Consider the following 71174-nt stretch of genomic DNA (forward strand, 5'->3'; position numbering starts at 1 on the left):
GGTCTTTGCGTCTTATTAGAGTGTCGCGTATCCCGTTGTCTTCTGCGGTGCGCGAGGGAAAGTTTCCCATAACCACGTTCCCCCCCCCCCCCCCCGGTCGAAATCGCCATCTCGCGATTAATTAATCGCAATAGTTAATTTATAATGCATCGCCGATCAATTTAACGCGTTAGCACCGTTTCCACGACGCGGCGCGGACGTGCACTATGCGAGTACGAAATTATGTTTCAGGAAAGTACTAAATATAGCACGGCGAAACGAAGAAATTCTTCTTATTAAATAATGCTATAGCCGTTGAGTATCGCGGAGAGGAATTAATGTGCGCTGCGGGCGTAACATAAAGCGTACGTGCAGAGGTACGTCTGTGTACTTATAATACCTCGCGTAATTTTTGCGACGTCGAGGCCGATGACGTGCGCACAAAAGACGAAGGCGCGTAAGGCCGTGGCTAAGTCCGAGATCGATTTCGCCGTGTCTCACGGGAGAGGATGCGCAGGAAGCTGGAGCCCTCGTAAAACTCGCGAGAACGAACTCGCTCGCTCGGCAGAGAGACCGGTCGGCCCAGGCAAACTCGTTCGGCACGTGTTCGGGAAACGTTCCGATTGTGTCCAGGAGGAGAGCAGTTCGCTAAGCTACTCACTCTCGGGGGGGCCTTTTTCTGCCGGCGACTCGACGGACGGGTCGGGAGAGCGTTTATGTTGTTGTCGTCCTTGGTAGCCACGCAAGTCTCGCCGGCGGAAGATCGTCAATTCCTCTCGCGACCGCGTACGAAAAATCAGCGTGCGATCTTAATTTCGCTTTTTGCCACGTTCGCGGAAATCCCTCGGAAAGGGACAATATCCTCTGCTATACGCATTCTTATTCCCCATCTCTGTCGTCAGCGTTTCTCTCGGTCGAGAAACATCGCGCTGATCCCCCGATTACTCTTGAAAAATCCCGACGCGATTGTCGTTTCGATTGTCGCCACAACGGGAAGCCTCTTCTATCTCTCGTGGCTTTTTATCGTCTCCGACAAAAAGTTCTTGCGTTTCTTGCGATATATCGTCGGTCGAGACCTCCGTACCACAACCCACAGCGCACGCGGAAGCTTTTTGCGGTGCGTTTCTTTTTTCATTTTTCATTTTTCTTATAATATGCGTCGAGAAGAAAAAGAGAGAGAGAGAGAGAGAGAAAATGTGTGTACGCAAGGAATAGAGCTGCGAGCATCGGCACGGCGCACACATGAGAATGAGAGGAAAAAGGGAAAAAGAGAGAAGGAGAGGACGGGTTAGAGAAGCCGACGATGCCTGGATAGCGTTTAGCACAACCAATATATTAGCTATTGGTCACGACATTGTCTACCGTTACATACGCTGTCGACATCATTGTGGCGAGGAGGGGAGGGGACCACACGTATATAATCTTCCTACTTTTCTCTTACTCGTTTCTCGGCTGATTCTCACGCTGGTAACCCACTCGTCGCCGGTCGGTACGTCGGCGTATCGCCCGTGGCTATGTACCAAGATGAAACTCTCAGGAATGAGGGTATTCCACTTTTTTCTTTTTTTTTTCTTTTTTTTTTAATTGCAATACATTTCGGTCGTGATATTAACCCTTTTTAACCAGAACGAACGCGTCGTCTCACCGTTCTGACATTTGCACGGTCATCTCCGCGCCGCGAAGGAATTTACTCTTCCCTGCCGCTCCGTTTAATTTGAGTAACCTGGATTTTCCCGATACACACTTTCCCCAAATATGTAACTTAACAGATAATACGATGAGTAGATATGAGGATAATCAAGTTTCTAAGATACGGACATCGTCACTTCATCAGCATTTTTAAATAATTTCTTTGTTTACATTTGTTTTTTTATCTTCTTCATATAATATATACATGTATAAAAATATTCTTTTATATATATATTATAAAATGTTATGTAATGTAATATTATGTAAGGCGTGAGGAGCAACGTTGACTATCTTTCTTCCAGGAAATCCCAACGATAAGGTCCTGTTCGCTAGGTGTCGGTCGATGCCCGGCCGTCTCGAGAGGCGACACTCTCTGCGGCTTTGGGGCTCGGCCAGACGTTTACACAGAAGCGGAAGTTCACGGTCCCTGCCACGAAGACCAGAAAGGAGCGACACGTCTTCCAGCGCGGAATACGCGAGCACGGATAGCGCGCCTCACAGTCCAACCAGTGAGTTTAATTGGGGAAGGGATTGCATGGTGATGGGTGACTCCGCTTTAATGGGTGATGGATGAATCGATTCAAAAATACTTTCGATTGTATATAACTGTCCTTTCAGAGATTAAATTTTGCTAAAGTAAATTTTACACATCGGTCGGAAATTTTTGCATAATTATATTTATATTCGCCAGATAGGCAACGTTATTTTATTAATTTATTTTACATTTTTATACATTATTTCTCGAATTTTCTTATGATTAATGAATTTACCGATTATATTGGGACAATTATAAACAATTGTAATCATTGCGAAATATTTCATATATATATAAACCATATGAGACAATCCAAATCGTAGCTTTTAGTCACCCTGTAGCTGGCAAACCCTTCCTCGATCCTCATTGTTTTTTGACAAAGCGCAACAAATCCAAATCCCTTCCTCAAGGTTTTTCTGGGATTTTTTCAGAAAAGATAGGCCTGCTCTCAAGGCTCTTTCGGCGGAGTACAAGGAGGAAGGGCGCACCATTAATGGGCACTTTCAGTGCTCAGTATCCCCCCACCGAGTGGTTTAATCCGCGCGTTGTGCATTTGCATAGCGTTGCCACGCAGACAAGGGCCGCCAGCCCTTCGGTAAGTTGCACATATACAGGTATTGCCCAACAAGAACTAGCAAAACGAAACTTCTTACATAGCACTCCCAGCGCCGCAAGGCTAATTAACCGGTTCTCCCGATAATTAATGAAAATTCTTGAGGCGACAATGTACCAAGTTATCAGTTGACGTGGAAATGCAATAACAATAATAAATGGAGATAATACAAAGCGATTGAGTTATTGAATTCAAAACGGAAGATAAGAATTCCGCGGTTCCGCGGAAAGAATCTCGAGTCGCGAAGTCAAATCGATAAAATCTTCTTCTCAGATGATGGAGGGCTTAGATCAATCGCAGGCCAGTTTCCAAGTGTGGGATGACTCGAGCTCGGTGCGATCGGCCACTTTGCCAAGGCGACATCGGCGCCAAGCGAGCGGTGACTCTTCGAGTTTGTTGGCCAATTCGACGCCAAGGAGCTCCCGAAGACATCGATCACCGTGTTCCACTCTACCGAGATCCAAATGCTCCAGCCTAAGCAGATGCACGTCCAGAGCGTCCGTTCTACCGTCCAACACCACTAATCAGGATGCCTATCAAACGCGTAATCCAACGCAAAATGATAAAAATTCAACGAACTCGTCGCCCAGCAGAAGCGGTGGTAGCTCTGGCTCGGTTAGAATGATGAACGCCACTCCGGCTAAAACGACCACGTTGGGTAGGCCCAACACAAGGCAGTCCAACTCCAGAAGGCCGAGTCACGATTTCAGCAACGGCGGCACTAAGTCGGCCAACGGTTCTCCGCAGCATAAGGTAGATTTCTAATTCCGTTATAAATATGTAACGAAATATCTGCACACTCGCACGTGCATCTTCCTTTAATAGAACAGAGTTATTAATATTTCCATATTCGTCGTTTAAAAATATGACAAAAGTTTAAAATTTCGATACTGCATTTTTTATAAATTCGATACTGTATTTTTTATAAATAATAATTAGATCATTCAACTTTACAATTTCTTTAATTTTTCAATTTTATCCAATTTCGTTTAAATTTTTAAATACATTTTTGTTATTTCAAGGTATTACAAAAAACTTCGTCGGGTCACTCGTCTCATTCTAGCGGCAAGTCGATTTCAAGTACAAAATTGACTTGTTCGCCATTGAAAACGGCCATGCTGTCGACGAAATCGTCACCGCTGAAAGTCGTTCAGCAAGGTTCGCTGACTCCTCTTCAAGAGGCGCAGAACTCAATAACCCTTCAGGTGTCCACCAATCTGAGTCCGTCGTCGCAGGAGCAACGGACGATACAGAATAGCGTGACGCTGGCGTCCAATACGACCAGCACGACGACTATTTCCGGCTCGCCCGGCACGAAGATCTACGTTCAGCAGAATAACTCACCGATGAGGTCCGTAATCACTTTCGAGAACGGCACGGTGAAGACGAAGATCGCCGAGAAGGAAGTCATCGACTGCAAGGAGAAGCAAGAGAGGGAGCTGGTGACCGAGAAGGCCTACAAGACTCGGGTGGATGACGAAAAGCTCTTCAAGTCAAAACTAGATGACGAAAAGCTGAACAAGTCGGTCAAAGCTGAACGTCCGTCGTCGCTCTACACGCCGAAGGAACCAAAAACGAGTCTTCTACTCTCAGAATCTGACAAGGAGAACAAACCGAAACTCGAGGAGGAAGTGCCTAGCAAACTGAAACTGACGAATCGGCTGAACAACAGTCAGGCCCATCTGATCGATGGCTCGAGCAATAATGTCGACAAGAATGCTCTGGCGCACGAAGCCACCGCGTTGTCCACCACGAAGAACACCAACGACGCGATGAACAACTCGCGCAAGCTTAGCCTGTCGCTGTCGAAGGACGCGCTGAGTTACCGCAATCTATTGCATCCAGGTTCAAAGAACAACATCGCCTCGAATCCACCGTCGCCCACCAAATCGTACGATGGTTTCGGCGGCTCCTTCAACGATGTTTACATCGAGAATCTCGAGACGGTGAAGCAGCAGCGGGCCCCCCAGGGCTCCGAGCCAAATCTGGAGAAGACCGTGAGTCGTGGCTCGGATCTCCATTCTTATCCCAGTCTTAGCGACATGCAGGTGCAATTCACCAGTCTAGCGGCGCAAAAGATTCTCAAGGGCTGCCCGATCAACAGCGTGGACACCCTGGTAGAGGTGAACATGGCAGCCGCCGATAAGCCCAACAACTGTGACGTCACCGTTCATACGGATTTCGGCCTCGTTTGAATTTTATTTCCACAAACACACATCCATCGATTAACGTGAAAACGGCAAGGCAAGGAATTGTTGATCCTTGCATTCGATCCAAGCATATTGCGTCCATGAAGAATAACGTGCCTCGAAGCGAATATCGGAGATAACGCCTTTCATCTCATACATGAGGATAAAGAGCTTTTATTTCTTCTTTTATTTTTGTTTCTTAGTGAAAAGGCCACGGCTCGCGTAAGAATGTTACACACGAAACACGCGTAACAGTTACCAATGATCTGTCGCTTATCTCTCCTCTCTGTGTCTCTTAACGAGCATCCGTGTTTTCGAATGATCGCTGTGCCAATCTCATTTATATTTTTTCACATTCAAACGAGGAAACTTTCGATCTCGCTTATTAATATCACTTGTCTTATCAAGCGAAATCCGCCCTCTCTCAAAGATGCTATCTCAAAATCAATTCTTCATTACTGGACACTGACCAGGATACCGATTTTATTTTTTAGACATTGAAGTTCAGATTAAATTAAAAATCGAATAATTAATGTGTGAGACGTATTCTGTTTTATCTTCGCATTTCGTTAAAATCACAAAAGATATCGCAGATCTTTTCTCTTTTCAGTTCATTAAGGCAAATGACGATCACCCCGTATTTTCCACAATATCGCAATATAGAATCAGTTCTTAGTAACTCAAATATACATTATTCGAAAGTACACTTAGCTTTTTTCTGGGAACATACATAGATTCAAGGGACGCGCGTATTACAATCGTTGTAACATCGGTGGTTTTGCGTCGCTTTACTCGAGCTAAAGCGATTTGTCAAAGCAATAACTCGTGTACAACAGTCACACGCGACCCGCAAGGAAGTCAGCAAAGAAAAGAACTAGATTCTCGATAAAAAAAAAAATGAACTTCGTCAATTTAAGCCACTGCCATGTTTATACGTGCATGTATCTCAGACGATTTCTCGTATTGATTTTCTCGCTCTGCCACAGCGAGGTAAAAAGGAGCTTCAGGCCTTCGTAGCCAAGTATAAGATTAAATGGAAGTTTTGTAACGCGATATGTAGGCAGGGATATTCTTAATAAAACATTAATAACTCTCCGACGATAATACCGCGAATGAAGCGGGGAACAATGGCCTTTTATAACTCGCGCGTTATTAGGCGCGTTATTAACTGCGCGAGCAGCTGACAAATTAATCGCAAAACCATCTCCAGGAAGGCCATGATAACACGGTGGAAAAGAAAAAAAAAAAAAAAAAACATCAGAAATGATCACAGAGGTTGCAATTTTTGCTGCACCGCACAATGGAGATTTTTTATATCAAATATACATATGTTATACATAGTGCAGAGGAAGGTCGTTTTCCCGGAGCGCGGCCGGTATCAATTCGCAATTAGCGCAATCATAAATCTGTAAGTGCCAAAACTTATCGTAGTACTTAATAACGATAATCGCCTTAATGATTCCGTTCGCACGACGATTTCGCGGCGCGTTCGCCGACGACGATTTCGCAAACGCAAGCAAAAGAAGGGAACGCGCGGAAGGGAGGGGGAGGGAGGGGGAAGGAAGAAAAGTATGCTAAGCGCGACTAATCGCGAAGCCGTAGTCTTAGAAAATGGTAGGCAATTAAGCGAGTACGGCACGAGAGAAGAGAAAATGACATGTCCGCTTTGTACATTTCATATTCTGTACCGCAGATTAACCGATCGACGCGGATTCGCGATCGCCGTTCGTCCTACGCTTCAAAGACGCCGACTTCCCGTTTGTGACGTTCATTTTCCGTCAGCTCATTCATTAATGTCGATTATATCATTACAAATCGTATATTAATTAATCTATCTCATAAACAATTATTACCGGAACTTATGTGTTATTTTTATTATTATCGAGCTATAACGATTTGTTATGACTAACTAATGCTACCGTAATGTATGAATGATTTTACAAATCTGTATGAATTATTTTACAATTATTATGAATGAATTATTTTTGATTACAATTATTATTTATGAATTATTTTTGATTTTTTTATGATTCAAAATAGCTTCAAGTATGCATACAATTTGTTAATATTCGACAATGAGATCAATATTTATAATTTTATAATATTTATAAATTAGAAATTATTTATAATCGAAATTCGCGATATTAAAATCTGGATAAACGTATGCCGCTAATTAGAATTTCTTCATGATTTTGATCTAACTGACATAATTGGTAATTTTTTTTTAATGAAATAATGCTTGCATTATATCATTTACGTGCAATTATATTTTTATTAAACTATTGATATATTATTTGATGCACAGAAAAAGATCAAATTAGAGATGAGGAATTATACATATGCATAATTAGAAGCTTTGCTTTAAGCAATTCTGCTGGTCGAATGAATTTATTTAATTAAAAAAAAATTCGATCGGAGTCGTTCTAATGCCCATGTCTGCCAAATGTATTAATTTGAATCCCGTTTTAATTTATGTATTTATCTTTTCCTAATTTTTAGAACTAGAAAAAGATAAAAAAATAAGTTAAATCAAGATTAAAATTAATTTAGAGTGATAAATATATTCTAGTATACGAAAAAAATTTCAATATATTTAGAAATAAGTATATTTAGAATAAATAAATAAAACTTAAATTTAGTTTCAGTATTTTATTTAACAAGTGATAATAACATTTGATGCAATTATATTATCTTTCAATTATATTATATTTTCCTTCTATCATCTTATTCTATGATTTTTAATAGCATAAATATATCTGAACATTTAAAATTCAATAAATAATTATAAATATACTTTAAAATTCACGTAACACATTAAAAAATATGGTACGTGACGCGTGCCAAGATTTTAAAACAAAATTGAGCTAGAATTTGAGTTGATAAAAGAGATAATATAATTGAAGACAATATAATTGAAGAATAAATGCGTTAATTGCTTGTTATTAATAAAGTTTTGGAACTGATTTTAAGTTATGTTTATTCATCTTAAATATATCGAATTGTTTTCATGTATCAGAATGTATTTATTATCGAATTTATTTATCTAGCAATGGATACGAGATGTGAAAATCGTATTGGGAATGTCGGCGTTCGCGAACGACAGGAACGTTTTCGAATCCGTGTCCCTTATTTCTTATCAAAACTAACTTGTAGAGTATCGTTGTATAATCATTACGTATCATTATAACAACGAAAGTGTATGAATAATAAAAGAGTGAAAAAGCTCAAACGTATTCTATATTATTTTGTATTATTATCATTAGTGCGGGACTTACCGCCTCGAAGTTCAAGAAGTTTTGTCCAATCGCCATTATCAGTCATGATTGATTTCGACGGCTCGATGTTCAACGTGTCTCGGAGAAGAACCTCGCTAAAACCTGGAAGAGTCTTAGCTTGTCATATTTGAAAATCGACAAAATATACATTACGCATTATAAGAAATCCACATCTTTTGCATGTGAACGTTTATGTCACTTACCTCTCGCTAATTTCCAACGCGCGTTTTCGTGCGGGAAAGAAGCCTCGTTCTCTCTCTTGGCGTGTGGAGTCGCAATTGGAAATAGTAGGAGAGAGAAGGACGAATAATTCAAATTGCGTCTAAAAAGAAAATGGCGGCGTCTATAGGTGCGCCCTCACGAATCTGAGAGTATTTTATACCGAGCGGCCAATGAAATCGTTCGACGATCGGTGGCGACTGGAAATATCCCTAGCTCGACGGCAATATTTACATATAAATTATTGGACTACTCTTCAGAAATATCCACCCGAATGATTCCGTGTATTATTTTATCCTTATTGTTTATCGAATGTTAAGATAAAATGATAGCATTCGGATAATCTTTCCAAATGTAGCCCTGGCATTTTTGGACATCATAGGAGTCCTTAAGGTGCTTTTACATAAGAACATCAAAGCACTGTGAGCATGCGCAGATGATATGTTTATAAATTTTGCTGAAATATGCTGAATGCAATGTACACTGCTGATAATGGAATTTTACATTTGGAAGTTTACATTATATAATGTAAATAAATATAAGTCTTCAGTACATGTAGAACAGTACATGTAGAACAGTAATGTATATCGGAACCTAACCTCTGTCACTTACCATTTTGCGTCAAAAAGCGGGAATCGGAATCATGCGCAATAATTTTCTGCGCAGATGGTCGACGCTCGACACATAATGGCACCTTTAGACTGTTGTCATTGACCGTTTCGAGCTGACGCTTTTGAGAGGTATTATTCTTCGCGGGAGGTATCGGTCGTTCCAGTACGTCCGAATGGTGTGTTTCAGCGTGTTCATCGTGTTTGATGAAATAATTGGGCGACACGATTTGCGCGTGTTCATTACGGCCCGCCACGCGCTTCCCTGAGAACACGGATTTTATTTTTGGTGCGCGCCAAAAACTCGAAAAACGCTACGATGATACACAGACGGGGAGGCAAACGGATTCGCATGGACGATCCGGTGCCACCGGAATATGAGACGCCAATGACGCCGATGACTCCGATGAACGATAATTCCGGCGGGGACGCGAACGATTATAACGCGTACACGCCGTACAATCAGGCATCTCAGACTCCGCTGCACAATCCCACGTAAGTATCTCAATTAAGATTTGTCAATGAATATTGAATTGTCACCGGTTATTAGATAGAATTGTAATACATTATTATATATCTACAGACCGGAGCATTACTCCTCTGAAAGCTATAGTTCACCAGGTACATCTCAACAGCAATATCAGGAACAATCTGGAAATTTTGATAATCAGGCGCAATTCGAGGCACCCGCTACACCAGCGGCTTCTAACATGAGGATCACGCGGAACACACGTGCCAGAATGCGTGGTATATATGAAATATATATAGATTTATGATATAGATATTATAGTGGATAGTATTGGAAATTATAACGTTTAATGTTATAGGAGGAGTAGTGCAACAACCCAAATACAAAGAAGTTGATACGGATTATGTTCCATCGTCTGGCACCAGGGGCAGAGGTGGTGGTGGACGAGGACGTAACAAGAGAGCACATCATTCGCACAGTTTAGAAGATGAAGCTAGTCTTTATAATGTTATTAGGAATAATCGTTCTTCACTTACTGTAGGTTCATTGATCATAACTCATGTAGAAATAAGTGTGCAAGAAAAAGTTAATGTATGAAAATCTTTACATTTTATCATAGACCATTGTTGATGACTGGATAGAAAAGTACAAAAGTAACAGGGAAAATGCACTGCTTATGCTGATGCAGTTTTTTATCAATGCAAGTGGCTGTAGAGGTCGAATCACTTCCGAGATGCAACTGACTATGGAACATGTAGCAATTATTCGCAAGATGACCGAAGAATTTGATGAAGTATGTTTCTTAAATTACAATGTTTGATTATAACTTTATGGTTACATGATTCTCTTCTCAGGAAAGTGGTGAATATCCATTGATAATGACTGGACAACAATGGAAGAAATTCCGCGCAAATTTCTGTGAATTTGTGCAAATTCTTGTTCGGCAGTGCCAATATTCAATTATCTATGATCAATTTTTAATGGATAACGTTATCTCTTTATTAACTGGTCTATCAGATTCTCAAGTAAGGGCATTTAGACATACTGCAACGCTTGCAGGTAAGGGTTCAGTAAAATGCCTTTATAAATTATTTTGCAAACGATTTATGTATCTATGTATTGATGAAATAATTTTTTTGCAGCTATGAAATTAATGACAGCTTTAGTAGACGTTGCTTTAACTGTATCTATAAATTTAGACAATACGCAACGGCAGTATGAAGCAGAGAGACAAAAAGCTCGAGAGAAAAGGGCGGCAGACAGATTAGAATCTTTAATGGCAAAGCGAAAGGAATTGGAAGAGAACATGGATGAAATAAAGAACATGCTTACCTATATGTTCAAATCTGTTTTTGTTCATAGGTATAGAGATACATTGCCAGAAATACGCGCGATTTGCATGGCAGAGATAGGAGTCTGGATGAAGAAATTTCATCAAAATTTCTTAGATGATTCCTATTTGAAATATATTGGTATATAACAGTTTTTTTATTTTTACATATTAAAGTAAAGGCACAGATACATTTTCATGTCAAACATTTCACAGGTTGGACTTTACATGATAAAGTTGGAGAAGTAAGACTTAAATGTTTGCAGGCATTGCAACCGCTGTATGCCTCAGAGGAACTAAAAACAAAACTCGAATTATTTACGAGTAAGTTCAAAGATAGAATTGTTGCGATGACGTTGGACAAGGAGTACGATGTGGCGGTGCAGGCTGTGAAATTGGTAATCTCGATCTTGAAACATCACAGGGAGATTCTCACTGATAAAGACTGCGAGCACGTGTATGAACTTGTTTATTCATCGCATCGTGCGGTTGCTCAGGCGGCTGGTGAATTTCTGAACGAACGTTTATTTCGTCCAGATGATGAAGCTATGGCGGGCGTTAAAACCAGACGTGGCAAGAAACGATTGCCAAATACGCCACTCATACGCGATCTCGTTCTGTTCTTCATCGAATCCGAATTACACGAACACGGAGCATATCTAGTTGACTCGTTGATTGAAACTAATCAAATGATGAAAGATTGGGAATGTATGACGGATTTATTATTGGAAGAAGCTGGTCCTGACGAGGAAGCATTGGATAATCAGAAAGAAACTTCTCTTATTGAATTGATGGTATGTTGCATAAAACAAGCTGCTACAGGTGAAGCACCAGTCGGCCGTGGACCCACTCGAAAAATTCTGTCAGTGAAGGAATTGAAACAGGTTCACGATGATAAACAAAAGCTTACAGAACATTTCATTCAAACGTTACCAATATTGCTCGACAAATATGGGGCAGATCCTGAAAAATTGGCGAATTTACTCGCAATTCCACAGTATTTTGATTTAGATATTTATACTAAATCTAGAAAGGAAATTAATTTAGATTCTTTATTAAGTAAAATTCACACAATCGTAGAAAAAATGCATGATACTGAAGTTTTGGATACTGCGGCTAAAACTTTAGAACATATGTGTGTGGAAGGCCACGCTATCTTTACCAGGTATATTTTTATGATTTTTTTCTTAACTGAATACATGCCGCTATCTGTTTAAAATATTTAATATTTAAATTATTTTCATATAGGTGTGATGTTGCTCGTTCAACATTGATCGATTCTATTGTAAATAAATACAAAGAGGCGATCGATGAATATAGAAATTTAATTGAAGGAAACGAGGAACCAGATGAAGATGAAATATTTAACGTTGTTCAGTCACTTAAAAAAGTGTCGATATTTTATGCTTGTCATAATATAAATCCCTGGGGCATTTGGGATTCATTGTACAAGGATATTGAAGACGCAAAGGATCCTTCAAAGTACTTTTTTCCTTTTTTATATTTATGATAATTACACGAAATATTTGTAGATATATAAACTAATATATATATATATATATATATATATATATATATATATATATATATATTGCTTATGCATAGATGTTTACCACACAAGGCAGTTAAATATTGTATAAGTGCATGTTTCTTCGCCATCTTGTGGGGCGAAAATCATTTGATGGAAGCTGTAGACTCGGGCAGTCGTGGCGAAGACGAATGCCGGCAGTTGAAAGAACGATTGCATTCATTCATGGGTTCAATGCGCCATTTTGTCAGTGGTGACAGTAGCGGCACAGTAATTATTAATATTTTACACAAATTTAAAAATAATTAGAGTTGCAGTATTAATATGTTATACAAAAATAATATATATTTTATATTAAATAGCCATCGCCGCCAATCTTGAGAGAAGTTGCATACAATACAATATGTGACTTGTTAGTAGTCTTTTGCAATCAACTGACCACACATACTAATCCTCTGATGCATCAATTGGTATATGAACCAGACCAAGCAATGCAAAACATGCTCAATAGATTTATACAAGAGTATGTCTTCTGCGAAGAGGAGGATGGTAAATAAACAGTTCTATTAATTTTATTTGGATTTCTGTTTTTCAAAAAACAGGTTTTCTAAGCAATTAGTTTCTAATTCTTTGTTAAAATATCTTATATCGTTGATCCCTGTTGACTTTTAACTTGACTCGATGTTTTAAAGTCTAAATTTTTAAGTCTCTACAAAATCTTTGAAAAAGATTTAGATTTCGTAAATATATGAAGATCAGGTCTGAATCTGCTATCTGCTATGTTAATTATTAGTCGATCTTTTCAAGTACATGTATCATTTCTAATAAACGACTATTCTGTCGTTAAATTTAATATTCTAAATGAGTAATTAATATAGATTAAACTAATTATGTAAAAATATATGACATGAATTTCGCAGATGAACATGATGAACACTCTAAAATCGAGGAGCTACATAAACGAAGAAATTTTTTAGCTGGCTACTGCAAATTAATCGTGTACAATATGATTCCTACGAAAGCTGCGGCAGACGTATTTAAGCATTATGTCAAATATTACAATGATTACGGTGATATCATTAAAACCACATTAGGCAAAGCGAGAGATATCAATAAAACAAATTGTGCACTAACAATGCAACAAAGCTTAAACATTTTGTATAACGAAATAATGACTGAAAAGGGCAAAGTGAACAGAAACAGTGAAGAATTTACCGCGATAAAAGTACGTAGCAATCGATGTATCATTTGCTAATACAATGAGGTAAAACGTACTAAAATCAATAATTTTTATTATTTTTAGGAACTCGCGAAGCGATTTGCATTATCTTTCGGCTTAGACGCTGTGAAAAATCGAGAAGCAATTACGGCTTTACATCGTGCGGGTGTATTATTTGTCATTACTCCACCAGATGGTGCTGAACAGGATCCTACAGGACCGCCGCCGAATTTACCATTCCTCGAGATATTGTCAGAATTCACAAATAAACTTCTCAAACAGGATAAACGTGTAGTGTAAGTATTACATATTCTTCTTCATATAGACCTATAGGCCTGTTCTACCTCACTCTCATATGCCTGTGGTGCGCATATAGGTGATACACAGGCATATAGCTATTTTTTAACGCCGGTTTCGAATGGCAAATTTTTGAGGAGGTTCTGGGCAAGAATACTCTCATAATTTGCCAGACTGTCGAGAAGAGACACGAGCATATGAAAATATTTTGATCCTACCGGGATTCGAACCCGATGTCTAGCGTACTAGATCAATGCACTGTCTATTATGCCACACTCGCTCTCACTACATATTGTATAGTCTAATTCTTTTTAGAATTTTTCTTCAAACTAATGCGCTTTGATATAATGCATCTTATTGCAGACTCAATTTTCTGGATAGACGGTTACAAGCTGGAATGCCGTCTTCACGAGGAGAAGATTGGCAACCTCTACTATTTTATAGAAACAGCTTATTACACGGCGACACCGATCAAGTCCCGGTTACAAGTAAACGAGCTTATACGAGACGTAAAAAGGATCATTTAGCAGGTAAAAAATGTTCTTTATTTTGAAAAGCACTTTTCTTTGACGTATATATTCGTGAAACACTTTCCAAATTTTTTTATTTTGTTTTTCAAATTTGTTTATGATTTTTCAGATCATGGTTTTGAATATAAATTTATATTATATTTATTTTATTTATATTTATTTATATTTATTTATATTTATTTTTTGTTTCTTTATGAGATTACAATTATTTAATAATTAATAAATGCTATAGAATCGAATTCGGACTTGGACTCGAAAACTTGGACATCTCAAACATTTCAAACTATTTAAGTCTTTATGAAAACATTGATACTATGAAAACGATTGCGTTCATAATTATAGTTTTAAACTAATCTTCTTTATCATAAATAATAATAATGAATAATAAAATAATGAATAAAAAAAAACAATAATACTATTTTCTTTGCAGAAGAAGAAGATGCTGATGAACCTGATGAAGGTTCTGATCATGAACTTGCTGGGTGAGTTGGATGTACCCGAATAGAAAGTTTAATATAATATCATTTTTTTGTTAAACTTATTAGTACAATTTTAATTATAATTGCAAATAACTGTTACATATAACTGTTCATAACAAATCAGCAATGATTATGATTTAATAGCGCTCGATTGTTGATGCAATAGAATATAATAAAAATTAAATGCTTTCTTTACTCGCTTTTGCAATATGAACCATACTATAGACAACACATTTTATTTGTAAAACTGGAAGCATAAATAGACTTTATGTACAATGTGTTTCCAATTGCTTACAAGACATTACAAAACATTAATGTTGCTTGCAAAGTATAGATACAGTAGAAACAGTGTGGTAGTAGTTTCATTACTAATAATACTTTTATTTTATGCCTTTTTTCATTACTGCTTTATTAATCCTAGGTATGATATTTATAAAAGTTTTATATATTACAACTTATTGCTATAATCAATTTATAAAGAATGAAAAGAATTATAAATTATATTCAAAACAGCAGATCATAATAACATTATGTAAACTTAATTATTATTTTGATATATTAAGATATGTGATTTTATAATTATCAGAATTTTTTTTATAATTTTAAAATATTGAAATTAAAGAACTATTGTGAGAATATATGTATGTGTGTATGTACGTGTATGAGAGAGAGAGAGAGAGAAAGAATACGATTGAATTATAAGCTGTATATTTTCTATAAAAAAATATTTGCGATCTCACTTCTTGCAGTATATATAACTGCATGCTTGTGCTTAATAATTTATAAATATCTATTGTTACTTTAAATTGCAACGTTAAAAAAATATTTTTTGTATACATATGTTTGCATGAGTAGTAATTCTAACTTGCTTGTTACAGCGACTTAGTCGTTCTAAAAAATTAAAAAAATATATTTTTAGATGAATATTAAATATGTATATTTGAAAGTGTATGTAAGGGGCAAAAATTGTACAAGATATTCTCGATGTAATCTATTATATCTATTATATCTCGTTCCTATTTTAACAAGAAATCATTTTTGAACTATAGAATAAGAAATTATTAAGGAATATATAATGTTGCCGTATCATATTTTTGAGATACTTGAAAAAAAATAGTGCATAGAGAACGATGTGTGTATTTTATCGAGATTAAAATCAAGTAAGCTTAGAAACTTTGTATTCTATTTATATATTAATAATATAAATTGGTGTGATAGACATCTGAATAAATATGTGATATTACTTCAAATAAGACCTTCTATTCCCAGCGCTCCTAAATCCTATTTTATCAAAATTGAAGATGAAAAAGCGCAAAACAAACATATCAGTATGTAAAAAAATAAAAAAATACATTATTTGTGTGTGCTTCATATTTCCTAAAATTGATGATGCCTATATTCCTTTTCATAACACGCCGTTCTCTATACCCACCACTTCATAGATATATTATCATTTTTCATCTACATCATCTCTTGATACTATTACATCAACATTTTTTATTCACCCGTAAAATAATATTTTTAAAGTCTCTAGATATACATATGTATTATAAATTTAAATATGCGAAACTTAATCATATAGATATACATATATACATACATATATACGTGTGTATGTGTGTGGTGTGTGTGTGTGTATATATATATATATATAAACACACACACACATACACATATATATATATATATATATATGCATTTAATAATTTTTTATAATTATGATATTTTTGTCCCTTTATATAATTGAGTAATCAAAATAATTGCATTTCCACCTGAAAATGGGCGTTTTTATTTCAGCAAACATAAGAAAAAGCGTGGTCCACGGAAAAATCAGTGAGTAACTTTTTATGTTTTCATTTTTTTAATTTTATATACTAAATAGAAACAACTAAATAGAACGAAAGAAAAATAGTAATACACAAGTTTGAAATAGATTAGAAATATAGATTAAATTATTATTGAAAAATAGTTATGTGATAAATATCGGTACAATCGTTTTATTTTTCAGATTACCAGTTAATAAAGGAATGGCAACGCGTGGAACAAAAGCAAACACTTTTTATGAAAATAATGATGGCACACAAACGTCTCCATCCGCAACTATAGAGGATACCTCGACAAGTCCTTCTCAAGATATTGATAACAGGCTTAAGACATTACAGATACAGTCAAGATCGTGAGTATGGAAAGATGAAATTTATTCTGTCATATATGTATTATGTATTTTGAAATTATTCAAATAAAACACAATCTTGTGATAGACGGCGAAGTCAAGAACATGTGGAGCACAGAGAATTGCGGAGAACCTCTAGAAACTCAGGAAGATATATTGAAGGACAATATATGGTAAGATTAATATTACAATATTTAATGAACACAAATTACATAATATGTATCAATTTAAATTAATTTATTTCAGGAATCTGATTCCGAATAAGGGGATGTTATAATCTTTAAAAACTTCACTATCTCTCTTCTTCTTAAATTTAGATGATTGGATTGTGATACATATTCAAAGCAGCTATGTGACTTCAAAATTATAAAAACATACTTAATTTATATGGATGATATAGAAAAGCTTTTAAAACGAGTATTAATGTTTATTAACGTTTTGATAGACGAACGTTATGTTGCAAAATAACTGAGATAAACAAAATTTATAATTTTTCTGCGGAATTTATTTCATTGTCATGTTATAACACATATATCTCATTTTTATTTAAAAGTTATTAAAAAAGTTATAAGATAATTATATATAAGCGGAATTTATCTTTTTCAATTGAATTTGTTTTATTATTACATTATGTTACAAGATAATGCAATATATTCCGTTTGTATATAAAAATGACTATTATGAGAGAATATTATTTCTTTTTTCGTCTAGTTTTATTAAAATTCTATTAATTTATACGAAACATTCATTCAGTATATGTATAAAGTATTATCACATGTATAGACAAAATAAAATATATATAATTTCATTTGTAAATGCGCAGACATATGATAATGCTTTAGTGATAATGAATATACTTTTTTTTATAATTCTATCTTGCATATATTGTAATAATACAGTGTAAATATATATTGTAATAATGCTTTATACATTTGTTTGTTTTATATAAATTTTTAGAATATTATTTATGTAATACATGCTATTTACAATTATTATACATTATTGCAGAAGGTTACAATAATTCTTAATTTTCCAATACAGAATGATATTTGACATGATACAAAATAAAAATGATCATAAAATAAAATTACTATAAATTATTATAAATTTTTCTTTCATGTCATCTATATATAAACCTCTGCAATATTTACTTAGATTATTTTAATCTATATATAAATGTATAAAAGATTAAAATAATCTGTAGTTTGTAGAGCTCTTTTTGTTGTTATGCAAACATATTGTTACTTTTTATACATTATTATGAATAAATTTATTTATCGATCCGATTGCCGAGGTTTGCGAAAAAGACTACTAAGTCTGCGACCCTTTGGTGTACTAGTGTTCTATTTAAAAAAAAAATAAGGTTTTATATATTAATATCACTTAAAAAATAATTTTGTATTTTTTTCATACTCACTTCATCTTGCCGTTTTAACGAGAATATGTTCTTTAATGAATGGGGTGTAGTCGTTGTTTTTTTATCTACATTTCGCTCTCTCAGTACGCGTGAACTTGGACTTTTTAATTCATTGCCCTGTTAAAAATATAAAAAAAAAAGTTTCAGTGATAATTTTATAATAATACATTTACTTAATAAAAGTGTTGTAAAAGCTTTAGATCAATTCCTTTCACATTTAGTGAATTCTCAAAGAGATTATCTTTGCAATTATATGTACAAAAAATTATGCAGAGAATAATAACATATACAAGGATATGTTAAATACCTGCAATGATAATCTTCCTCCATTTTTGCTTGGTGTCGGAGGACCAGGTTTTTTATATGATATCTAACAATGAATACATAAAATCATCTTATTATACATCAGATGATTGATATAAAATGATGAAAATATAATTTTGATACTTACCTGAGTTCTATCCTTTTTCCTCGCTTTTTGTTCTGGAAGAAGACTTTGGCTAAGACTATCATTAAAGTTTTCTTCTACTGGAGAACCCGTCTATGAAATAATAATAAAAATATTGCATAATATAATGCATATAATGTATATGTATATACGTGGGATTAACAAAATATTTAACATATGCAATAAATACAAGATATATAATATACATTAAGAAGGAACACACTTTAATTTCTTCTTCAGTCAAAGTTGAAGGAAGGAATTGCATTTCTGCCGCGTAAGATGATTTCAAGTGAGGTTTACAAAGAGAATTTCTCATTTGCAAAACAGATAAACGATTGACATCTGTAGTAGATGCAAAATTGCCTCTTTTCATATCGGCTGGAATAAAAAAGATCGATATAGAAAAACAAATTTTCATTTTTTATCAATCTAATGTAAATATCTATAATATGTAAAATATACCTAGATAAACATTGTCAAAGATTTCTTCCTCATCCTCTGTTTTAAACGCATTACCCATTGCTTGTATGCTCCTAATACTGTGTCTTCTTTCGAGTGTCTCTTCGGTTATAAATGTTGTTACTTTATGTACTTGTGCGTTTTCAGGTAACATTTCTTGCTTCTCCATTCTGTAATATATAAATTAATCGGATAAATAGATAATATATTTTCTTTAATACGTTTTATTCAAAAACAAAATACACGACTGTATATTTGTACCTGCAAGTCTTATGCGAAATTGTGGTTAATGGTTGTTCTGCTTGGACCTCTTTTATTTTGATTTCTAGTTCTTTTAAACGCTGTAATGCCTCTTGCTTATGTTGTTGCTCGATTAGAAGCTTTTCTCCCACGCTCCAAAGTTGCGAACTTAATTCACCAACATGCGCTTTGTATTTATTAAGTTCTTCTCTCTGTCTTTGGCACATTACTTCCATCTGATCTTGCAACTTTTCTCGTATAATTTTCTCTTGATCTTTATTTAACTTTGCCATTTGCTCATTATATGCTGTTTTCTAAAATAAATTTAAATTAACATAAAAATAATATAATATCATAGCTTATACAAAACATCCAAAAATTCTAAAATATATCAAATATTCAATTACTTACCATTTTTTGTTTCATATCTTCCAGTTTATGTTCATATGCGACATGAATCTCTTTCAATTGACTTTCATACTCTTGCTTTGCTATCTTATTTGACTCATTCTTTTTTTCATGCAATTGTTGATTCTGTTCTTTCAAACGTTCCAACTCCTCTTTCAAAAATTGCATTTCTGTCAAATTAACTTCTGTTGACAGTGTCAAATTACAGTTAGTAGTTTCTATTGGCACTGTCAAATTAGCTTCTGGCACTGTCAAATTAGCTTCCCCTGACATCTTCAATTTCTTGATCTCTGTTCGAAGATCATCAATGTTTTTTTCCAATTTTATATTTCTCAAACGCATAGTATCCATTTTAGTTTTCAAATCTTTCTTTTCCTTTGTCAGCTGATTAATTTGATTTTGTAGTTTCTTCTCTACCTCTACTTGACTCTTGATTTCGCTGGATTTTAAATTATCATTATACAAAATGGCTAAGGCAGTGAAAGATTCCATTTCTTTTTCAGATTTTATTATATCTGTTTGCAACATTTTATATTTTTCCAGCTCTGTATCAATTATCATTTTTTCACTGGAAAATTGGTCTTCATCCACACTTGTTAGTACATCTAAACATTCTTTCTCGTGTATTGAACACAAATAAGTATCGTGTAACTTTTGCTCTGTCCATAAAAATTTTTCCCACAACATATCAGATATAAATTTGATGTTTTCTGAATAATCTATCTGACATTTTAATAATATATTTTCAACAGTTGTCTTCTTAATTTGCAATTGTTTAAACTCATCACAACTCTCGATGTAAAAGGTATTCTGAAACTTCGTCAGTATTTCATTCCACTTTTGTTTGAACGACGTTAAAATAGTATCTAAATCATTCCGTGAGGCAAAAATCTTCTGTAAAGAATCTTTTAAAGATTCCTTATTTTTAATAAGACTTTTAAGATAGTTATTTCGTTTCTGTGCTATAATTTCTAATTCTTGTACTTTGTTCTTTAGACTATTGACTTCTTCTTTGTCTTTTACACTATTTTCTATAAGTAATTTTTGTTTTATCAAAGTTTCATTCAATTCAACATTCATACAAGATAAATGTGAAATAACTTTCTGAGATTTGTGTAATTCATCAAGCGTCATTTTAATAATATTTAAAATATTTGTATTATTATCTATATTAATGCACTCATACTTATTGTCTATATTAACGTAGCATTCCAATTCGTTCCAATTTTGATTGAGAAAATCTGAACATGTTTCCATTATCGTAGAATTCAAATTTTTGGTTGGTTTTTCCAATTCTTGGCACAATTTTACAATTTCCGCTTGATTCGCATCCATATGCTTACAGTATTCCTTACTTGTTTCTAGTTCCGTATTCATTTCTTTGAGCATATTTTGCAGTTCTGTTAGAGTTCTGTTTTGGCTATTAAATTGATTTTCTAGATCGAGGAATTTTATTTGATACTCACGCAACGATGATTTTGCATCTTCAAGTTCGTTATTCAATACCTCTTTGGAATTATCAAATCGTTCCTGAAGTTCTTCTATGTGTAGACATTTTTCTTTCAAAGCTGATTCTTGAGTTGCCAAAATGGCATCTTGACTAGATCTTACTTCTTGAAGATTAATAATTATTTCTTTCATTTTCTTTTCCGTAGCATTAGTTTCGTTCATCAATTTTTCCATTTTAGTTTGCAACATCAATAATGCTTCTTCTTTCATTCTTATTTCTGTATCTCTCACTTCAAGTATTTCTTTATGAGATCGTATTAAATCATTCTTCTGCGTTTTCGAAGCTGAAATGTCTAGAAGCAACTCATTGATTCGTGCTTCCTTTAATTCCATCTGCGTCGTTATGTCGTTTATTTCTTGATATAATAAATCAAGCTTATCAGTGACATCTCTTAACTCGAGTGATATTTTAGCATTATTTAACTTGAGACATTCCAGGTTTTCATCCGCCTCAGTTTTCATCGTTGCGTATTGTTCTTTCAATGCTTGATTTTTATCTTTTAATTCTTGCGCATTGCGTTTTGATTCATTTAATTCGTCAAAGAGAATTTTTTCCTTCTCCTCCAAAGCACTTATTCTTTCATTGCTTTCCAGTAAATTTTGTTGTAATGTAGCATTTATTGCTAAAATCTTGGATAATTCTTCCTTACTACAATTGAAATTATACCCTAACTTCTCTTTTTCTTGTTGTACTTTGTAAAAATTATGATGTAATGTGCAATAGTCGTATTGCAACTTTTCAAATATTAATTCAACATTCTTTTGATATTCATTAAACTCTCGTTTTGTTTCTTCTTTTATTATTTTGAAATCTGTATTTATCTTTTGTAGCTCTTTTAACCGCGTCATCAGATATTTCAACAATAATTCTCGGTTCGTTAAATTATTTGTTAATTCAAGTACATTTTGTTCTAAAACAAGTTTTTCGTCTCTAATTTCTTTTAAAATTTCAATTTCTCGTGTATATTTATGGATAATATCCTCTTGCTCTTTTAATAATAAATCCTTTTGTTTTTTGTCTTCCTGAATATTAACTAATTCTGTGAGATTTTGTTCATTTTGCTCTTTCAGGTTTGAAATGATTAATTGTTGTCTAAGCGAATTTGCATTTGTTTCATCTATCGTTGTTTTTAATTTCTCGATATCATTTACATATGAAACGCACATTACATTACAATTGTGTAACATTGTCTCAATGTATTTCGTCAGATCATTAAGTGTCCAGTTATCCAAACTATCAATTTCATCTAATACAAACTGATTATTACAATGTAAAATCTCTCTTAAATTTTTACTGCAATTTTCAATGGAAGATTTGTATGAATTTTTTTCATCGGTAAGCTTATTAATGCATGCAAGATGTTCTGTCACCTGTGATTTGATTTGCGCTAGAGCATTGCTTAAGCTTGAAGAATTGATCTTTTCAGCTTCAAGCGATTTCATCAAGTTCTTCATATCTAATTTCAAGTTATCCAATTCTGTACTCAGCACAATATTCGATTGTTCTGTTTCAGATAGTTCTTTCTCCTTAGATGAAAGCGAACTTTTCAAATCTTCAGTTTGAGTAACGAGAGAAATTTTTTCCGCCTGTAAACTGCTGACAGCTGCATTCGACACATCTAATTCTTTCTGAACCTCATTTAATTCTGTTTGTACTCGATCTAGCATCTTTACTTTCTGCTGTAGATCTCTATTCAATTCCATCACAGTTTGATAATCCTTCGTAAGTATATCCAATCTTCCTTTTAAGGAATCCACTTGAGCATGCAATATAGCAGACTCTTCTTTAGCTTCTTGGAGTTGAATTTCGACCACTGTACTTAAAATTTCGCTGGTGTTTAACGACTTTGCGGCATGAAATGATGCATCTTCAACTTCGAAACTTTGTTCTGCGTTAGCATTTTTGTTCAATTCTTTAATATGGCCGCGTAATTCTTCATTATATATTCTAAGTTCTATCAATTCTCTGTCCTTTGATTCAATTTTATTCGATAAAGATTCCAAGGATCGTTCACAACTTGCAAAATTTTCCTTATAGTGTGTAGATGTCCTGCGGATGCAACATAGCTCTTTTGACAGATTATCTTTCTCTGTCTCTAATTTATTAATTTCATCCTGCTGTTTATTCAATTGACTTTCTAAATCATTAATATATTTTTTGTAATATTCCTCCTGAGAATTGTTCTCTGTTGAACGGAATGATTGAGGAGTGCTTGGTTTTATCAATTCCGCTTGCAATTCCTTTATTTTCACTGATTTTTCGTCAAGTTTTTTCTGCAATTTCATTATTTTATTTTGCTGCCTTGATATATCATCTCGTAAATCTGCATTGGTAAATCGTTCCATTGATAAGTTACATCGCAATTCTCTCAGTTCGCGAACTCGTTCAGTCAAAATTCTTTTGCTACGTCCAGAACGTGTTAAGGGAGAATTGGAAAAATCTTCAATAGGCGGCGTTTTGTGATTATTTATACTTATCGATGTATCCTCCACCTCCAAAATAACTTCTCTCATAGTTTCCTTGGTAATGTCTTTGTCAAGAGGCAGGACGCTCTCAAGAAAAGCTTTAACCCTAACTTGCGTTTCATTTTTTAAGTTATCACACATGTTGTATTGCAGAGAATGATGTATTGCAAACATTATTCGACACAAGTGCAACAGTAATAAAGATGCTATGTATATATGCTCTTTAGCATCATCTTTATTAACTTTAAAACTAGGATATTCATCTGCAAATAGATAAAGTATAAATGTATTAATTTCTCTAGTTGTACATAGTAATTTGAAATTCACGGTATGACTGAAAAGGGATTTTTGAAACACAAAATAAATTGAAATAATAGAATGAATTTTTTTATATATGCATATCTTGAATATTCTTTGAATATTTATATATTCAAAAAATATTAATATATATTCGAAGAAAAAAAATATGTATATAAAAGCTTATTTTTGAGAAAAAAGCTTTTAAAGTTAATCAAATGGCATTTTCAAGAATATTTTTAACATATTTAAAAAATAAAATTCACTTGTTTATCTTAAAAATCAAGATAATTCCTCGTATTAAAAGTCATTTAAAACATCTGCAACAAAAACCATTACATAAACATCAGTCAAGTGCATGTACTTGATTAACTTTCAAAGTCTTTTTCTTTAAATACATTTAAAAAAAAATTTATTCCATCATTTTGACTAATGTTCAGTTATAGAATTTCTTTCTTGGTTTGATCATAAATTTCCATCTATTATATCTATTATATCTATTAATTAAATTTAAAATTCTCAAAAACTAAGCCAAGTTGTATCGTTGTTAATTCAAGTCCACAGAAATTTTTGTGCTTCAAAGTAGGTTTTAAAAACTAATACTGAATGACATCAAAAACGTAAGAATGTGTATGCTTGCCTTCCATAAATGTCAAAATAACATCTTTTTGGTTACAGTTTTCTAGTTTCTTCCATTTTCTGCAACATGACAAATTAAATGACAGATAACAAGTTTACATTGTAATATATAAATGTACTTACATTAATTTCAAATAATTGACATAAAATACTCCATCTTGCAGTTCCGTTATATTATTCATTACTTCCTTCTGCACTTTCAAACAATTAATCTGTAAATTCCAACGTTTATCTATGAGTAAAATCTTCTTTTTCGATATAGTTATGATTAATTATAATTAAAGCTCTGGGATAATAAAAATTTTAATACGTTCATTATTCAATAATCAAAATAAAGAAATTTCGAAAAATAGAAGGAGAAGATGAAGAAAGACTCATTCAAAAACTGAAAAGATTCGACATATGTACAATGTGTACATCGGAGCTTCATGACAGACGGATTTGTATGTGTTGCTTTTCATCGAAGATACGTAAAATCACTGCTTACCCATTCTAAAATAATTTTTTCCCACAACTCCATGATTGTCAAGCATCACCGTATTTATAATCGACAAAACCACAAAATTCGCGAAGTAGCTTGTCTCTGTTCCGTTACTATACTATAATTACAAATAATACATAAAATTCGTTTGATTTTTCGAACAACGGATGCTTCGCAGTCCGATCAATAGGACCAAAGCAAATGTTACTAACAGTACTGAAAATATATAGTTCGTGTTACGTATATTATAGATTTTCGGCCAGTGAATATTGGAACGCAGCCTAAATTTTTTTGCGCACGCGCGGCCATCTGTTGGTTAATTTTATAACTAATTAATCGACAATTAATTCGACAGAAACGTCTGCAACGAAATTCTAATCTTTCTAATCTATTTATCGTTTCTAATTTAATCTTTCTTTTCAAACGGCTAGAAATAAATAATTCTATCCATATTATAAAATAATACAAATTACTCTGTATGATAATTGTTTATTATAGCTATCTGATTGTAATGATACAGATTCGCTTTAATCGATTCAAAATCAATTATAGTGAATCTGTGTTAGATTCGATTAAAAGAGTGTAAAAAGAAAAGTATAAAATATTAAATTATTAATAGTTTCACCATGAAGTTTTGTATAATTATATTTTCAATATATTTTTCTCTGAAATATGTATATATGAATATGTATATGTATTTTGATTCTTACGTTTATTTTTGCAATCAATGCATATGTATAATTTTGATGTACTTTTTTTTATAGTTCTAAGAATTACAAAAAAGATAAAGTTAACAGAAATTAAAGTTATTAATTTACATTGATAGATTGAATATAGAGTGAACAACTAAGCTCCGATTAGCTTAATTGATGATTTATCTTATCAAGTAATTATTTATATCATTTTGTATTAATATGAATAGAATTATTTGTCGTTTGAAGAGAAAGAGTAGATTAAGAAAGACAATTTGGAATTTCATTATAAATAATTCTGTTAGGGCTCTTAATTAATTAATTGCTAACAGGAGAGCGAATTCAAGAATTCACATCGCAGGGGATTGAGGGTTTGGCGGCGGCGCCATTGGCAACATCGAAAGTGTGTGTTTTAACGTGTGTGTTTTAAGCTGGTGATATCTGGTGATATCTTGGAAGTTTACAACGAAGTCTCGACCGGCGAACGTTCGCACGACGTAGGAGCTTCTGGAGAAGGTGTTCGGCGAGCGTCGCAGCCGCAAATCTCATGTAATCGGCCGTGTTTTCGCGCGGAAGCAGCAGCACAATGGGCCTAATGTCGGATCCGCTTCTGTTCGCGATCGCGCTGCTCGACACGGGTTCCGTGCTATTTCTCCTGGTGTATTATGTATCCTTTTTTTCATCACTCGACCGCGTCGTCTCGTTGATCAAACACATTCTTTGCGTTCAAACCGGGCTTTCTCCGCAAAGTAGTCGTTCCGAGAAGCGAACGAGGGATTTTCCTCGCGATGGAGGTTAGCCTGGCATTGGCAGCCATGCAGTGGTGCCATTTTCAAATTCATTTTCTTCCCGTTTCAAGAAAAAGAGATTAATTAATTAATTCTTGATAGATTATTATTTTCCTTGACTGAATTGTGAAGATTATAACATTGTCGGATCTTGAGTGTGATTACCTGAATGCGCAAGAATGTTGTTCCAAGTTAAATATGGTATGATATATGTCTCATATCTCTATTGTATAAGCTTAATAAAAATTATTTATGGTTTATTTATGTTGCAGGGAGTGATGCCAAAGTTGATAGCACACACGTTTCTGGTGTTTCTGTTATTGATACACGGACAATTTATATTAACACTGGTGAACATACCAATGACAATTTGGTTATTTTATGAATACTTTAGTGTACCCAGTGGTAATATGGGGGTATATGATCCCACAGAGATTCACAATCGCAGTCAGCTGAAGAGATACACGCGCGATTGTATGATTCATCTCGGATATTGTCTTGTGTTCTTCTTCATTTATCTTTATTGGTAAGTATCATGTTAGTAAAATTATTTTTATAAGATATGAATGGTAAATTTATGTTTTTCATTCTTTAGTATGATTGTGGCATTGCTCAAGGGAGATCCGATCAACAGGAATGACGACACCATTGTAGAGTTATGAATATAAAAAAACGAAGACAAGGAAATCTTTTTTATTATATATATATATTCATCTACATAATTTTATATTGTAATAGTTTATGTTACGGTGCCATCCAGGATTTGCAATTTTGGAATTGATACATTGATATGGCATTTATGTTAAGTCCGTTTCTTTCGTAGTTATCATTTCATAACGTACAGTAATTGATTCTAGCAATAAGACCAGCCTGAGGTAGAAGTTTATTGATGTTGTTTAAAATATATTATTTCTTTGTTATAAAATGAATATTTTTAATTTTATATGTTATTAATTATTAAAAATATAATTATTATAAATATTGTATATATAAAATGCGCATAAAAATAAAATTTTATATGTATTAAATATATACATATATACATATTTGAAAACTTGTAACCATTTTAGGCGGTCATTAGTCAATTTTTATACTTAAGATCATCTTAAGGGATCGATTCTGTATTTTCGAAATAAGGTAAAAATAACAAAAATGAGGAAATTCATTAAAGTATCTGCCACTTGTGTATCAAAATCTAGTAAATTTCCTCACTTTGTCATTTTCATTTCGTTTTAAGATACAAAATCGATCCGAAAATTACATTTCAATCAATAAGATGGTTATATTAAGCGTACTAAAAACTTTAATATAACTAAAAGAACTATGAATATTGATAATAGTATGTAAAGACAGCTATGAAGAATAAAGAGTTATAAAGAAGAGAAGGCACATAAATACCGATACGTATCAATTTGGAAATTATTTGAAATTCTGGATAGCATCAGTTTATTAAAATCTTTTAATTTCACTTTATCTCTAATGTGTACATCATATTCTTTAAACGATAAGGATTGTTTATGAAACATTTTGTAAAATTATATTCATTATCCAAATATTTAACTAGACACGCGTGCGTACTGTTCTCGAATAGCTCTCATTATCATTTACAATTTTCTCATTTATTTCAAGACCAATAATCTCAAGTATTTTTCACGTTCATTTACTTAACACTTTTGATAATTCCCTTGATTCGAAGGCCTCGAACTGTTATTTGCGCTGGGTCTAACGAGATAAATAGGAACTGTACAAATATCAGGCCAAAAAAAAGATACCAAATGTATCATGTCTGTTTATGCGCGCCGCACGCGTGCAACACGTGCGAGCAACGTAAGTTTCTAGTCGTAAAGATTTAAGAGCGAAAGTCTGTAACATAGCAGGAATTGTGTGTTTAAGAGCAACAATACAAACGTAATATTTTAATATTATATCTTATTGCTTAATCCAAACGTTATTGCGAGGACGCTTCTCCTGAATGGAAATCTCCCTGTTCGAAGAAGCTGTATCAATCTGTTCATCTTTCACCCCTCTTGCTCCGGATGTGACAGTCTGCAAAAAATATTTTTCAGGAGAAACAGAGTCGCGACCTGATTTCGCGATTATGTCGCATTACGCTCCTCTTATCGGCTGCCTTCCTGAAATGAACCCCGGAGTCAGTGATAAGAGACGCTATCGTAGACATGGGAATATTCTCATTGTCATCACCGCCGTTCTATTTCGCGTGTTTGCCATGTCAAGTTGACTCGGGTTTAATAGCAGTCAGATGAGATTGGATCGATTTAATGGGCGCGGTGATTAGTTCATCCTCTCTTCGCCGTGAAAAGGCGCGCTCTTATTTTTAGATCAAATTCAAAGCGAATTGTATGTAGACTGTTGCGCGTGTATATATATATGAACGTGAATGTGTGTGTGTGTGTGTGTGTGTGTGTGTCTGTGGGTTTGTTTGATATGCCATGTGTCGTGCGTTACGGATTTTTTTTTTCATCTCGTATTCCCCGAAAAATCCTCAATCGCGAAAGGGAGTCCGGTCATCCGAGTCATTGTGCACCCATTTAATTCTCGCCGCTGCGTCGCTACATCGTCGATGCAAATTACTCGGAACTAATGCAAAATCGATGCATCGCTACGTGGTCACGCGCGGCGGGATTCCGGAATTTGCGGAACGGCAAACCGCAAGTCGATCGATCCCCGCGCGTATGTATCCGCGCCAGCGATAACCGAAGAGATAATAATCGAAGAGGGTTGCGCAACCCCCCCGGTACTGTTAACTCTCGGCATTGTTCATGCCCTCGTTAACACTTGGTCTCTCTCTCTCTCTCTCTCTCTCTCTCTCTCTCTCTCTCTCTCTCTCTCTCTTCTCTCCAGCTCTTTCTCCTCTTTTCTCGTGTACATGGTCGGGCTTTCATGTCCTTTCTCCGGCGATCGACGCAATCGCTTTTAACGCGAAAAAAAAACGAAAGAGAAACGAGAAAGAACAACCGCTCCTTTTCCGTAAAAGTGAGAGGAAAGACTTTCTTTTTTTAAACGCAAAAACGCTATTCATCTTCGCGTTATAGGTAATATCGCAATTTGAGACAAGGAGCGGCAAATCGATTCGAATTGACTAGCTTCAACGTTGTTTAGAATTGAGTTTTAAAGAATTTCCTGTTTATCTCAGAAAAGTTTCCATTTGAGTTACAGTTAGGGGAATTGCAATTATCGTAATGGTCAGGGAAATCACAAATCATAATTCAAAGTTGTTTAAGGGATTGCAAAGAAATTTTTTCTTCCTTTATTATGGACGCAAGTTGCGTTTAAATATAATTAAAATATTATTTGCAGCCAGGGAAAAGGGGAAGAGATAATCTTTTAGAGAGAAGAAATTTTTCTTTTCGTGTTTCAAAGAAAATTGATGAATTTCGCAAAATAATGAGATTTATGAAAAATAGAGTCGATCGGTTTGGTTTTCAAATTTCGATTAATTTATCAAATGATATTTATATCGTATAAAAAAGAAGTTATAAAGATCTTAAAAAAGTATATTTATTAATTGTATAAAATGCATTTAAAAGTTTATGTTAAATTAAAAATTAATTTGAAAATAAATGTGAAGTCGATCTAATTAGCCAAGTACTGATGAAGTATTGATTAATTTTAAAAGTATACTTTTGAAAATTTTATGTTAATCTTTTATCACAAATAGAACTTTAATCTATATTTTTCTATGAGTCTTTCCTTGATATCGATATCTTTTTAACTTCACACAAATTCTACCATAAAACGAATTTAAAATCAAAGCAAAATGACTTTATTTTGCTGATATTATTCTATTCTTCAATATTGACAAAATTACTATACTTTTATTATTAATAAAAATTAGAGCAACAATGAATTACACAATCAAAAATTTTGCAATAATTTTTCATTGTGTCACTCATATCTCATCAAATAAAAATTTTAAAAAAACTTTAGAAAACAATTTTATACAATTATATAAAATTTTTGATACAATTTTAAATTAAAAATTAACTCGAAAATATGTAATCAATCTAATTAGAAAAGTAATATGCTAATAAATTCTAAAAAAAATATTACAAAAATACTACATAATATTTTATTATAAACAGAATTTTTTATCTTTATGACTCTGTTTTTATCTTTATGACTTTGCGCAAATTTCAAGCCGTAAACAAATTTAAGTCGTAAAACGGATTTAAAATCCAAGCGTAAAAATTTTAATATTCCACTGACGGGAATTTATACTGCATTTTTACTATTTAATAAAGGTCAGAGGGTCAACGAATTAGCCAGAAATTTTGTCGCCGATTGATTAGATTTGATCAAAGTCGCCCTCATCAGCCCTCGTCACGTATATATAGTACGCGGGCAGGTGAGGCTCGCTTGCTAATTTAGCGATGCTAAGCAGCGTGGGGAGGTGACGAGCCGACCCGGGTGTCGCGCGCGAGACTCGGGGAATCGCGACGCGGACTTCGAGTCGAGGGGCGCGAAATCGTGGCGAAGAGCGACGCGGGTGCGCGCGACAGTCCGCGGCTCGGTAGAGCGCCTCCTGGTGTTGACGGCGCGCGGACGGCGTGCGGTGGCTGTCCTGTCGGTGCTTGTCCTCGGCGCGCGGCGCGACACTCGGCGCGGAAGGAGGATGACGATGTTGTTGCTGCTGCTGCTACTGCCGCCGCCGTCGCAGCAGCTTCGGAGCAAGCGGCTGAGCTGGACCAACGACGAGCGAGCGAGAGGCTAAGAAGCGTGAGAAGAGAGTGCTCGCGACCAGTCGTACCTCTAAGTTATCAACGTCATCGTCGTCGTTGTTGCTGTCGCCTCTCTTTCTCTCTCTCGCGTGCCCGACGGAGTCCTGCTGTATGCGCGCGCGCGCGCGCGTTTAAGGACATCCACTTGGTGGCTCCGGACGATCGTCATCGCGGCACGCTCTTTCCTCGTCGGTAAAATGTCTCGGCGGGCAATCCCCGTTCGGCCGCGACCCGGCTGAAGGAGACGAGGCGAGGCGAGGCGAGAGGAAACGAGACAAGACGAGACGAGACGAGACAAGGCGAGGCGAAGCGAGGCGAGGCGAGGCTCGCGAACCGGGTTCGACGATCGAGGTTCCTTAGGCACTCCCCGGGGAGCGTACGCGTCGAGTGCACATCTTTTGAGATATACCGTGTGTATTTGTAAGAGCGAGTTACGCGAGGTGCTCCCAACGCGACGACGACGACGGCGACAGTCGTCCTCGCTTTGGTACCAGCAGCGGCGACCAGGACACGGTGATCCAGGTGCTCCTAATGCTTGAAATCTCGATGAGCCTTATGTCGTCGACGTCGTCGCCGTCGGAGTCGTCGTCGTCGTCGTCGTCGCCGAGGCCATCGCCGTCGCCGTCGCCGTCAGAGTCAGAATCGTCATCGTGGTTACTATTATTGTCGTCACTGCTAACGTGGTTAGAGTTGGAGTCATCGTCGTCGTCGTCGCCGCTACCGCCGTCGTCGTCGTCGCCGCTACCGCCGTCGTCGTCGTCGCCGCTACCGCAGTCGTCGTCGTCGCCGTCGCCGCCGCTGCCACCGCCACCATTACCATCGTCGTCGTCATTCTTATGGTCAACATCTGCGTGTTCGTTATCGCTGTTCTCCAAGCCGCTCGTAGCTTTGTCTCCAAGTCTGTAAAGAAGAATCGGTGCTGAACAGTGTGGGTTTGCGACGAGAAGTCAGGATGGCGGGTAATAAGGGTACAGGCGTCATCATGCATATAAAGCCCGTGGAGGTTTCCATGCAGCTGCAGGATGGAGAGAAGTTTATCAAGTGGGATGAGGTTCGTGTGTATTTTTAATGTTATGGCTGGCAGTCGACAATTTTAACGTCGAGCGCTAGTAAAAGTATAAATGTAAAAGGTCACTTTAGGTATAAAAGTATTTCCTCCTAGCTTAATAAAGCCTTTCCAAAAAAAAAAAAATGAAAAAAGAAAAGAAGAAACAAAGATAGATTCCGAGATAATAGTTCGTGTCACATTCCTTTCTCGAGACATCAGCTTAGACGTGTCAAAAAGAACATTATATAGTATAGAGCAATTACAGAAAGCAGTCACGCGGCAAAAATAAATCTTTCATAATAAAAAAATAAATCTTACATAACGAATTGCTATGTAATCGTAGGATTCTGGGGTGGCAACGCCAGTGACTTTAAAAGTGGATAAGTATGGTTTTTACTTACACTGGGTGGATCAAAATAATGAGATGGATATGCTGGACATAGCAGTTATAAGGGATACTCGAACAGGAAAATATGCAAAAATACCAAAGGTATCAGTTCAATTCACATTTTTCTCTTTAATACAAATTTTTTTAATGTAAAAGTACTTTTATACATTCATTACCAACATATATTTGCAAGCATTATTTGTATTAGTGGTAAATACGAATGCTCAGAGAGAAATAATTAAAGAGAGTTTCAATTTTTCCATAATTATATTAATGATGCCCAGAGCATCATCACATAATAATTATTGACTAATTTATAAATAGACTATTACCTACTTTATGTCCCATACATAGTTTGCTTTTTTTATCACACCTACTACCGCCTGCACCAATAGCAGAGATAAAGACAGTTTCCGTATTCATTGAAATAACATGCCTAGCTGGATCAGTTTTCCCATAAATCAATAAACAGAAGTTTGAATGAATTGACATACTTCTGCATGCAGCATTGTATGCATTTAACTCATTGTACGAAACTTTTCGCTTGTACTCGCTGAGGCGTGTTACAGGCATTTATTGGGAATATCGTTTATTATATATATATATATATATATATATATATATATATATATATATATATTTTGTGACAAAGAATAACAAAAAAATATATTGTGAATCACACAATTCCTCTTTATAGGATTCAAAGCTGAAATCTCTTGTAACGATGGGTTCTCAAGACTCCTTAGAAGATAAAACCGTGACAATCTGTTACGGCTCGGACTTTGTCAATATGAATTTTATTAATTTTTGCACAACGCGTGCAGAAATAGCGCAGCACTGGGCAGAACAACTCTTCCAAATGGCATACAATTTGATTCAATTAAACACTAGCACAACTATGTTTTTATTGAAAGCGCATACCAAGCTTGCACTCACTGCTGATAAAAATGAAAAGATACCAGTGAAAAAGTGAGTACAAAGTGAAACGTTACAAAGACGAATTCTAACGTTATAAAATCACTATTTCTGCATTTGAATCTGTTTGCAGCATAATAAAAATGTTTGCACAAAATAAAGACGATCGAAGGCGTGTTGAGAAAGCACTTGATATTTCTGGTTTTCCATCTGGCAAAGTGAGTTTCCTGTTGTAAATATTAGTTTTGAAAGATTTTATCATAAAATGCTCTCAGTATATAATACTCACTTGTTACAACAATATTGTTTCTTTAGAATGACGTCATACCATTGTTAAAATTCCAATTTGAGGATTTTTTCAACTTTTACAAATCTCTTACTCAAAGATCAGATGTGGAAAAAGTATTCGAAGGAATTATTGGCAGTAATAAACGCAAGCTGATGTCTGTCTTGCAATTTGTGGATTTTTTGAACAAGACGCAGAGAGATCCACGGCTCAACGAGATATTGTACCCGTATGCAAACGAAGCAAGGGCAAAAGATATTATAAATCAGTATGAACCCAACAAATGTAATGCAAATAAAGGGCAACTCAGTTTAGATGGATTCTTAAGATATCTTATGAGCGAAGACAACCCGATCGTCGCTATCAACAAATTTGAATTATCCGACGATATGGATCAACCGCTGGCGCATTATTTTATAAATTCTAGTCACAACACATATTTAACAGGTATATGAACGTTGTTGTAATTATTTTTAATATGCAGTATGTCATATCTAATTTAGATACTTATAAAATGTTTCTCCTGTTCAGGGCATCAACTTACCGGAAAGAGTTCTGTGGAAATTTATCGTCAATGTCTCTTGGCCGGTTGTCGATGCGTTGAATTAGATTTTTGGAATGGGAAATTTGACGAACCCGTTATTGTTCACGGGTACGAATGACTTATTATTTTATACTAACGTAAGAAAGCATAGAATTATCTATCCGTAATTATCCATAATTAAAAATACGAACGTATCTTTTCTTAGATATACATTCGTACCTGAGATATGTGCTCGAGATGTGATAGAGGCAATCGCTGAAACTGCTTTTAAAACATCTGATTGTCCGGTTATTCTCAGTTTTGAAAATCATTGCAATCCAAGGCAACAAGCCAAAATCGCACAGTACTGCAGAGATCTCTTCGGAGAAATGTTGCTTGATGCGCCACTCGAATCACATAAGGTATTTTTAGATGTTGCAGTTATTAATAATACAGATAATTATTAATTACACAGAAAAGTTATTATTATATTATAAGTTATTATAATTGAATGGCTTTTTTTGTTTTTAGTTAGAGCCAGGCCAAGAACTTCCACCGCCATCGTTACTAAAGCGCAAAATAATAATAAAAAATAAAAAAAAGCATCATCATCATCATAAAAAGCATCAGAAAAAGCAACAGCAAGGGTTAGACACTGTTGAAGGTACTCCGGAGAGTGAAACTAATGGAACGATGAATCCATCAGCTGCAGGAGAGAACGGTCCACCGCCGGATGTAATACCTCAAAATGAAATGGACGATGCTGCACCTGAAAACGAACAGCAAATTGGAAATGGCGATATTTCTCATCCTCCGATGATGCAACAAAGACAGGGCAGTAAAGATAGTGCTCAGGATGATGAAGGTTGGTAACGGGAAGTTAAAACTACAGATATATTTATAGAAAAGGCACGTATATTTGATGAATTAATTTTCTTAGATGAAGAAGATGAATCGAGTACAGAAGACGATGAATCTAACGTAGAGGATATGAAATTAAGGATGGGTGATAAAGCACCAGATAAATCTGCGGCCAAAGAAACAGAAGCAGGCGCAGAAATTTCGGCTTTAGTCAATTACGTGCAGCCCGTACACTTCAGCAGTTTTGAATCAGCTGAAAGTATGTGTGAAGCATCAAGAAGTACCTTAATGTGTTTTTTTCGTATTATGAAAATGATAATTTTTTTTATATTGTCCGTATCTTATAGAAAAGAATCGCATGTACGAAATGTCGTCCTTCGATGAAAAGCAAGCTACGACTCTCCTGAAAGAGAGGCCACTCGAGTTTGTGAATTATAACAAACATCAATTGTCCAGGGTATACCCAGCGGGAACAAGATTTGATTCTAGTAACTTCATGCCGCAAGTATTTTGGAACGCGGGATGTCAGTTAGTTGCATTAAATTATCAAACACTTGGTAAATAAGATTTTATCTGGCATTTTATCTTATCTATTATACATCGCTGAAATAAATTTCTCTTTATTTGTAACAGACCTGGCAATGCAATTAAATCTGGGAATATTTGAGTATAATCAACGTTGCGGTTATTTATTAAAGCCAGAATTTATGAGAAGAAAAGATCGACGGTTGGATCCTTTCGCTGAGTCTACTGTTGACGGTATCATTGCAGGAACGGTTCATATCCACGTGATATCAGCTCAATTTTTAACAGACAAGAGAGTAGGAACTTATGTAGAAGTCGATATGTACGGTTTACCGGCGGATACCGTAAGGAAGAAATTCCGTACAAAAATCGTGCCGAATAATGGTATTAACCCTATATATGATGAAGAACCGTTTGTATTCAAGAAGGTATCGTATTCATAAAACGACAGTATTTACATAAATTTTTAAGTTTCATTATAAAATACCGTTTCTTGTATAATATATTGTTTACGTATTCCTTAGGTAGTTTTGCCAGAACTTGCCTCGATAAGAATAGCCGCGTATGAAGAATCTGGACGTTTAATCGGTCACAGGGTACTTCCCGTAGTTGGATTATGCCCAGGATATAGGCATGTAGCATTAAGAACGGAGTGTGGACAACCTCTACCATTAGCAAGTCTGTTTTTGCATGTTATCGTGAAGGATTATGTTCCCGATGGTTTAAGCGAGCTTGCTGAAGCTTTAGCGAATCCTATCAAATATCAAAGTGAAGTAGAGAAGAGAGAAAACCAGTTATTGGTTCTTACAGATTGTTTGGAAGCGCCGGAAGAAATTGAAGTACGATTTAAAATATTGCCGAGCGATTTACTAATCTTCTTTCTTCCTAATAATTTAATTTTTCAAAATTACTAACATCACTAACATTTTGTAGGATAAGGTTAAAATTGGCGATGCTTCTATTACTGCTAAACCAGTTGTAAGTTGTTTATATGATTCAACCATCTTGTGATATATCGCTCATCAACAATGTTATTTTTGCAGGAGGAAGTTGTAAAAGCTAAACGATTACAATCGATAGGCGAATTACCAAGTCTTTTATCGACTTCCAGTAGCTTACATGGTAGACCATCTATCGTCGGTTTGGGTAGTTCAGACACAGTTGATGTGGAGGATGACACTCCCTGCTCTGCAGTTCAATCAGTCGATACGTCTGTAAATAAAAGCCCAGTCAATGCTAGCAATAGTGAGTGCTTTTGTTTTTTTATTATTTTTCTTAAAAATATTTTATCTTTTTTTTTTTTCATTTTATTCATAATTTGGTAATTCTTTCTCTATTACAGTAAGTGACGAAATAGTAGCCGAAAGCTTTGAGAAGCTCATGGAAAATAAATTGGTCAGGGAGAAAAAAATGGAACTCGAGAAGAAACTTGAATCTCTGAGGAAAAAACATGAAAAAGAGAAGATGCGGATGATGTCGCAGAAAACTTCGGTCGACGGTGAGAAGCATAGATCGAAATTTTACAGCAATAGGCTGGTAAAGCGGCTATCGAGTAAAGCTATGTAAGTATACGAACAAAGTAAAGGAAATTGCTACAATATTGAATTCCACAATTTTTTAAAGTAGTTTTTCGAGTGAAGTGGGCTTAAGTACTTTGGCTACGGCTGAAACTTCTGAATGCCCAGAGAATGCGGAGGGAGATGAAGGAACCAGAGGTTTGCCCAGAAGTCATAGCGAACGATTTTTAGCTGTATGCAAAGCACACGTTCAACAAGAACGTGAACTTCAGGAGAAATATTACGAGAATCTCTTTACTATCGTCGAAAAAATAATGAGAGCATCGCAGTCTAATCAATTAAAAATGCTCCAAGTACTTCTAGACAGAGAAACCGCAGACGTTAAACGAAAACTACAGGCTACGAGACAGGGCGAAGTATTTATCTTTCATTAATCTCTTTTTGTATAATAAAAGTATAAAGTAATGAAATCGATTATTGGATATTTTTTTATTATTCTAGGTTAAGCAATTGGCTAAGGTACACAAAGACAAAGCCGAGCTGGAACGTATAAAACGAGAAGTCGCAAAGTCGACTGTGGAGAAAGCCGTGAACGAATGTACGCGTTTAACGAAAATTTACGACAAAAAGAGAGCGGAATTGGAAAGGCAGCATGAAGAAGTGCGACAGAGGCTTGAAGAAGAACGAGCTAAGGTTTGTATTTTGATAAATAATGTATTTTCCTCATAATATGAACATTTTTTTATATTTTTTAATGCAACAGGTGAAAGCTAACTTGCTAGCAGAATATAGTAGCCGCTACAGCAAATATGAAAGTGGTGAGCTACCCCTGTCACCGTCTGGGGGAGCTAGCTTGCCCGAGTCATGTAGCGAGAATATGTATTGACTCGCGAAACGAGTCGTGTCTAGCTGTGTGTTAATTAAGGATACGGCATTGATTCACAATGTCCACGTCTCGTGCCATTTATACGCGTCGTCTAAAGCATCCAGTTATGCAATCTGGTGCGTCGAACGCGAATCGCAATCCGAATTCTGCAACGAGAGATACATGAGGGAAGCAGAAACAGATATTGAACGCAATATTTTCCCGATACTTGTATCAAGGAAACGATAACGAATCAATAACGACTAACGAAACGTTGGCATGTAGTGCTTGTCTACAGCCGCTCGGTGACGATAAAACATTCTTTCCATCTCGTTGGAAATACTGACATCATGACGATATTATAAATCACGTGATTTCAGACAGCTCGGTACTACACGGCGCATGACGCGTTAACGTCTTGACTATATTATATATGGTACAATTGTGTGTGTGTGTGTGTGTGTGTGTGTGTGTGTGTGTGTGTGTGTGTGTGTGTGTGTGTGTATATTACATTATATAATATATATATATTATATTATATAATATATATATTATATATATATATATATATATATATATAAATATTCTGAACTCTTACCATTTATAATACTTCAAAATTAAATGTCGAATAATGTGAAACGAGGTAATTTTCTATTACTTTAACACTGTGTCTTTTACTACAATGATCATTATTCGACTGATGCGTTGATTGTACGTATCGATCGATTCTTTAGTCTTCACGTGAAAACGCTACGTCTTGATCTCTTTATGATAAAATGTCTGCTTAGTAACACAAAAGAGAGAAAGAGATAATGTCACATTTCAATGAATAAGAATTTCATAATTATTCGTTATACACAGTATTAAGCAGTCTAAGAGATTCCGGAATCTATGATGTTGCTGACGTAACAGTCGATTATTTGCATAATCTTAACAAACCATTAAGATTATTCGCGAGAAATACGCGCGCGAGAAGTATATATATATATATAATATAATTCTAAATAAGAGAATGAAATAATACAAGACCTTCCTAAGTGCTAACATTTAATATTGTTGTTATATGCATAAGGCATCGTTATTTAATCGACTACATAAACTAAGTATCTAATCGCGTTCAAAAATGCTCCGTTTAGATTGATCTTCGATTATTAAAAGATCAGCTCTCAGGAGATTCCAGTCAGAATAACGTAACAAATATATACCGAGAGGATAAATTTCTGGCCTAGAGGGAAAATATTGGAAAATGCTGAGAAATCTACGTGAACGCGTGAATGATCTGATATACTTTTGACTGAAAGTACTCCATATAAAATAACTTCTTTTTTCCGGGGGATGTCCGTATCGTGAAAATAACAGGACACTGTCTTGCCAGAGGCACGAAAGTGTCCTAGTATCATTGTGTAAAGGATTCTTATCTCGTATCCTGAGCAATTCTGGTCGGGCGAATCTCTTTGATGAAGACAATCAAAAATGTTACGATGTAACATTGTCCTTGTTGTTTCTAATTATACGATATTTTAGGCTACGATATGATATGTACACAAGTATCTATGAGAGAATTCTTCATAATAGTAACGAATTTAAGATTAAAACTTATCGCGTCGTCTATACTGTAGTCTATACTGTAAATTTGTTATTTATTTAACGTGATTGATTTAACAGAGGTACACGGGATAACATCGCAATCTGCTTGATGATAATCGCACGAATAGTGACGATCAAATTAAGGAAAGAAAGAAAAAAAAGATAATGTTTTAAAAAAATACAAAAAAAATATTTTTGTTACAAAAAAAATATTTTATTCAAGCTTAATTAAAACACGCACATTATTTTGCCATTGCAATTTCTGTTTTCTTATTTATATTTTGTATTAATGGAAAAAATCGTATACTTTATTTGAAACGATCAAACTCAGCATATTTTTGAAATTTTCTCATCTGTTAAATATTTGGCAAAGTTGCGCGAGGAAATTGTTGTTAATGTGTTTTTTATATAGTTAGCACAAGCAATCTCGTGACATTTTAGTGTTTAATGTGAAAATTTAGATTCTCGTTCACGTTATAATTAAATTTAAATACATTCTTTTGTTGCATGTACTTGCATCAGAAGAATTATACTTTGATCTGATCGATTATTTTTAAAAAGAATATATATATACACATATACAAAAATTATAATTATGTGAATCTCGATATGAATTATATTTCGATATTATATTTTATGTTGAACGTTCTTAAAGCACAAATGATATCTCAATTATATATACTTGTTAATTTTTGTTTTTTTATATTTGTATTATTTTACAATTTTGTCGAACTTATATTATTTAATAAGCGGTTTTAATTTTTCGAAATCACTTTTTGATATAAAAATAGGTTATTTTTTTAGTCAATTTTAGTCAAATTTTAAGTCAATCGAAATTTTATAATGTTTTTACATTGTATAATTTATATAGATTGTATATAATATATTGTATGAGATTATATTTTTTTTTATAGCTGTGTGTGTGTGTGTGTGTGTGTGTGTGTGTGTGTGTGTGTGTGTGTGTGTGTGTGTGTGTGTGTGTGTGTGTGTAATCTGGCAATTGTTACATACGGAGAAAAAGAATCTTATGTATTTATTATTATATCTATTTTATGTTATTTTTCTCTCTTTGTGAATTACTTTCCGTTGTAGAGAACGAAGGTAAAGGAATTGGAAAAATCACTCGCGATTAATCGTGCGAGTTTTAACAAGCAGAGAAAACGTAGAAAAGCAATTAAGACATATGCATTTATTATTGCAAGCGATAGTGCATCCCGTAAACTTAAGAATCTTAAAGTTATATCCCGTGCACCTCCACTCATATTTAATAATATTTCATTTGCGATAGATGTAAAAAGTGTGGTATTTAGTTTATTTCTGAACAGTGGCTACGGCATCTTTCACGAAGAGAAAGGGAAAGAGAGAGAACTGATATATATATATATATATATATATACTTTTTAAAGATAAAATATAAAAAAAAAATATATATATATTTTTTTTCATATTTTATCTTTAAAAAGTACACAGAGTTACCATTTTTTAGTCGACATTAATTATTACGATTTTTTTATTTTAAATAAACCGAAGTTACCGTTGTTCGTGAGGTTGTAGCCTGCGTCGTGAATAGACGCAAGTGACTTTATCCAGTCATGTATAATGATAAATAATTGTAATAAGGATAATGGATAGTGTTTAGCACAATATACATGTGCACATATACATGTGATTTTTTTTCTGGCGTATATGAAGAAATCGATATGTCTCTGCGAAGTTGGACGAATGCCACGTTGGATGAAATGCTCATCCTTTGTGACACTACGGGCAACTCCTGCGGTGATATAATAAAAGAAATTAAATTAATTTAAGATATTAAACGTGATAAATTACATGGCACACTGGATTTCTGTAGTCTACACGCTGATGATATATATTTTTTCTTCAGCGCACTGATATTTATTTCGAGGATTTTCTTCCTGTCGAACGTTCGTTTGTTACATTCATAAGTTTGCGGATGTTTCGCCTCTCTATGACGAAACAGATTTTAGCATGAGCGTTTACTTTGCGAATATAATTATCTTTTTCGAGTTTGCAATATTAATATATGTGTATATAGAAAAAGAGAGAACGATCTCGGCTTTTCTCTCACGTCAAGTTATGGCAATGAAGCATGCGATCTTTTTGAATATATAATTAAGCTATATTATCTCTGTTAATGATGTCGTGTGCATACAGAATAATTGGGATATAAGCGGTAACAGCGAGCAAATATATAGAATGCGTACTTTGAATTATATAAATTTTCCTTATGTTCCAGTGGTATTTACCGAGTTGGTATTTATCGTGAGTTTCGTTATCTTTGTTAATTGAGGAATTGGAAATCGAATTTACACTATTATTCTTTATGCAGTTGTACATTATACTTATTATACCTGTATATTATATCGGAATATCATTAGCGAATAACATTTATTTGTCAGCGTCGCTTTTCTCGTTCGAATGATATGAATTTTAAACTCGAAGCTCGTTTTTTCAAATTATAAAAAGGATATTATCAAGTAATTTACGCTATTATTGCGTCCAATTCCTCGATTACAGCCGTTTTGCATATGGTGTGATCTATCTATACATTTATGTCTTTTGACCAGATCAGATATATTTTGTCGAAGATCTTTTCCTGCGTATTGTATAGCTGGATATATCGCATACTTGCTCGGTACATGATTAGCATTATTTTCTTCCTACATTCGTGTAATGTACATATGTACGCGTATATGTACGTTACACAACACATGCAAGTGTACATAAGATAAATATACATCTACGTTAACGGGATATAAATAATTATATATATTCACGTTGATATATTATATATATGTGTTGTTGTTGTTGTTGATGTTGTTAATCGTAGGATAGCTATAAAGAGAAAAAATGGTAGCGCTAGCATAATCGTTGTTACTATAAGAGCTATAGGAAAACAGGAGTTCTCTACGTTACGACGAACACGCTCGTGGACGGATTGTTATTTAGTCGCCATGTCGATTGATCTTCGGATGCGTGCGTTACGATTTTACCAATTTGTACCTGCAATCTTATCTGTCTTGATCACTCTGGCGTTATTCTTTCCTCCCCCCCCCTTTTTTTTTGATAGTTTTTCCATTTTGAGCGAAACAATTTCGACTCGAGAGACTTTTAGCGCTACTTCCAGAATGTTTATGGTGTTTACGCCAAGGTGGTCGATTCCAGTGACGGTGCCTCTTCAAGGTGCCGACTAAGGTTTGCCAAATATATTTACAAAGCACGTAAGAGCTTTCGTCGAAGATCACCGTAACGAGTGTGTGTCCGTCGTTCTAGAGCAATCGCGAAAAGAATCGCAGGTGTATATTATACATAAAGTACGCGTAGTTTGAAACGGCCTACAAACGATTGTAGTGACTTGGCTCAGCTATGTATTGTTCCGTTCTTTTAGAAGGTATATTGCACTTTTGCTGCTTGTCCCGAGGTTCAAATTGGAGCGTCTAAACGTCCGCCGCTATCGAAATTAGATGTTAGATCGTTTACTCGCGATAGGTTTATCCAAGATCTTTCACTACTTATCCGTATTTATCGCGTCTCTCCGTCGTATCAATCCTTCGCATTTGCCATAATGAGGATCTCCTAACAACGATTCTTCGTACCTGACCGTACTATTGTCCTCGACATTGCGTCCCTCTTCGATCCAGCGTCGAAGCAGCGAAAAAAATTCTCGGCGGATACGTCTACGAAGAAAGCAAGATATATATATATATATATATATATAAACACGTATATGTATACACGATCTCTTCTTTCTAATGCTCTGGCGGTCGATGCTTAGGCTGCACCGGTATTTAAGATATTAGAATTCTTACCGCTGCGCAGCCACGTGTTTTTGCATTGTCTATCAGTTTTAGCAGCTTAACGCTAAAATCGCCAATTCTCAACCAACAATGAAGTAGATTCAAGTAATTCGATGTATGTAAATAAGATGCAACGACGATATCTATAGAAAGCCTGCATTGCTGGTCCGAGTTGACAGTGAACTCTACTCCGAAGAACCTCGCCTTACACGCTGTACTCTGTGTGTGTGTGTGTGTGTGTGTGTGTGTGTGTGTGTGTGTGTGTGTGTAAGTTAGCAATATCATCTTGATTCACAAGATGCGAACGTACTGCTTAAAAAAAAAAAAAAAACGCATTTAAGTACAGCGTGAGAATCTTATGTTCAACGATTCCATTCGCGATCGAGAGCTTGATCGTTGAGATTGTAATGTAGCGTTGCGTCGTAGAATGCTAGACGCGTCTAATTGCGATGCTTGCGCGTGATGAAAAGAGGAGAGGAAAAAAAAGAGATAGGGATGCGTAGAGAAGAAAAGAGAGAAAGCGCGAAGGGACAGGAACAACAAACAACTCTTTGATTGTAATTCAGTGCGAACATCCAACGGTATTGCCCGCATGGCAAAGTACGGCATATACAGATGTATACGTTTATCTACTTTGTACCGATAATAGTCCCCCCTCCCCCGTACAAAACGATTTCGTCTTCCCTCTTAGCTTAGGCGCGGTGAACATAAACGACGATGCACCGCGTGAATTCGTTACACTTAATGCCAGCAATTCACGTTCGATCATCTCGTTAACGTCGATTCTTTACTATTACTTTTGCAACGTGTCATAATTTTTTATGTATCTCTTATTGGTTGTATCTCTTATTTTTTCATCGACGTTTAGTTTCGTTTGTCGTCGATTATACTCCTCCGTTTTGTAAATGGCGAAACGAGAGATTATAATAATTTGTTGTGTTCACACGTCTTTCATTTTGTATTTTACTTTCCCGACTTTCCTCTCCCGTTTTACCCTTGTTTTATGATTAATTTATTTTAAGTTACGTCAATCAGATTATATGTTGTTATATTAATTAATTTAACAATGTTAATCATGATTAGGCAACATGAGACTTGAGGCATGATTATGCTTTTACTCTGATTTTTAGCAATAGCATCTGAATTATTTATTTAAAAAATTTTCTATTATATGCTTCAGCATCTTGTTCATATTTATGAGAAGTTTTTACGTGATCTTATAACTTTTAATTGCCGCGCATTTCGTTTCATCCGCGCTAAATCCAACGACAAACGTCTCACAATGAAAGTACCTAAGCAGCAATGGTCTTAAATGCATAATTAACGTATTCTATTCGCGTTCTCTCTCGCTCTTTTGCGATAAATGAGAGATTATAGTAAGCGTAGTTCTCGAACAATACTTGCTACTACTCGATACGCAGGACATATCCGTGGCAAAGAATCGAATCGGAAAGAGAACGCTATTAAGAACGAAATTTCATGTTTCTTGCTTTTTTCATGTAACGATTTTTTACGTCATGATTGGTAGATAGATCGAAGCGTCGGCATAGTAAGGTCTGTGAAGAAATCAGATTTCAAACAGAAATCTTATTTCAATAAGTAACTTTTGCAATTTTTTTTCTACAGATTATTAAATTAGGATCCGATATATTTTTTGTTTAGATATATTCTTTGTTTAGATTTTACAAAGTTTTCGTAGAAAAAAAAGTTCTCTTCTTTCTCTGTTTATAAATCTTTTTATTATATCATATGATTATTATCATTATATTAAAATTATTATAAATCTTTTTATGATTTTTTTTTTCTACAAAAATCATTAATTTCAATTTGTAAAGATCTTTTATCGTAATTTTTATTTTATATTTAGATATTTTGCTTTATAAAAAAAAAATTGTATTTCCCGAATTCAAGGTTTTTCTCGCTTCATAGAGAACTTAGAATTTACAATTCTTTCATTCTCTGCGTCTCTGCATATTTTTACGAAATATACGCAGATGTAAATCTCACGATATCCTTTACGTTATACTTTTGTGTCGCGTGGCATTGTCTTCCAAATTATTCTTTTCAACGGAGACTCACATGCGGAATGCTCGTCCGATGTTTTCGGTCTTTAAAGAAAGATAAGGGAGATGAATTATTAATCGCGCTGCATCGAGATAAACATGGAGATGAGAAAGTGCGAGAGCATCGATAGAGATAAGATGTTTGTTCCGCTATTAGCAATAGTTGTCGATTAATTACGTCGATGGTATCCGATTATAATATAATATAATTATATATATATATATATGTGTGTGTGTATGTATGTGTATACCTCGCGATGTACCGATCTTAATCGCGATGAAAGATACGTAATGGAAAACGACTAAGGCATAGAGATTAATTTCATTCAAAATAATTTCTCCTCTCTCTGACTCACTTGTGCCTTGCCCTCAATCATCCTTCGCTGTTCTGTATCCAGGTAATAATTCCTCTTTTCTAAATAATAAATATTTGATGTTCGATGTCCTTTCTACGAATTAAGAGACTACCAAATGACCGGTACACATTAAGGGAAGCGTTACTTGTTCACTCCGTTTACCGTAATGGCATTAGCTCATAATCGATAAATGTATACCGAATAATCCTACGATTTCGACATTCCTAAGACACCCAGAGCTGATAAATTAAAAATAAATTAATTGCAAGGCATTCGGATTGCAGACGCTCGCAAATCTTGCTCTTGAAAATACATTTGAAGCATTTGAGTGATTTAAAGTAACAAATACGTATTTGGAATCTACAATTAATACCTCCTCTTTGCCAGCTCTCACTCTGTAATCCAAAGCAAAATGACGCGAACGCGTGTTTATAAAAATCTCTCTTTTTAAATCGTAAAATTATCTTGCATAAATTTCGAGCTCGACAATGGAGCTCGCGAGATTTGAGAGCAGATCGATTGACATTTGTCGGATCGGATGCTTCATGACTCTCGCAAATTATGATAAAGAATACTACTCGAGCTATAGAGCGTTTGTTACTCTATGCTAATTAACGGGAATCACATCATATAGGGAATCGTGAAAGGTTGCCGTGACACGTGATGTCCTCGTTCGTGGGAGATAGGGATATTTGTGGAAGGTTCCGATAACGAGAATATGTTGAAAGTTAAAAAAAGTCTTCGCGTTATCGATTACGTTCATAGGAGCGTAAGGTGCAATACGTTGTACGCGGCGAGTGTTTAAAATACATCTTCCATTGCGATTGACTACAGCTTGTTGATTAACATCCGAATACAATATTCAGACCCGATATAATCACGTAATAAAATTTATCCTCGGCCGAAGAATGTCTTTTTGTGCCGCACTTTTGTTCCCACGGTGTGATCGTCACCGAACGCGTTTTTACACGGCGATTTATGAATTTATGCGGGAGTCAAGGGGAGGTCACTTGAAAACTGGAAAACAGTGCGCATCGATGCAAATGAATGATGCGAAGAAATTTCGAATGGAGGATATCTCGTGGCATACAATGGTAAAGTTACGACTGCTTCCATCTCGACGCATGGATCTCAACGCGCTGTCGCTCGAAGAAGATACTTCCGGAACCGTTTAAAATGAAGGAATCTATCGCGGAAATGATATTCATGCATTTAATTATGGCGAAGATCAATATATGCTATTGATATTAACGTGCTGGTGCGCCTGAACGATCTCCCGGTTCGGCAAGGCTAGTCGTATTTTTTTTTTTTGAGAATCGCGCGCTGAGCGTGAAACACGATCGATGCCGGCAATTTTAAGACTACTTGTAAAAGCCTGTAAAAGCCTGGATGTAATTTCTAGAGAACAGAATTAGAAAAGTATTGTTACCCGTTATGCGAATATCGATACCGTAATGCCCACTCTTGTATCCATACGATATATGATGATCCGTAAGTTATAATAACGATACTCTATAAATGGCTGTACTATTGTAAAATCAAAGATATAGCGTACAATATATACATAAAATTTAGTGTTGTAGGAGGCAAGCTGGTCAAAAGGCGATGTATTTATTCTTTTCTCCTTTCGTCACTTTCTTTCGGACTGACGTTTCGCTGAGAGAGATATCGAATATAACTTGACACATTTTTTTTTTTATTAATTAGTATCTTTTATTTATTTATTTTTTAAAACAATAATGGATGTTACATTAAAATATAATATACTATTCTATTATAATATTATATACTACTCCATTATAATATACAATCTATTATAATATAATATTCTATATTCTAATTATTTTGTCAATATGGCAAACAAGATAAAAATAATTTTGTTAATTTTGTATCATCTTTTATATAGAGACATTTTTGGGCACTTAAGTGGCCGATTGCGGTTTTTTTATATACGCTATTAGGAGGTAGTATCTCAATACTAATTCGTTGTTTTTGCTATCAAGCGGAGTCAAAACGTTCTGGCTTAATATTTCGCTAATCAGATTGTCCACGAATTCACTTTTCATGTTATCAGGTATTCTCTTTATAAAAGGATTAACGGCTAACACATGATCTGTAAAAACAAGTATGATATTTAAAAAATATCCAATTAAAAAAATAGAAACTTTTCTTTAAACCTTAATTAATTTTATTATGATTTAAATAACGCTTACGTATTATCAGTGACTAATAATTTGTTATATAATATTACTATTTAATAATACTTCATTAATTATTAATTTGAAATAATATTTATTAATATAGTTACTTTTTAAACTTTGATTGCTGTATTGATAACTTTTTTCCCTCTTACTGCAATGCAAAATTTCAAAGCCGATGTCTTCCAACATTTTTCGCAAACTGGCTCTCATATTTTTGCACATTTTTCTTTGAAAATATGGTACGTAACGTCGTGCGTCCTTAAAGAGGTAAACATTCAACAATTTTAATATTATCGTATATTAATGTGTATGTTTAATACACATTACTATGATACCTGAAGATAAAATTCATATCTTGGATTTTGCCCGAGACGCACGTATGCTTCGAATCCGCAATGAAAGCCAAGAAACATCACAAGCGCTTTTCCATTCGGACGTAACAATTTGTATATATTTTTGAAAGCCCGCCTAAAAAGTTAATAATTTAAGTTAATAATTTAATTAGAAAAATTATACAGGATGCATATTTTCTTAATCTTAATTGCTTATTAATATATTAATTGTTTAATCTTAATTGCTTATTAATATATCTATTAATAAGCATACACACACACACACACACACACACACACACACACACACACACACACACAAATATTTTCGTACAACTTCTTTCTAGTAAACATCAAAATTGATTACAAAAATTGTATTTCTAAAAGCTTTTCTCCTTCAATTGTTATCTACCAAAAGAAAATGTCAAAAGTACCATAAATCTTTAGACCAATGTAAACAATAAAAGGACGTCACATAATCGTATTGTCCGATTTGCTCCTTTGATATTCTTCCTTCGATATCCAGGATGATGTACGATAGTCGTTCGTCGTTGTTGTTCTGACGGGCGTAATTTACCATCGCTTGCGATATATCCGCACCTGTGAGACACGAGTGTAAGTTCACGAGGTCATCGTCGAAAGGAACCATGCACCATGCCAAATTTTCATTCATTCATGTACCTACTACTTCGACGTCGTGTGGCAATAGAGGCAATAACAAGTCCTTGGTAATGTCACCAGGGCCGGATCCAATATCGAGACATTTACCTTGCACCTTTGACAGCTCGGAGCTGAATTCCTCGATGATGTCCACGGCATCACGACGTTGCATGGTACTTCCTTCAACGTAGTCCTCGACCATCTCCATGGCGCACGATTAATGTGATCTGCGTGATTTGAATATTTCGTTAAATGTTAAGATCGAATCTAAATTATCGTATAATTTTGCGATTCTAATAAGCAGCTATTACGCAGGTATTACGCTGTCAAAGAATTGTTATGAAAAATTCGCAACTCAAAACCTCCTTTCTCAAAATGAACAACGAGAAGAGACATCTTGTAAAACAAAAAGATAATGTTAAATGATTATCTTATTTACCACGTTCTTCTTCTTTTTATTCTAAAATCTTCTTCGTAAACTCTAAAATGTCGATTATGAAGTAGTACGAGATGCTACCGTTCGATCTTATGGCCGAGACTTCTTCGTATCAGGAGTATCAAGGCTGGTGTAGGTGACAGCTCACATACTGGTCCGCTCCTATACTGCTGACTTTTTAACTTCGTCTTTGGTATTTATATTCGGCGACTCGGTACAAATGACTTGCTCTTCTCCCATTTTAGTCTTGTCTCCCTCCAAGATATTCTATTCTTTGTTGTTTATACTTCAATTCCCGAATTCATTTTTGTGGATCTGTTGTTATTATCTCGCTTCAAAACACTCCGAGAAACTATCTTTCTCATCGCGTTGATGTGTTCTACCATAATGCATTAATCTACTACATTTAATAAAAAATCAATGACGAGAGAGCACGGTATAACGAAAATTTAGTTTATTAAATATGTATAACCATCCTGTTAAAAAACTAAAATGAAAATTATAAATTAATTATTTTTGAAAAATAAAAATTATAAAACTGAAGTGAAAATTATATAATTAATTATTTTTTTTTTAATTCTCGCATATATCATAATGAGCTAGAGTGATTTTCAAATTGTTGACAGTTCAAATTGTTTAAACATATCTTAGAATCTTTGAAAGGTTCGAATTATTGGATCTCGAGATTCGAAACTGTTCGAATTGTTCTGTTATCTGACGTTTTCAAATATTAGTTTAAATTATACTTGTATTTAATAATCTTTAATACTTTTATGTTTACATATTGTTGACATTAGGAGCATACTGACCTAATTACAGATCGAAATGTTTATATGTACATATTTGTTTTATAATAATTTAAAAAAAACGTCAAAACGTCAAAAACGTCAAAAAATCCAATTCATTATTCCCTTTGGCTTATTTTTTAATTTACTGAGTCTATAAATCTTTTATATATCACAATCATAAATTATATTATCTTTATATTATATATAGTAGCTAATTTTAAAAAATAAGGAACATTTAGTAAGATTTGTAAAATATAGTACAAAGTATCCAGAGAGAAAAATATCCATACAAACCCCTAACAAGAATAGCAGAGCAACAGAGAATAGCGTGGAGCAACGTATGCACGACACGAATTTAGAAAATTTATTGCCATGTATTTTAGGAAATAAGCTTTTAAGCCGAAAGGAAACTATCAGCTGTGCCTCGATATTTATAGCTATTCTTAAGCAATTCTCAATTTTCTAAAAAAAAAAATCTAATCGCAATAATGGCATTATCATTATTAATACTTTTGTATTTACATCAAAATTAATTGCATATACAAATACGAAGAATACGTGGAAGGACACGTTCTTTTTTGTACAGCTGCAGATAATTTCTTTTTTTATTTTATCTTTCGCACAATTCGTGCTTTTCATTTGTGCTAATTGATGAGTCCATTTTTAATGAAGTTATTTTAATCGAATGATTACATCATCACGACTCTCAAAGCCCTGTATTTTCTGACTGTGAATTTTGAAAATGAAAATTCTGAATAAATATTAAACGTAATACACAATGGAACACAAGTAAATATATGATATAGATATCTTTATTTCGAATTTTCAAAATTTAATATTTATTCTTACTCCCAATATTTCCTCTATTATGCGCAGGCCTTTAATATATTTACTTCGAATGAATTATGTTATCTTTCAATCGATTTTGAAACTTTGATTTTTTTTAACGGATTGATGACGGATTAGGCCAAAGCACGTACTGTAACGAAAACAAGGAAATAGCGATACTGAGGGAAGCGTGTAAGACAAGTTTTAGGGCAAAAAGGCTTATCGCTAATAATCCGCGAGATCGGGATTGCGAGAATCCTTCCTGGATCCCACGAGCGAGGTATCCCGAAGGCCTTGAACCAGTCTTATCTTACGGTCGCATGTATTTGCCTTTTGGACATCGCCGTATTTGCGTATGCACGAGCACACTCTATACATGTCCACGAATAATACACACGGTTCCTAATCAAACACTCGTATTTCACGTAGAGGGGAGGATTCCTCTCCTTTTTATCTCACCCTTAATAACCCTTGAATCTTGTCTTGAATGGCTTTACTTGTCTATTAAAGGGATTTTATCTGGTCTCACAGAATCCCGTACGACGATTCTTGACGGATCATCCTCTATTCTCTCTAAAAATTTGATCGCATTGATTCTGAACGATCGCAGTTTTGAGTTCAAGTCGAGTCCTGCATATCGCGCTAACTTTCTCGATGCGCGTTCTCTACGAATTTTTTCCTAACGATGGACAATAAAATATAACGCTCGAGTCTCGTTACGTTGCGTTACGTTATGTCCTTCAGCTACCGTAAATCAGTTTGACGACGCCCATACGGAAAATATTTATGAAACTCGGCGGGTTCACCCGCTCTTCTCTGACGCCGTGATTCTCTCTCCATCTCTCTCGCCCTCTTTTTTCCTCTCTTTTCCCTCAGCCGTCTATCTCCATTTTCCTTACGCGAGGTAATGCAATATGCACTCGCGTCTCTTTCAAAGGAGATAACAAAAGGTCGCGCGGCACTCGCGTCCGCGTTCACGCATCACCATTCGGAGTTTATAGAAGCTCGGAAGTGATCTGCAAAGAAAGCGGAGTGGGAGATAGAAAAAGATACGTCTTGTTGGGTTCAGCTGCAACCAGCAGTCCGATGCTGTCGCCACGTGTCATTTTCGTCGCGCTCGATCAGATTACGCGTCACCTACGCGCTCGAAGACCTCCTCGTTGTAAATTAACGACCGCCGAATTGATGTCGCACGTCTTTTTATATAAAAAGAGTGAATTTACTTGATTGTCGCATGACATGTAGCACATGTAGACCGAGAAAATCACGGATAAGAGAAAAGACAGAACGGGATGAAATGTACGTGAAATGAAAACGAATCAACGTGGTTCGGTTATTATCGCGACTTGATGGAACGCGGACAGATCCGTGCATGGTGCAATGTTCCCGGTTCCTCTAATCTTTTATCCCGGCAGATTTTTACAATGGCGCCGCGCAATGTTCTCCGGAAATGGAAGGCGCTTACGCGGCGGATCGGACAGGTGTGAGCCGCGCGCGCGTTGTAGGTCGTCGAGTCGATGGAGGATTTACCGTAGCGTTTTCGATCTCCTTCGCTCGCGCTCGCGTTAAAACCACAAGCATCCGATACTCGATCGAGCCCTTGCGAAAGGGAAACGGGGGGAGGCGGAGGACAGGAGGCGGAAGTGAAGCTCTCCTCGGGAAAAGATTGCGTGCGAGGACGTGGCCGGGCAAAAATTGCCCGGGCCAACGTTGGGGAACTGCAGCGCGCGGCCGTCGAATTTTTTCTGGATTAATGCCTCGGCCTTAATTATCGACGCGTTCGCGACGCGTTACGTCGTACCTTCCGACACGTCCGTCTGTATTTTTGCCGTTATTCGTCACAGCCGAAAGATTTGATCGCGCCGAACGCCGGAAAAAGAACGAACGGGGTGAAAGTCGCTGATGAACGTAGGCCGCCTCTATCTCGAGATTATCTTCTCTCGCGGACTGTGTCGCTAATAACGGAAAGAGGATCGGAGATTCTATGGTGTCTCGATCCGTTACTGCCGGATGCGGTCCGAGGAAGGGTACATCCCTCCCCCCCCCCTCTTCTTCCTACCGTCCGCCACCCCTTTCCTTTTCCACCTTCGTCTAGTCTCTTTGCCTAAATCCTTCGGTCGGATCCGTGTGTATCGAGTGGGTGGGGTACGGCCGAGAACGAAGGGCTTTGATAAATGACTGACGCGGAAAAAAATCCGCGTCGATACGTCTTGCTCAAGGAGATGCGCGCGCGAGGGAAAAAGAGGGAGCGAAAGAGAGAGAAAGAGACAGAGGGAGAAAGATAGAGAAAGGGAGAAAGAGACGATGATGGAAGAAGGGAGAGAAAAAGGGACGGATGAGGGCGAGAAAAAGCCGTCGGTTCGTTCCCGCGGTCCACCGAGATGTAGCTATCCTATATATCTCGTGCGCGCGATCTGCATTCCCTTCGCCCGCTCGTTTATTAAAACCAGTCGAACAACGCGCCGCGAAATTCGCAGATCGATCCGCGTAGAGAGTAGAAACATTGCCGCGTAGAGTATCGGGAGAGATTTTACGCTTCCGAAAATTCATTAATCTCCCGTCGCGCGCGCGCGCCGCGCCGCGCGCGGTGTCGAGTTTAATCGCGGCAATTTAAGTTTCTCTGCGCGTATCGTGAATACAAACGACGCGCATATTTTCGCGACGGCGAACGCGCAAGGAGTCGCGGTTTTCGGCAAATCGTGAGAATTCGCGAGACCGATCGAACTTCATTCCATTTGCTGCATTTCGAGCGTCTCTCCCTCGAGACGATTTTTCTCCTTTGATCATGCGAGACCCCGTCTATTTGCGGAAAGTATTATTACGACACGGGTGTACGGGATATCTCCGTCGAGGGACGGTCCTTTCGCGGATGCGTGCTTTATCGGAAAACACTGAGTGAGATATATGGAGAGATTATGCGAGATGGCGTTTCGGAGTCGAACAGGCCGCTATTCTCCGCTCCGTCAATTATGCTAATTTCGATTGCGGCGAGATTAATGGAAGAAGGCGGCGTCTCGGCTCCGAACGCTTCGCGTACCCTTTCTCCCCCCTCTCTCTCTCTCTCTCTCTCTCTCTCTCTCTCTCACTCACTCTTTCTCTCTTCCTCATTCTCACGAACGGTCGGTCGGTGGGAGCATGACGTTCTTTCCGCACTCGGCCGACCGTGCATAATGCACTCGACTTGCAATTATTGCAGATCCATCCTCGGTCGGTTTCAATCCCGCAGCGGCGTTCTCTCGTCCTCCCGGAGAACGCGGTCAGACAAGCTCGCGCTTTACTGGTGGATGAACCGCGATTCTAACACGCAGCAATCAGCTTTTATGAAAGGAAAATAGAAAAAAAAAAAAAAAACGATATTCCCTCATCAAATAATATTCTAGATTATTTCCGACTAAAAGAGGTGGATGCAACAAATGGGATGCGTACGTCCCTCACACGGATAGAGACGAAGAGAGACTTAATTGCACGATGAGAGTATGGGATTGAGTTCCCGGCCTTCGTGGAAACTGGGAAGGATTTTGTTGAGGCGTGCATACGTGTGTGCGTACTCGCGAAAGATATCGAGTGACGGAGACGACTGGCTGGGATTCCTGGCGGAATGTATCGGAAACTGGAAGACTCGCATGGGTGTTTTCAAGGGAGAAAAGGGGTATAGGGGGAGGGGAGAAGTGGGGGTTTGGAAGGAGAGAGTGGCGGGAGGCGCAGATACTCTCGGAAGAGCGGAGAGTGGCAGAGACGGGTGAGAGAGAAGAGAAGAGAAGAGAAGAGAAGCGAAGAGAAGGGAAGAGAAGAGAAGAGAAGAGAAGAGAAGAGGCAGAGGCTTGCCGGCGACACAGGCACATCAATAATACATGTCGTCTGCCGCTTGCTCCACCTCTTGCCCCCTTTCGTTGTCTTCCATGATCTCCGAAGCTTATAACTGGCTCTGACGCAAGTAACCTCTCTTACCCTCTCGCTCTCTCCCTCTCTCCCAACTCGTCTCTCTTCCTTTTACGATGACCGATTTTTTTTTCCACTGCGCTTTTAACCCTCGGGAGTACGATTGATTTTATTTCTGCGTCGAACTAATCGATGACGCCGCAGATAGCATTTATCGGAATCGACGATGACACTTTTCTGGAATGAGATGATCTGGGATTTTTCTTTAAAAAAATTAAATTTCAGCTAAAATTGCAGCTTGTAAAGAAATATAAAGAAATTAAAATTGGATATCTTTGCGTTCGCGTAAATATTCTCAGAGACGAAAACTCATGCGTTATATACCTATTCTTTTACAATTGGTTATATCTATTCTTTTGCATTAGCAATGCAATAAGTTTGAGCGAGAATTCACCTTAGGATTCCGCTCAGGGATATTCTGGAAACGCGAAACGCTTTTGCGAGGTAAACGTGATGACGGAGCGAAGGGGATTTATCTCCTTGCAGCTCTTCGCGGAGCTCCCAATCCCCGTCGTTTTCTTTCTCTCTTTCCATTTTTATTAAAATGCCGGTGAGGAAGAGAAAAAGAAAGAGAGAGAAAGAGAGAAAGCGATCTGCTCGCGCAAAATATGAAAATCCATACAGTCGCGAGGAGAAAATATCCGTCATTTAAAATGGATGGATTTAGGTGGATATAAAAGTGGAGGGGTGGAAGAAGAAACCGGTGGTAGCGCGAGGGTGGCACCTACTTCGGTCCAGGCCGGAGGAGGGGGAGGGTGGCCCGAGGGTGAATGAGGGGGTGAAGGCGGGGGCAACTACTGAAAGTCGACGGTGGTGGCGGCGGCGGCGGCGGCGGCGGCGGCGGCGGCAGAGGTGGAGATGGTGGTGGCGGCGGCGGTGGTTGCCGGTGGTGTTGGAGATTTAAGGGAGACATTTTAAATGGATGGTTCCCTCGGAGAACCCGGGGCCTCCGGTATTATCCAATAGCGTAGCTCGTCTCTCGTACCCTCGCGTTTCTCCGCAAGAATTCGCGAGAAAGCAAGAAAGAAGGAAGCGCGAGGATGAAAAGGAGGCGCCCACCCTCCCGCCGTATGCTCTTTCGCGTAGGACGCTGCAGGGCGATATTTAACCCTTAACGTAACTCTTGCGTGAGGTATCTGTAAACGCGTCGTTCGCTTTACGCAATTACGCAACGTGAAAAGCGTTACTCGAAGAAAAGCCGGCTTAATTGGAAACGATCGAGATCAAAACGCGTGAAATTTTATTTATGTACTTCAATAACTTTAAATGATTTCTTTGATACTTATTTATCAATCCTCATTTTTCACTTATTCTTCATTCGCATTTTGCATTCGCCATTTACAAATGGACAATAAAATATAAATAATAAATGAGACAAACGGTTTTTAAACAAATTTATAACTCGTATGATTACTGTATCGGTAAAAATTATTAGTCTGCTGATCAAATCTGCGGGGTGGGGGGGATCAAATCTGCGAGTGATAATACACGTTTATACCTCAGCGATATTTTGCTGGATTGTATCGCGAGGTACCGCTCCATCTCTTTAAGAAGCCTTTGTTTTCGGGATCGATAGGGAACGAAATCGCATTCGACACCTCTAGCATCTCATGTCTCGCATAGAATCTCATTCGAGAAATCTATCCCACGGAAATATGACGCTTCTGTGGCCAGAATAATTTCGTACGCGCATCGCGTCGCGTATCGCGCATCTAAATTATTTAATGGGCGATACGCCCATTATTAAGAGTCGCCTTTTCTTGCGTATTGTTGCGACGCCCGAGAGACACGCGATGCCGACCGAAATGGATTCCAAGGCGATGCAACCGCGTCCGCGTTGTAACATCGAGCTTTACTCCCGATATAACTTGGGATTAATGGCTACCGTTCCTGTAGCGGTCCTTCAGGATCATGCCCGTCCGTTAATCCCGAACTCGATAACCTCCTGGCAGGATCTTCGTCTTCACGGAAGCTACACGATGTCTCGTCATTGATCCTTCGTATTCAGTTGAAGAGGGACATTTTTTTATATATATTTTTATGTATTTTAATGCGGGTTTTCTGTAATTTTAATTTAAAGAAATTGCATTAATTTTTACTGTTGAGAGAATATATAATCTTATGATGAGATATTCGCCTTTCTTTGCTCGAAAATGAGGGCGATGCTGATCAAATAGAAAAATAGAAAAAAATAAATTTTTCATAAAAAGTTATGTTTTCGTTCACCAGTATATAAAAATAGAATTCCTCGCCGTAAGATCTCTTTTAGGGTGGCGACCTATCCAGATTCGCTCCGTTTTCGCGAAAGGAGGAAAAACACGGCGGATACGACCAATCGCGATTCGGCAGTTATCACGACCAATCGTCGAGTTTCCAGCATTCGGATGTGACTGCGGCCAGGTGGAGGTGGGTGTATGGATGGGGGTCGAATCCCGCGACGAGGGCCGGCGGGTACCGGGAAAGCGAGCGATCCTGCGCGATTTGCCAGGAGTTTCCCGAATTCGTTTCCACGGACCGGAAGTCGGTGTCGTATTTGCGCTTTCCATTGGGTTTCCGAGTGTCGTCTGGGGCCAATGGCACGGCGAAATGCCGACTGTCGGTGTCGCTGTGTGGGTTTCCAGAGGGATAGGTTACGCCCCGCGCGGCGCATACGTATACGCGCGAGCGAGTAGTGGTACGAATGGAGAGAGATAAAGGGAGTGAGAGAGGGACGGGTAAATCCCGGCGGAAAGAGACGGGGAATTTCGCAGCGGGATCTCTCGCCGTCTCTGCGCGTCTGTCTGTGTGTTCGTTCTCTTTCCTCCGGCAACGACCGTGCCTCTGCATCCGTGAGGGAAAGAGGGATTTCTCCCTCTCTCTATGCCGGTGAGCGCGTTCGTACGTACACCCGCGCGTATATATACATACATACATACATACATACATACATACACATATATATATATATATATATATATATATATATATATTATATATATATATATATATGTATATATTTGCGCGCAGCTTGGATCTATATAGTTTTGTGAGAGAGAGGGAGGGGAGAGAGAGAGAGAGAGAGAGAGAGAGAGAGAGAGAGAGAGAGAGAGAGAGAGAGGACTAAGGAGTGAGAAAGAGAGATAGATGGAGAAAGCACCGAGGAGATCGAGGGACGCCTTGCTTCGATCCGAGAAAGAGACGCCAACAGAGAGTCGGAGAGTCCTGGGTTCGATCCCACAAGGAGGTAGACACTCGGCGGCACTTAAACCCTCCGTGTCCTCCCTCCCGCCGTCCTTCTCCGCCAAGCTCCTCGACGCAATCCCCTCGCCGCCTTGCCATCGCAAACCTCCGATCCGACCTTCCTCATCCTCTCCTCTCGGTCGTTCCGTCTCTCTATTTCGCCCACTCTCGCTCCGTTCGCCTTGCACCTGATATATATTGCTCCTCTTTCTCCCTTTCTCTCCCGCCCTCCGTCACTATTCTCTCCGCACCGGCGTTCTCTACGAGTTTCTCTTCCCACACTGGGTGGGAGGGAACCCTACCTTCAGGAGCGCGAAGCTAAGGCTGCCCGAGGATCGTCAAGGGTGGTTGGAGGATTTTTTTGTTACTGCCGGCAGATGCTGTGCTTCGTGAAACGCGGCGAAGAACGACGCGACGAAGATATGGAGAAGGAAAGAGAGAGAGAGAGAGAGAGAGAGCGGAGGGGGTGGTCGGGGGTGGCCGCGGGCAGATTGGCAGCGAGAGGGACGAGAGGTCCGGTGTGGAAGGTCGGAGGAAGTGGAACGGGGGAAAAAGCTCGGCACGAAGCACGATATTTCCCTCACGGAGAGCGGTCACTTTTTACCTCGCCTCTTTCGAAGAGTGCTCCGACTGGAGCGTCGAGAAAGAAATTTCGTTTTTCTTGCTCGGTGGAAGTAACGCCGGGGCGCGCGCATACACACGCCATACATCTCGTGCGGGGCTACTTCTCACAGCCACCTCCAAAGAGATATATCTTCAATCAGTTACTTCCCTTGCGAGTAACGAGATGATAATCCAAGAAAATTTTTGGCATTCTCTTGGTCGCTCCATTGCATAATTCTAATTTTTTTTCAACGCCAATCAAATTAAATTCATCTTCTATTGAATAAAGTTTTTATCAATCCATTCTTTTCTATCATTTCAGATGACAAATATATTTTTTATGTTTAAAAAGTAAAATTAAAAAAAAAAGACTAAAGTAAGACTCTCGTTTTTAATAGTGTTCTGAAAGTAAGATTTTAAGCGAACCTGCGTTCTTTGAATCTTTCAATTGGGATTCAATTTTTGATCTAATTAGTCTAAAGCCAGTCGCGCTTATTCTAGTCTGGTACTAGGCATGCTGATGGTCGAGACACGCTTGCGACGCAAGCAGTCGATAGGACGTTGCGCATTGACACTCGGGTGGAGCGACGATTTAATCGAATTACGGCGGCGTTGCCGCATCACAGATAATCGTTATTAAATTATCGAAGTTATACGTGGTGGCGACGACGCGGGCGCGCGTTCTTTAATGGCGCAGCCAACGGGGCTGCCTTCTCGGTCGCAATTAAAACGTTCGTTACGGTCAATCGACGCGACGGTCCGTTTATTTTTATAAGTCAAGGTTACCGTAACACACCTGTGTTACGCCTCTCGGCGGGAGGTTCGAGGGGAACGAGAGAGCGGAGTCACGCCGAGACGAACCGTTTGGCGTTGACATTTTACTCGCGCTCCCATAACCGCGGGGCGCTCGTACGACGCGTCGTTAAAAACGAGCTAATTGGTTTCATCAAAGCGCCCGCTAGGTCGCAAGGGGTAAAACGGCGCCGCGGCACCATGAGGCAAGCCGAAGCCGATTCTACTTTCACGCTATTTTCCGAGGAAATATTTTCACAAAATGAAAATTAGAGGTAGAGAGAGAGAGAGAGAGAGAGAGAGAGAGAGAGAGAGAGAGAGAGAGAGAGAGAGAGAGAGACTTATCGAACCATCCGGCTATTTTTTAACCGGTGGTTTTCTTTCATCCTGTTTCCTCGCGAACAATCTACTTTCGTCTTACTTTCTTGTCGGAGCAAAGCGATTTCTTCTTCTCGATCACTACATCCGAAAAAAGATTAACATAACATGTTTGTATCATTCCGCAGAGGTATTTTAAATAGATTTCAAAATCATAACATCACAGTCATATATTTTCTTTATTTGTATTTATTTGTCAAATTTATTTTTAAATCTCCAAACAGCAACCACCGCCACGACGACGACGACGACGACGACGACGACGACGACGACGACGGTGACGACGACGACGGTGACGACGATGACGATATGGTCGAGGCGGCTGAGTTACGATATAAAGAGAGGCAGCGGTGGTCGAGGGAGGGTGAGAAAGTGCGGGTTAAAACCCTTTAGTCTGGACCACAAGCAGGACCAGTGAACGGACCCGCGCTCGTCGCAGCGCTCTGTTTCCCAACGTTTTAACGCAAAAGACGAAAAATAAATTTGCCACTGTGCAACTAGAGCTGGAAGCGAGAGCTGGTCGTTCGCGCGCTTCAAGATTTTTGCGCGACGCTAATTTGCATTGCAAAACGCGGGCCTCCGATTATCGACCTAGTTAATCCGCTTCGAGATGTAAAGAAGATTACAAGATATATAAAATAATGTTTACCCTATGTTTCTTAATTCTTCCATCGAAAAAAAGAAAGGAAGGAAATCGAACTCGTAAAGGGAGGAAACTATGAGAATCGCGAATAATAAAATCGAATGAGTCAACGTGTGTGTCGATCGGTACCCGCGAATTCTTCGTAATGCGATGGCGGTGAAGGGGGAGAATAACGGGTGGTGCAGCGGAAGAAAGACGCGAAAAGAAAAATGCAAGTGGCGGCGAGAGGGTTGAAAAGGAGGGGATTCCTCTTCCGGGAGGGAGAGAGAAAGAGAGGCATCCTCCCTCTACCGCCACCTCAGCCGGCAATGACAGATACAAATAAACGATCCGATGAATTCGCGCAAGCGCCCCCCGTAACTACGACTACGACGACCACCCTCTCCTCGACTTCGTGCTCGTTCGCGGCGGAGATCGAGGTAGGTAGGATAGGTGGCTTCGCGGAGGCAGCCGAGGGCCCACCACTACCTTGGGTGGAGCCTGACGGTTGACGTCATCAGACGTACAGACAAACGGCACAGACGTAGAAACCAATGCGCGCCACGGTGGTGGCCCAGGTGGCTGCTTTACGTCTGCGTACAAATAATACGGCCGCCGTCGTACGCCCCCGCCTGGAGAACCGCCTCTCTCCGTTTCTCTCTCTCTTTCGCGGGGGAGACACAGGGTCTCCGGTCCCGCCTGACAGGCGACTGCCATTGCTCGTTGCCCTGAGAGAGAATCTAGAATTATGGGTACGTCCTTACGCTCCCCTCGGGGTACCTGCGATTTCTCCGTCAGAAATCGTCGAATCTCTCAAGATGGCGACTCGCGAGTAAGGGCGGCGGTTTTTATCGCAAATCATCCTGTATACAATAATTCAGTAGATGAAAATAATCCCGAGCAATTCGGAGAAATTTTTATATAAATTACTTTCCCATTTTTATCAGTTGGCATATCTCGAGAGTTATATTATATCTTTTGCGTTATCATCTAGATTTCTTCATTCAATCATAAATTTGCAAAGAACTGGAAGTCTGAATTAAAAAAAGTGATCGAGAATGAGACGACAGAGCCGAGATTGATTAAATTCTCCTCTCGAGATTGCGGTCGATGAAGAGCCCAGTTTTGACGCGGTAGCGAACGCAAAAGTGAATTCTTAACTCGTTATCCCCGACCTTTCTAACTCCTGTCGTGGTTGCGAGAGCCGAGAGAACCTGGTAGCGTCGATAGCACCGCGCGTACGGACGTACGGTAGAATAATGTGGTCGTTGGGAAGTTGTATCGGGACCTAGTGTCACGACCGCAGCAGCAGCAGCAGCAGCAGTAGCAGCAGTAGCAGCAGCAGCAGTAACAGCAGCAGTAGCAGCAGCAGCGGGGTGGACCTCTGCGGGAAAAGGGAGAGCAGGGCAAGGGGGTCGGGTCGGTGGGTAACACCGTGGCGATGCTTGCGGAGAGAGAGAATAGAGGGAATACGGCAGATAGAGGTAGCTTGGAGTCGAGTGCCCGGGGCTGAATCGACCGGGCTACACACAGAGCACACCCCAAGCCGAGGTCCCTCTCTTACCCTCTCCCACCCCTCCCTCCTTCCCGCGCTCTCTTTTCCTTCCCTCTCTCTCTCTCTCTCTCTCTCTCTCTCTCTCTCTCTCTCTCTCTCTCTCTCTCTCTTTCTCTCTCTAGCCGCGTATCTTCCGTATGCGCGTTGCTCTCCATCGTCGCTTCTTCTTCTCTCTCTCTCCCTCTTCAATCCTCGATGAAATTCTCGCTTCCTCCTCCGCTTCCTCCTCCCAGTCCCGCTTTTTCTCTTGCCGCTTTCCGTTCCATTCGCTTTCTCGGTGTTACTCCGAGTGGCGTTGGTCCTCTCGCGACAACCACCGGCGTTGCCTACCGTCGTCGTTGTCGTCGTCGTTGTCGTCGGCGACGTCGCTCGACCGCCATCCCTCCCTGCCTGGCTGACTCGTTCTCTCTGTCAACCACCCACCTCGTCGTAGTCTCGTCGTAGCCTGCCTCACCTCCACCACCCTCCGCGAGGTGGCCACCCTCCGCCGCCCGCCGACGTGTCCGCCTCTCGTGTCGCGAGCGAGAGCCACCCAATGGCAAATGCAACCAACAAATCGAGAAGAGGACAGAAATGGAGAGAGCGACCGTATGTCTCTCTCCTCGTTTTCTTTTTCTATTTTCCTTCATCTCTTCAGCACCTTCTCTGCTTTACGCATAGCTGTCTTCGATCTTCGCCTCTTTCCCTTTTTCCTCTCTCTTTCTCTTTCCTCTGAATTCCTCCGTTCTCCGTCTTCCTTCTTCTCGACCTTTATGTATATGTTTCCTTCAACGCGACCGACGTGTCGTGAACTTTGTGCTCCAGTTGCCGGCACGCCGGAATTTTGATTCGCCATCACGTGCGTCATGCACTTCTATCTGTGGCTCCGTCGACTTTCCTACTCATCCAACTTAACAACGCGATACCGAAAATATTCTTGTTTTTGATTTTTTTTATCATGCATAATATTCTGAATTACTATAAATTTTCTAGATTATTATAAAGGACCGCGTGGTGTGTGAAACGAAATGCGAGACGTCCATGTGGATCATCATATCCTCTCGCGATTCGGACATCGAGAAACAACTCTTGGAGAGATCCGCGCCCCATCGATTAGGCGCATATCCGATTTCGGAAAATTCGCTTAGATCGCAGGATAGGCGCTCGAGTGCATGTTATCCCGTTGAGCACTCAACGGGGCCGAAAAGCGGCTCTTCGCGCGGGGACCTCACGAGTTCGTTTCCTCGTTCGGGGGAGAGAGAGGGTTGTCCGCGCTCCCTCCCTCCTCCCTCTCAATCGACTGCCTATTTACCCGCCAAACAACGGGCGCGCGGCGCAAACGATAGCCTCCTCTTTCAGATTCACCCTTTTGAGCCCACTCTCATCCGGCGCCTCGCGCGCCTCAAATATTCCGCTGGGACAAAAACGATCTCATTCCCATCTCAATCTATATTCGCACGTCCAACACACTCGAGATTATGAATGCGTGGGGTTAATGAAACCCGGGGAAGGCGTCTGCCTTTGCATCACCGTGCAACAACCGTCGCCGCTGACCACACCACCACCCCCTGTCTCTCGGTCTACGCTCGCCATCTCCTCAAGTCTTCGAGAATATATGTAGGCGGGAGGAAAGAGAAGAGTATCTCATTCTCCACACCCACGCGCCGTTTCTTTCTCCGTGACATTCTCCGTGTCGTATTGCACCGGTTTCCGGGTGCTCGTCTCCGGGATGCAAACACCTCGTGCGTCTTTATTTTTTAAAGAGACCACACCGCGTGGCTGACGTGTCGTGTATCATCACTCGAGAGATGCTACGAGAGGTGTGAGGAGGCGTCTCTTCGCTCCGAGCAACACTAGGACTTGTGACTTGTTTTTGAGACACACAGGTTCTTTCAGAATGGATTGATGATATTTTTAGGAAATATAATTTTTCTCTTTGAGAAAATCAAAATCCTGAGTTTTGAGGCACTGATATTCTTTCGACAAAAAAGTTTTAGCGAATTAAGTTCCCTACAGACAAAAGTGATAAATTTGTATTTTAATAAAATTTGTCTATAACATACTCTTTATATTTGCCTTTATAATTTATCAAGAAATTGATAAATATATAAAACAACGCTATAACAATAATATATTTTGCACCGCATTCACGTCAAAAAAGACCTCTACAATTATTTCATTGCGTATCGACCGAGTCCCATTTGGTTGCTTCGCGCCATTCCTCTCCAGATGCCTCCACGTACAACGATGGAAAGATTTTCATTTGTCAACTTTGAAAATTTCTCGTGTGATTTTTATCGAAACACACCCCCAAACCGCAGTTGATTAAGCAAACATTTAACATTTTGACATTTGATTTTTTTTATCTATCCCTGTCTCCCTAAAAAAAAATTCCTAAAAAAAATTGCTTCTGTTACATTTGAACTTTATAACTTGAACTTTGCGATTTGAACTTTATTTAATTCAATAACATTTTTATCGAAGTAAACTCTCCGCGTTCGAATGTCGAGGAATTTACTTTACGCGAAGGTCGAGAGCAATCTGCTGCTGCTGATCTGAAAAAAGGAGAATTCGTGGCGCCTCGCAACGTGTGCTGCTTATTCCATAAATGGAATAAGCGCCGTAAATGAAAATCGAGTGCTGCGCGAACCGAGAGAGTTGAAACAATCGTGTCCTATAATTCGTCTTTCCTGCCGTAAATTATTTTGCAAAAAGAGACGTGGGATCGCGAGGGAAGTGACGGCTGGTGGAGAGGGGAGGGGGAGGGGGAGGTGGATGGGAGACGCAGGGGGCATGGGGTACTCGCGGTTGCGGTAACGCCGTTATTATATACGTACGAAATGGACGTTGGGGCGTGCGGGGGGGGGGGGAATAAAATGGATGGAAAGTGAAGTAAGGTCATAAAGGTTTTTATTCCGAGGTGTTATCCTCGAAGTAATGCCCGTAGTAAACCACGGGAGCCCCGGGGATACCCTATCGATACCGGGCGAAGAACCTTCTTCTGAGGCTCTGTGTACCTCTTATAGGCCCTATGGAACATGGGGATAGAGACCTTGCATTACCGTGACTTACACGCAGTTACGCCGTCCCTCTTCGCGCCTTTTCTTAGCAAGAGAAATATCTTTGTCGTCGATCGGCGCGATATTTATTTTAGACACAACGAGGACGGCGTGGCGCGTCGAAAAAGGGAGATCGCGCAAGAACGTTGCGATCACTTCCGTTGCACGCACGCATGCGCATCCCAAATTAATTTCATTTATTTTTCTTTTCTATTCTTTCTATTAGATAAAATTTATTCTTCTTTAAAGAAGAAATTTATTCTTCTTTAAAGAAGATTAAAAAAAAGAATTCGTCCGCATTCAACGTTCACGTCGGATAATCGCGGGTTAACGGTTCCCGCACGAAACTTTTGTGAAATTATATTTTCTTATTTCGCTGAGGGTAACAGGATTTTACTCTTTTCGCTTTTATTTACAGAGCTTATGATGACTCGTCGGTGTGTTTCCTCGAGTGGAATCGATTCTTACATCGAATACATTTGATACGTTTGCCGAGCTCCCTCTCCCGCAGGCGGATGGAGCTCGTCCTGGAATACAAAAATAATGAGGGCCGAGTGTTTTGGTTCGATTAGACGACATCGATTTTTATCGTGGCCCCAGAGCCCTCGGCTTCTTCTCCGTCGATGGGGGCTTCTCTAGCGGCTATGCAAATAACAACGGGGGAGGTGAAAAAAATTACGCCAAAGTGCTAAACGATCGGCGAGGAGGGCGAGCGACGTGCGCGTGTCACGACGTATGCGCGCGCGCGCGCGCGCGTGTGTGTGTGTGTGTGTGTGTGTGTATGTAGGAAAACGCGCGAGCATGTCGCACAGGGCCACCTTATGTCGAGTGGGTGACTTCGAACGGCAGAGGGTGCGGGATTTTCAGGTCGGTATGCAAATAAGCCACTCCCGGATGTCTCAGGGGTTCGATTCGGTTTAAAGTTATTGCTCGTGTCGGCCGGAATCATCGTCGTTGGCGAATCGTTGCCGACGGCACGTTGCCGGCACCAACACACGCTGCACGACGAAAGAAAGCGATTTAGATTATTGTTGACGGCGCAATTTTTGTAACGATGCGTATGCTACGCCGAAGGATTGGCACGCGAGAAAGAAGAATACTCGAGATGTGTTTCCGAGGCTCGTGGATCTGCTCGCCGATAGGCGCGATACATCGCGCATATCTCGCTTGTACTCCGCTCGAGCGAGATGCTCGCGCGTGTGACGTAAGGGAGCAAGACGATCGGAACTAATTACAAGATAAATGGATGCCGTGTCGAGTCGAGAGTCTACGAGAGATAAGAGAGGACGAGGAAAAAGTCGGAAAGAGAGAGAGAGAGAGAGAGAGAGAGAGAGAGAGAGAGAGAGAGAGAGACGGAAGGGGTGAACAGATCCTTGAATGGTGATCAATGACTGGCCAGATGAAAAGGCTGGTATCGTCATTTAATGTTTCTAATCGCCGACGTTAGTTGCTTCATTCAGCCCATCAAAATCGCCTTAGAAATTAAATTACCTAATTCAATTATCCGATTCCACTCGTCTATGGTGTATACCGCAAAATAATTGACTACTTCGAATTGAAAACTAACTTTACTTTATCGCTTCCAATCGCTCGTTTGGAGGTAGTTGCTCTTATCCTATCCCGATTGTGCCAATCATTCGATCGCGAACATATATTTTTAAGAATTTATGATCTTTCTCTCTCTTCTTTCTCCGCGCTCGGAACACGCGGCGCTTTCTTAATTTTTTACTCGACCGACGCGAACGAAGGGAACAAATTTAAGAGAAAGGACACGCGATACCGCGCTGATTAGCGCCGTCTCGTAGCTAATCCCTTATAGCAGCACCCTCTGCGGCCTGTAAATGAATATTGATTACCGAGATGGCCCGTCGCGTCGGAAAGAATCGTATCTCGAAACCGCAAGCGAGTGCCTCTAAATGGGAAATCAAACGGAGCGATCTCCGTCCGCCGGCGTTGACGTCGTCGCTGCGCCCGATAATGAATAAAAATTATAATTACGTTTCTCATCGTCGTTGGGAGGGGAGAGGAGAAAAAAAGGTAGTTAATCAATCACGACTGAGGGACCCCGAGACGTCTTTCCCATCGTCGTCGGTCGCCCCTTGCCGATGCCAGCCCTCCTTACAGGTTTGCTCGACGAATGCCATTCGCGGATCGCGAGAGATTCACAAAGCTCCGCGAATAAATTATAAATTCACGTTCGTGCGATTTAATCCGCTCGTCGCTCTACAGACTTTTCCACGTGTAAGGATTTATGGGAGTTATTTATTCAAAGTTTTATTAAAATTCCGTTTATCGCGGTGAAATTAAGAATGAAGTAATCAATATAATGTATAATTATATACGCACATAATAAGAAATGTAAGAATGAAAGTAATTAAATATAATTCTTTGTTGTTTAAAATAAAATAATTAAATCACAAATATGCGTTTAAAAAAGGAAATTGATCATACGTCGTCTTTTCTTTATTCCGATCATAAAATATCGCGTAATCCGTTCTTTAACGTGTTCTTTTAACCATTAAAAATGTATTACGGTCACTGATTTCGACATCTCTGTTGCGCTGCAAGACGCGTAGAGCGCGGAATAGTTTGAAAATTTTAATTCGCGTGACTTGACAAGCGTGAGAATGAAGCTGATTTACGCTCCGGGACGTCGAATTTACATATCGCTATCAATAAGACGGTTAAGGCCGCGCGAGGATAAGGAGGTGGGGGGTGTGGATGCAGCTAGCGGGAGGGAGGTGTTCTCCGCCGATGCGAGCTGGCGTTCTTCTGCGAGCAGGGATAAGGAGGCGAGCGAAACGAAGAATATGCAAACAACCGCGTTACACGCATCGCTCACCGCGCATCAAACGTTTATCGCGTGAAGCCATAAGAGAGCAGTTGGCACGGATGATTCATGGTGGCTGAAGAGCGGCGGCGACAGAGAGAAAGGAGGGAAAAGGACGGGAGCGCGTGACAGGACGGAAAAGGGAATGGGGGGGAGGGTGGTGGCTGCAGGAGAGAAGCTACCGACTGTATATACCTACATCATGCAAATGGTTCCAATCATAAGCGAAGTCTATAATCGATCTATAAATCTGCTTACCGGGAGGAAAGGATCCGGGGAGTTACGCGTCACGACTCGCGGGGGGTTGCTCTTGCCTTTACCAACACCACCGTAGCTCCGTGCTTACGCACTTGCTAACGGCGGGGTACACACCACCGTAGACAAATGTATCTTGTTAGCATGCCATTTGTATGCATGGAGTTTTGTACTTTCTCTCGCTCTCGATTTTCCCCTCTCGCTCTCTTTCGTCGGAACTCACTTAGACGCCTCACGTACGGGCGTTTAGCGATTGACTCCGCTGGAAAATCGAATGGCACTCGTACACGTTCGGTTGATGTCGTTTCCTGAGGCTGTTAATGGTGGATTCGGCAATCGTCTGCCAAGCGAAAGCGAAATCGATGTTTTGAGGAACAAAAACGATTAGATTACGCTATATAAAAAGTAATACGTAAAAAGGAAATCTATTTCAATCTGATACTTTATTATTTCTAGAAAGATTCTTTTTTCATTTTGCGAAAATTTATATAAAAAAAATTAATAATACATTTTTGTTAACATTAGCAAAATTGTTTGTTAGCACGAGCATTCGTCCGATTGAAGACAGATAACCGAGTAATTATTCAGATTTGTCGAGATGGAATGGGAAAAATAGTTGTCGTTTACAGGGCGGCGTGAAAGAGGAAAAAGACACCTTAAAGACGCCCCCGATAATTATAGAAACTTGCTGGGCTCCTGGTTTCTTGAATATCAAAGCACTCGACGAAATAATCAACGAACCAGAGCCGAGGCGAACGGTCGAAGGGTTTGTTGGCCCACGAACAGAAAGGGAGGCGAGTCTGTAGCCCGACGATATTCTTTGCGTCATTATCGCGATTTAATTATGTCGAGTTCCTTTGAGTCTCTTAATTTGGGTGGCTTTACTGTTTCTTTTCGTTTTCTCCCTTGCTCTCTTTCCGACTGCGGACGTAAATATTTTCGAGATGAGTTACCTTGCTAATCAAGGATTTCTTTTAATCAGTCATCTCAGATGACGTGCAATCTATTTATTATCATGCCCTGCGCGCAACGTATCATATTTCGGAAGGCTCGCGCGAGATAATGTACGTCTGATACTGAAATTAGATTTTTGCGAGAAAAATTTCTTAGATTTATTTTATCATACACCGACGCTTACTCTTATCAGTTTTATATATCGCGAAAGAACGGAAATCGCATGAGTAGAAGAAAAGGCTAGCAAATGCGAAACCTCATTTCTTACCGCTATCAGGAGAGAGAGAGAGAGAGAGAGAGAGAGAGAGAGAGAGAGAGAGAGAGACAGCTCGGGAGAGAGAAATTAATTTTAACTTTAAATTAAGACTCATCCGATACCTGGCTGCCTCTTTGTTGCCGCGATCGACCGACGCGGGGGCTGAATCATCCGCGCGAGGGGGTCGGCAGGGGGTAGAAGCCGGGAGGACGTCGATGAAGAAGGGACGCGGCCGAAGTTTTCCCGCGCTTTTGTCTAGCTTTAGCGGGAACGTTAATAATAAAATAACGATCCCGCGGTAACGAGTTGTCGCGCGCGCCCACCCCCTCTCTCTCTCCCTCCCTGCGATATTCATCATCGATTTCTTCGCGTGGAATTCGACGACTCGTCGTCTCTCATCCGAACCTTCTTCTACCTCGTGTCCCACGACTAAATCGATATCTTGACAAGTGACAAACTCGCCGAAACTTTACACACGCGTACATATTAATCCATTAGATCCTATTATGTCACGTGGACAACGTGGTTTAATTTTTAGTAATCAGAAACGCGATATTTCTTTCCTCTCCTTTTCTCTTTTCTTCTCTCTTTCTCTCTCTCTCTCTCTCTCTCTCTCTCTCTCTCTCTTTCATAACCATTATCGGAAATGTCGCGGGAAAATAGACGAAAAACACTTGATAGATGATATAAGAAAAATAGAGCAGAAGAAGGAGGGCACGGCTGGAAAGCAGAGGGGTGGAACCGATGCCGAGGGTGGAACGAGGAGGAAGCCATCGGTCAATTAATCAAGATAATGAGTGCCACCGAGTCAAGCCGTAAAGCACTAGTACGTAAGGAACGGAGGCGACCGACAAGTGGGTGGTAGAAATAGAAGAGGGTGGACGACAGGGAGGAGGGGAAGGGCGGAGGAAGAAACGAGAGTGGTGGCACGATGGCGAAGAAGGACGAGGAAGAAGGAGCACCGCCTGGACGAGACATTCGATACCTCCGAATCGCTGCCGACAATACCGAAGATACGCAA

General features: G+C 38.3%; 6 protein-coding genes across 10 annotated transcripts in view; 4 read left to right on the top strand and 2 right to left on the bottom strand.

The window, feature by feature from the left end:
- The window catches only part of knockout (Stork-head domain-containing protein knockout), a 74904-nt gene extending 68635 nt beyond the window's left edge, over nucleotides 1–6269 (top strand). Inside the window, exons 5-8 of one of the 2 annotated variants that reach the window (XM_011649945.3) lie at nucleotides 1971–2177; nucleotides 2614–2798; nucleotides 3090–3569; nucleotides 3839–6269. In XM_011649945.3, the coding sequence (XP_011648247.2) occupies nucleotides 1971–2177; nucleotides 2614–2798; nucleotides 3090–3569; nucleotides 3839–5011 (2045 nt within the window). In that variant the 3' untranslated portion in view covers nucleotides 5012–6269. The remainder of the gene's footprint in view (nucleotides 1–1970; nucleotides 2178–2613; nucleotides 2799–3089; nucleotides 3570–3838) is intronic. The other variant, XM_011649946.3, reaches the window with a different exon arrangement.
- Nucleotides 6270–9147: 2878 nt separating this feature from the next.
- Nucleotides 9148–18418, top strand: SA1 (stromal antigen). The gene is made up of 18 exons (XM_011649948.3): nucleotides 9148–9602; nucleotides 9691–9854; nucleotides 9935–10113; nucleotides 10196–10369; nucleotides 10431–10635; nucleotides 10719–11048; nucleotides 11123–12071; nucleotides 12155–12388; nucleotides 12512–12704; nucleotides 12797–12983; nucleotides 13355–13659; nucleotides 13738–13949; nucleotides 14314–14480; nucleotides 14911–14962; nucleotides 16757–16792; nucleotides 16968–17135; nucleotides 17221–17305; nucleotides 17379–18418. The coding sequence occupies exons 1-18, from the start codon at nucleotides 9427–9429 to the stop codon at nucleotides 17394–17396; spliced, it is 3834 nt and encodes a 1277-aa protein (XP_011648250.2). The 5' UTR covers nucleotides 9148–9426; the 3' UTR covers nucleotides 17397–18418.
- On the bottom strand, nucleotides 17302–25695 carry mud (mushroom body defect). Its single transcript, XM_011649947.3, has 11 exons — nucleotides 25503–25695; nucleotides 25139–25227; nucleotides 25017–25075; nucleotides 20108–24342; nucleotides 19718–20010; nucleotides 19460–19626; nucleotides 19221–19375; nucleotides 19001–19090; nucleotides 18857–18919; nucleotides 18550–18666; nucleotides 17302–18475 (listed from the first exon to the last, which is right to left on the bottom strand). The coding sequence occupies exons 1-11, from the start codon at nucleotides 25533–25535 to the stop codon at nucleotides 18407–18409; spliced, it is 5370 nt and encodes a 1789-aa protein (XP_011648249.2). The 5' UTR covers nucleotides 25536–25695; the 3' UTR covers nucleotides 17302–18406.
- An 871-nt stretch (nucleotides 25696–26566) lies between these two features.
- On the top strand, nucleotides 26567–28901 carry cnir (cornichon-like protein). Its single transcript, XM_011649949.3, has 4 exons — nucleotides 26567–26855; nucleotides 27109–27177; nucleotides 27249–27502; nucleotides 27572–28901. Exons 1-4 carry the CDS (start codon nucleotides 26775–26777, stop codon nucleotides 27636–27638), a joined length of 471 nt encoding a protein of 156 aa, XP_011648251.1. The 5' UTR covers nucleotides 26567–26774; the 3' UTR covers nucleotides 27639–28901.
- A 3343-nt stretch (nucleotides 28902–32244) lies between these two features.
- Nucleotides 32245–48068, top strand: Plc21C (Phospholipase C at 21C). 3 transcript variants are annotated; one of them, XM_011649950.3, is made up of 18 exons: nucleotides 32245–32766; nucleotides 33107–33253; nucleotides 33849–34120; nucleotides 34200–34284; nucleotides 34382–34799; nucleotides 34884–35004; nucleotides 35102–35297; nucleotides 35407–35740; nucleotides 35816–35995; nucleotides 36084–36293; nucleotides 36370–36689; nucleotides 36786–37100; nucleotides 37195–37239; nucleotides 37305–37506; nucleotides 37604–37823; nucleotides 37885–38194; nucleotides 38280–38471; nucleotides 38542–48068. In XM_011649950.3, the coding sequence occupies exons 1-18, from the start codon at nucleotides 32668–32670 to the stop codon at nucleotides 38662–38664; spliced, it is 3789 nt and encodes a 1262-aa protein (XP_011648252.2). In that variant the 5' UTR covers nucleotides 32245–32667; the 3' UTR covers nucleotides 38665–48068. The 3 variants fall into 3 exon arrangements, with proteins under 3 accessions (XP_011648252.2, XP_011648253.2, XP_011648256.2); XM_011649951.3 differs by having other exon boundaries at nucleotides 37888–38194; XM_011649954.3 differs by lacking the exon at nucleotides 37195–37239.
- Nucleotides 48069–48154: 86 nt separating this feature from the next.
- On the bottom strand, nucleotides 48155–50436 carry jhamt (juvenile hormone acid methyltransferase). Of its 2 annotated transcripts, none has more exons than XM_011649956.3 (6): nucleotides 50178–50436; nucleotides 49682–49887; nucleotides 49435–49600; nucleotides 49004–49136; nucleotides 48776–48926; nucleotides 48155–48580 (listed from the first exon to the last, which is right to left on the bottom strand). In XM_011649956.3, the coding sequence occupies exons 2-6, from the start codon at nucleotides 49866–49868 to the stop codon at nucleotides 48390–48392; spliced, it is 828 nt and encodes a 275-aa protein (XP_011648258.2). In that variant the 5' UTR covers nucleotides 49869–49887; nucleotides 50178–50436; the 3' UTR covers nucleotides 48155–48389. The 2 variants fall into 2 exon arrangements, with proteins under 2 accessions (XP_011648258.2, XP_011648257.2); XM_011649955.3 differs by having other exon boundaries at nucleotides 50100–50423.
- Between the last annotated feature and the right edge of the window lie 20738 nt (nucleotides 50437–71174).

Source organism: Pogonomyrmex barbatus, unplaced genomic scaffold, assembly GCF_055798465.1.
Source record: "Pogonomyrmex barbatus isolate J1 unplaced genomic scaffold, ASM5579846v1 scaffold1, whole genome shotgun sequence".
NCBI classification, from domain to species: Eukaryota; Metazoa; Arthropoda; class Insecta; order Hymenoptera; family Formicidae; genus Pogonomyrmex; species Pogonomyrmex barbatus.

Bases quoted from the DNA above. Each gene is read 5' to 3' on its own strand.
- jhamt (XM_011649956.3), bottom strand. From the start codon at position 49,868: ATGGAGATGGTCGAGGACTACGTTGAAGGAAGTACCATGCAACGTCGT. The intron at 48,927-49,003 runs GTATCATAGTAA...TACCTCTTTAAG, and splicing joins GATATGAATTTTATCTTCAG to GACGCACGACGTTACGTACC. The intron at 48,581-48,775 runs GTAACTATATTA...TTGTTTTTACAG, and splicing joins CAGCAATCAAAGTTTAAAAA to ATCATGTGTTAGCCGTTAAT.
- mud (XM_011649947.3), bottom strand. From the start codon at position 25,535: ATGGAGTTGTGGGAAAAAATTATTTTAGAATGG. The intron at 19,627-19,717 runs GTACAAATATAC...TATATATTACAG, and splicing joins ATTTCGCATAAGACTTGCAG to AATGGAGAAGCAAGAAATGT. The intron at 18,920-19,000 runs GTAAGTATCAAA...ATTCATTGTTAG, and splicing joins GGAAAAAGGATAGAACTCAG to ATATCATATAAAAAACCTGG.
- SA1 (XM_011649948.3), top strand. From the start codon at position 9,427: ATGATACACAGACGGGGAGGCAAACGGATTCGCATGGACGATCCGGTG. The intron at 13,950-14,313 runs GTAAGTATTACA...ATCTTATTGCAG, and splicing joins AAACAGGATAAACGTGTAGT to ACTCAATTTTCTGGATAGAC. The intron at 17,136-17,220 runs GTGAGTATGGAA...ATCTTGTGATAG, and splicing joins TTACAGATACAGTCAAGATC to ACGGCGAAGTCAAGAACATG.
- Plc21C (XM_011649950.3), top strand. From the start codon at position 32,668: ATGGCGGGTAATAAGGGTACAGGCGTCATCATGCATATAAAGCCCGTG. The intron at 37,824-37,884 runs GTAAGTATACGA...AATTTTTTAAAG, and splicing joins CGGCTATCGAGTAAAGCTAT to TAGTTTTTCGAGTGAAGTGG. The intron at 38,472-38,541 runs GTTTGTATTTTG...TTAATGCAACAG, and splicing joins TTGAAGAAGAACGAGCTAAG to GTGAAAGCTAACTTGCTAGC.
- cnir (XM_011649949.3), top strand. From the start codon at position 26,775: ATGGGCCTAATGTCGGATCCGCTTCTGTTCGCGATCGCGCTGCTCGAC. The intron at 27,178-27,248 runs GTATGATATATG...TTTATGTTGCAG, and splicing joins GTTGTTCCAAGTTAAATATG to GGAGTGATGCCAAAGTTGAT. The intron at 27,503-27,571 runs GTAAGTATCATG...TTCATTCTTTAG, and splicing joins TTCTTCATTTATCTTTATTG to TATGATTGTGGCATTGCTCA.